The sequence below is a fragment of the Schistocerca cancellata genome, chromosome 6 (genome assembly GCF_023864275.1).
Source record: "Schistocerca cancellata isolate TAMUIC-IGC-003103 chromosome 6, iqSchCanc2.1, whole genome shotgun sequence".
Lineage (NCBI taxonomy): Eukaryota > Metazoa > Arthropoda > Insecta > Orthoptera > Acrididae > Schistocerca > Schistocerca cancellata.
Window position 1 is genome coordinate 570914060 of NC_064631.1, and position 72089 is coordinate 570986148.

Consider the following 72089-nt stretch of genomic DNA (forward strand, 5'->3'; position numbering starts at 1 on the left):
ACCTTGCGGCGATGATGACACACGCTTTGCCCAACGACTCACCGTGCTTTTGTCCACTGCCAGATCACCGTAGACATTCTGCAAGCGCCTATGAATATCTGAGATGCCCTGGTTTTCCGCCAAAAGAAACTCGATCACTGCCCGTTGTTTGCAACGCACATCCGTTACAGACGCCATTTTAACAGCTCCGTACAGCGCTGCCACCTGTCGGAAGTCAATGAAACTATACGAGACGAAGCGGGAATGTTTGAAAATATTCCACAAGAAATTTCCGGTTTTTTCAACCAAAATTGGCCGAGAAAAAAAATGTGTTGCATTATTTATTGAACTGCCCTCGTATTAACGGGAATGGTGAATAAAAAGAATCTGATCCTGATAAGCACCTCCGTCCTGTACACTTCCTGAAACTGTTCAGAGTTGCTTTCACTCGAGTACTATCGTAAAATGAAAAAAAAAATTGACTGTGGCCTTCCTCAGATGTCTTTAGAATCACGCACTTGGGCCAACCGTGTAGGTAATCAGTGCACAAATGTTCTGAGCATGCAGGGGCATTTTACCGGAGGTACTGGTCACACCAAAAATAGTGAAGTATTAAAAGAAAAACTGATTTCACTTGACAACTATAACAGAGATGCGAGACTTTTGCAGAAATTCATGTGTGGATGTTCGATTTAAATATGACGTTTTAATAGTAGGCCTAATTTAGCCCAATACGTACCAGGGAACATTTGTGACAGACTTGCTTCCACAGCATTTGACAACTGTGACGAATCATTAGGCGCCATGATTACCGTGGAAGCTGCTAAAGATGTAAACAAAAAGAAGCTAGTAAAATCTCTAGATAAATAATGACAGCAAGACTGTAGCATATGGAAGAATTTGGAAGTGAATTAACATCAAGTGTGTGGAAATGACAAAGGGCTTTTCCAGATCATACAGACTAAATTCGGTCAAATTGTAAATACTGAGTGGCGATAAGTGCTATGGAAGACATCATGCCAAAAATTTAAAATTGTATCGTGCAAAGAAGGATGAATGTAACGCCAAATAAATTACAAGGATGTGCTGTTCGTTTTAAGTTTCTTTTTACACCTTTTCCTTTTCTCTTCTTCTGTTCTAGTCTTCTTCTAAATACATTTTACAGTGTAACTTTAGGAAATCTTAAATTTGTAGTATGATCTTTATTTTTCTGTTTTTTTTTTTTCTTTTTTTCTGGTAATGAGTGATACTGCAGTATTTCCGCACGTAAGGCTTCTAGGGGAATTTTAATATTATTCACTAGAACAGTGATAATCGATATATTTGATTTTCATCGTATGCTACTTCTGGGAGATGAAGCTACGAATTAAAATGAGCTCTAAATAACAATGATGTATTGCGGGTCGACGATGTTAAGCTTTGTTACGGACGAATGTTGGATTCGGTGGAATCAGGTCAGTATGACGGAGTCCATGACAGTAAATCGCACTGGACAGTTAATCCCTGTGTCAGTGTGGAACGGAATAATTATGATTAGTGACACAGTGTTTAAGTGGTTACCGGAAATGGGTAAATGCGTTGTGCTCTGTTTTGCTGCTAACCTAATTACGAATAAATGCCAGAGAGCGTCACTCGTATCAACGATTTTGTATTAGAAACTCAGTTCACGTCTAATCATAAATAAACACAGAAAGAAACAATAATTAATTTCAACATGGGATTAAACATCCAACCGGCTGCACATATACTGTAGGTACATTGACATAGGTTTTGACTCCTACTAGGGGTGTCTTCATCAGAATGAAATGTTGTTAAATTGTAAAATTACATTGCTAAAAAGAAATAGTCGGAATTTGGAGCACCTATTGCGCTTTAGCAATGTAATTTTACGATCTAACAACATTTCATTCTGATGAAGTCACCCTTAGTACCGAGAGAGTTGGCGCAGTGGCTAGCACACTGAACTCGCATTCGGGAGGACGAAGGTACAATCATGCGTCCGGCCGCCCTGATTTAGGTTTTCCATGATTTCCCTAAATAGCTTCACGCAAATGCCGGGATGGTTTCTTTTAAAGAGCACGGCCGACTTCCTTCCCCATCTTTCCCTAATCCGATGACACCAATGACGTCGCTGTTTGGTCTCCTCCGCCAAATCAACCCAACGCAACACCCATAGCAGGTGTCAAAACCTAGGTCGAGGTACCTACCGTTTATGTGCAACCGGTTGGCTATTTAATCCAGTGCTGAAACTAGAATACGGTTGCTGAATAACAGTCATGTTCAAAATTGTAATAATTCCAGGTTGGGCCACGTTGTTAGTAGCCGGTGTAGGGAGAAGTAAAGTGATGGAAATTGCCCGGTACTGTCATACCAAGACGGGAGCACGTGGGTAACATATTAGAGGTGATGTATCTTGGCGGTAAAAAAAAAATTGTTCCGTGCACCTGAATGCTCGCCTTATATAGGGTGGTCAATTGATAGTGACCGGGCCAAATATCTCACGAAATAAGCATCAAACGAAAAAACTACAAGGAACGAAACTCGTTCTAGCTTTAAGGGGGAAACCAGATGGCGCTACGGTTGGCCCGCTAATGGCGCTGCCATAGGTCAAACGGATATCAACTGCGTTTTTTTAAACAGGAGCCTACATTTTTTATTACATATTCGTGTAGCACGTAAAGAAATATGAATGTTTTAGTTGGACCACTTTTTTCGCTTTGTGATAGATGGCGCTGTAATAGTCACAAACGTATAGGTACGTGGTATCACGTAACATTCCGCCACTGCGGACGGTATTTGCTTCGTGACACATTACCCATGTTAAAATGGACCGTTTACCAATTGCGGTAAAGGTCGATATCGTGTCGATGTATGGCTATTGTGATGAAAATGCCCAACGGGCGTGTGCTATGTATGCTGCTCGGTATCCTGGACGACATCATCCAAGTGTCCGGACCGTTCGCCGGATAGTTACGTTATTTAAGAAAACAGGATGTGTTCAGCCACATGTGAAAGATTAACAACGACCTACAACAAATGATGATGCCTAAGTAGGTGTTTTAGCTGCTGTCGCGGCTAATATACACATCAGTAGCAGACAAATTGCGCGAGAATCGGGAATCTCAAAAACGTCGGTGTTGAGAATGCTACACCAACATCGATTGCACCCGTACCGTATTTCTGTGCACCAGGAATTGCATGGCGACGACTTTGAACGTCGTGTACAGTTCTGCCACTGGGCACGAGAGAAATTACGGGACGATGACAGATTTTTTGCACGCGTTCTATTTAGCGACGAAGCGTCATTCATCAACAGCGGTAACGTAAGCCTGTATAATATGCACTATTGGGCAACGGAAAACCCACGATGACTGGGACAAGTGGAACAACAGCGACCTTGGCGAGTTAATGTAGGGTGCGGCATTATGGGAGGGAAGATAATTGGCCTCCCATTTTATCGATGGCAATCTAAATGGTGCAATGTATGCTGACTTCCTACGTAATGTTCTACCGATGTTACTACAAGATGTTTCACTGCGTGACAGAATGGCGATGTACTTCCAACATGATGGATGTCCGACACATAGCTCGTGTGCAGTTGAAGCGGTATTGAATAGCATATTTCATGACAGGTGGATTGGTCGTCGAAGCACCATACCATGGCCCGCACGTACACCGAATCTGACGTGCCCGGATTTCTTTCTGTGGGGAAAGTTGAAGAATATTTGCTATCGTGATCCACCGACAACGCCTGAATACATGCGTCATCGCATTGTCAGTGTATGTGCGAACATTACGGAAGGCGAAGTGCTCGCTGTTGATAGGAATGTCGTTACACATATTGCCAAATGCATTGAGGTTGACAGACATCATTTTGAGCATTTACTGCATTAATGTGGTATTTACAGGTAATCACGCTGTAACAGCATGCGTTCTCAGAAATTATAAGTTCACAAAGGTACATGTATCACATTGGAACCACCTAAATAAAATGTTCAAACGTACCTACGTTTTGTATTTTGTTAAAAAAACCTACTTGTTACCAACTGTTCGTCTAAAATTGTGAGCCATATGTTTGTGACTACTACAGCACCATCTATTACAAAGCGAAAAAAGTGGTCCAACTGTGGTGTCACCGCCAGACACCACACTTGCTAGGTGGTAGCTTTAAATCGGCCGCGGTCCATTAGTACATGTCGGACCCGCGTGTCGCCACTGTCAGTGATCGCAGACCGAGCGCCACCACACGGCAGGTCTAGAGAGACGTACTAGAACTCGTCCCCCAGTTGTACGACGACTTTGCTAGCGACTACACTGACGAAGCCTTTCTCTCATTTGCTGAGAGACAGTTAGAATAGCCTTCAGCTAAGTCCATGGCTACGACCTAGCAAGGCGCCATTAGCCATATCTAGAGAGAGTCTCACTTGTATCATCAAGAATGCTGCATACAAATGATGGATTGAAGTTAAGTATTCCAGCAGCTACGTACTTTTCTTTATAGCATTCATTACGTATCCTGTTTCAGACCTAGCGCCACCTGCGTGAGCTGACGCGTGCATTTCGGCCTCCTCTTGCCCCACAGTGTTGGCTCTTCTGCCAACACTACACCAACTAAAACATTCATATTTCTTTACGTACTACAGGAATATGTAATAAAAAATAGGGGTTCCAGTTATAAACAATGCAGTTGATATCCGTTTGACCTATGGCTGCGCCATCTAGCGGGCCAACCGTAGCGCCATCTGGTTTCCCCCTTCAAGCTAGGCAAGTTTCGTTCTTTGTAGTTTTTTCGTTTGACGCTTATTCGCGAGATGTTTGGCCCGGTCACGGTCAATGGACCACCCTGTATAGCCATTTATCTGCTCTGTGATCAGATCTAGTACGCTCCCATGACTTTTGTGCATTCTCTCTGGGTAAATGTCAGAGGACTTGTGGCCTGAAGCAGAGCACTCGCACCCCTCGGCAGTTTCCATTCTTTCTGTCTGGGAGCGAGCTCTCGTTCGGCGGCGCCATTACCCGCGCAGAATGGCACGGCGCGCATTTACCGGCCCGGCGCGTGGCGCTGCGGAGTGTATCGGCTGGCGCAGCGCGGCTGGCGGGCGCGGCGTGCCTCCTACGTCCATTCACCGCGCCGCGGCGAGCCGCGCGCCTCCGTTCGCTTCCTCTGGCTGCAAATTGCGCGCAGCGCAGCAGCCGCAGCCGCAGCCGCCCACGGCCGTCACACGGGTGAATAGCGGCGCAGCTCGCAAAAATCAGGTCGCCCGCTGTTGCAGCGGCGTGGAAATTTGGCAACCGGCGGCCCGTGCGCCTGTGCGACGTGAGTGCTATGTGGACCTGGCGTGCCCGCGGTAAAGCAGACGTCGTTCAAAGAGCCGCCTCATTGCTGCCTCCACATCACTGTACACACAGATCGCTGCCTATTCCCAAGTACAGGCGTGGCAAACTCCCGATACGTCATTTTCGGAAGAGACTTTAACGTAGAACCAGATGTTGCGGAATCGCACGTCCACCGCGACAGATAATATTCTTGGCAACACGCTTTCATCCGGCAGGCTTCACCCGTCCGCTATTCTCAACCGTGGAGACATCATGAATGGTGATCCAACATTACGAATTACCTCGAAGAGAACGGTCAGCACGGTTTAGAAAACATCATTCTTGTAAAACATAACTAGCTCTTTACTCATACGAAGTGCTGAGCACTAGTGACACTGTTGCAGAAACAACGAAACAAACATGCCAAATCTAAACAGACGCAAAATTCCCATGATTGGCGATCTTTTACAGAAGCTCGAAATTTAGCGCGGATTTCAATGGGAGATGCTTATAACAGTTTCCACAACGAAACTTTCTCTGGAAACGTGGCAGAAAAACCAAAGAGATTCTGGTCGTATGCGAAGTATGCTAGTGGCAAGAAACAATCAATGCCTTCCCTGCGCGATAGCAATGGAGATACTGTCGAAGACAGTGCTGCCAAATCAGAGTTACTAAACACAGCCTTCCGAAATGCCTTCACAAAAGAAGACGAAGTAAAGATTCCAGAATTCGAATCGAGAGCTTTCATGAATAACGTAGAAGTAAATATCCCCGGAGTAGTGAAGCAACTTAAATTACTTAACACAAGCAAGTCTTTCTGTTGTGTCGGCAGATTAGCCAACACAACGCACTAATTTAGAGAGGAGGCCGAAATCCACGCGTCAACTCACGCCGGTGGCGCTAGGTCTGAAACAGGATACGTAAGGAATGCTATAAAGAAAAGCACGTAGCTGCTGGAATACTTAACTTTAATCCATCATTTGTATACAGCATTCTTGATGATACAAGTGAGACTCTCTCTAGAAATGGTTAATGGCGCCTTGCTAGGTCGTAGCCATGGACTTAGCTGAAGGCTATTCTAACTATCTCTCGGCTAATGAGAGAAAGGCTTCGTCAGTGTAGTCTTAGCAAAGTCGTCGTACAACTGGGGCGAGTGCTAGTACGTCTCTCTAGACCTGCCGTGTGGTGGCGCTCGGTCTGCGATCACTGACAGTGGCGACATGCGGGTCCAACATGTACTAATGGACCGCGGCCGATTTAAAGCTACCACCTAGCAAGTGTGGAGTCTGGCGGTGACACCACACTTTCGATCCAGACTGTATACCAATTAGGTTCCTTTCGGAGTACGCTGACGCATTCGCTCCATACTTAATTATATACAACCGTTCGCTCGACGAAAGATCCGTACCCAAAGATTGGAAAGCTGCACAGATCACACCAATATTCAAGAAAGGTAGTAGGAGTAATCCACTAAACTACAGGCCCATATCGTTAACGTCGATATATAGCAGGATTTTGAAACATATATTGTGTTCAAACATTATGAATTATCTCGAAGAAAACTGTCTATTGACACACAGTCAACATGGGTTTAGAAAACATCGTTCCTGTGTAGCACAACTAGCTCTTTATTCACATGAAGTGTTGAGTGCTATTGACAAGGGATTCCAGATCGATTCCGTATTTCTGGATTTCCGGAAGGCTTTTGACACTGTACCACACAAGCGGCTCGTAGTCAAATTGCGTGCTTATGGAATATCGTCTCAGTTATGTGACTGGATTTGTGATTTCCTGTCAGAGAGGTCACAGTTCGTAGTTACTGACGGAAAGTCATAGAGTAAAAGAGAAGTGATTTCTGGCGTTCCCCAGGGTAGTGTTATAGGCCCTTTGCTGTTCCTTATCTGTATAAACGATGTGAGAGATAGTCTGAGCAGCCGTCTTAGGTTGTTTGCAGATGACGCTGTCGTTTATTGACTAATAAAGTCATCAGAAGATCAAAACAAACTGCAAAACGTTTAGAAAAGGTATCTGAATGGTGCGAAAATTGACAGTAGACCATAAATAACAAAAAGTGTGAGGTCATACACATGAGTGCTAGAAGCAATTCGTTAAACTTCGGTTACACGATAAATCAGTCTAATCTAAAAACCGTAAATTCAACTAAATACCTAGGTGATGACTAACTGACAACCTCAGCTGCCGACAGGTGTTCTTGATATACCTCGATGTGGACAGCTGAAAATGTGTGCCCCGACCGGGACTCGAACCCCGGATCTCCTGCTTACATGGCAAAGGCTCTACCCATCTGAGCCACCGAGGACACAGATGAATAGCGCGACTTGCACGCCTCCCGTGAGACTCACATTCCCAACTGTCCACGATTCTACATATGTATTGTGCCTTATAGACATTTGCCCACCCACTCATTACTCGCGCACGCTTTGGCGATTCCCGTAAGAGCTTGGGCAACCTGTGCGCATTCGCACAGAAGAAGGCCAATGGCTGGGTAGCCTTTAACTATATATACGAAGACAGTAACTTGTTCTCGAAACAACAGTTACTGTTGATGACCGTGCAGATTTTCCCTGGAATAAATTATGACTAACTGACAACCTCAGCTGCCGACAGGTGTTGTCGATATGCCTCGATGTGGACAGCTGAAAATGTGTGCCCCTACCGGGACTCGAACCCGGGATCTCCTGCTTACATGGCAGACGCTCTATCCATCTTTTTTTTTTTTAATTGAATTTGTATCTGCCTGCTTGTAGTTGTGCTACAGAAGAATTAAAAATCTGGCTTTCAGCGAGTCTGGAAAGGCGAACAAAGGCAGCATGCAACTGACAGGCAAGCACGTTACCTCTTTTTTTTTATACAGTGTGCAACACTTACCATTACGCAACTTTTTTTTACCTTTGCCTTTTGCGGGCAAGTGCTCTACCAACTTTTTTTGTTTTTTGTGTTTTTTGTGTGTTTTTTATTTTTTGTTTTTTTTATTTTTTAAATTGTAAATTATTTTCTCTGCCAACTTTTTTTTATATATATATGGAAAAAGGCGTGTTTCAGTTACGACAAACAAAATTAGAATGTACATCCGTAGCAACAACAGAACATGAGTTCCTTCTAAACTATGAAATAGAATTTGAAACTATAGTGTGATGATAGATAATAAAGAAAGAAAAATGTAACCAAATCCCGCCCGCCATTCCATGTGCATAGCCCATCTGCGTACAGATTCCATGTTCCAAATTGGTACAACATTTCGCAGCGTGTGGAGCCCCATGAAGGCGGTCATCCTCTGCCCGGTACTCCCCAACTGTGAGGGGGGTTATCGAAGACACTGTGCAAATAGTTCGCAAATAGTTGTCGGTATCGGGGTGTACACTCAAGTGTGTTACGACTGTCCTGGAGAAATTGCCAGTAATCAAGCACCATCTTCTCATCATTTCGAAAGTGGTAGTATACGGACATGCCTTTAAACCATGTGAGAGCGTGAGTCTTCGCAGGTGGGAAATAAGTATCCTCTGGACAAAGGAGGAGCCGTGGCTCAATTGTGCGAGGCGCGATACGTAGGTAGCAGACGAGGATCTTCTGCACTAGCAGCCATACCTCTAACGCCGATCCACATGTTAAACGGTGTTCGTCAGTATCCACGAGGTGGCAACGTGGGCAAAGGGGGGAATCCGCCATCCCAATAGCGCGCAGCCTTTGTCGTGTTACAACCTTCCCGTTCACCACCTGGTACCACGCGTCTCGTACCCGCGTGGGGAGGAACGGCTTCTGGATCGCTCTCCACACTGCAGGCCATAGGGTCGTAGGGCTCTTCCTCTCAATCACATTGCGAGGGATGGACCTTAGCAGCAGTCTGTAAACGTCTCTCGCCTTACGAGTGCGAGTGTTGGGAAGGTCTGGGTGCACGTAACTCTACTCAAGAATAAATGCCGAGAGGTGCGAGAGTGAGGGTGTAATGTGCGCAACCGGCAGAAGAGTGCCGGCAGCAATTCCTCTAACAGACGTCCCGTAAGGGAAGCATCTTTGTGGGTCCACAATTTCATCATTGTGCACAAGTATAACGCTGTAGCTCTCGTTCGTACATTTATAAGTCCCAGTCCGCCATCACGCGGAGGGAGGGTGAGTGTTTCGTAGCGGACTTTGAATAGTTGTCCGGCGGTAAGGAAATATCCAAACGCTGCTTGCAGTCTGTATGCCATCGCTGTCGATATCGGTAGGACCTGGGCCATGTGGATCATCTTAGTCGCCACGTGAAGGTTGAGGTATTCCACATGCCGTAGGAGGTCCATCCGTCGAAGTACGTTCCGGCGAACTTCTGTGCGTATTGCCTGTAGTAATCGTGCATAGTTCATGGCAGCCGTGCGGCGCACATCCTGTGTAAATGTTATGCCCAAGAACCGGATCTTGTTAACTAGTGGGAGTGGGGCTAAAGAGTCCTCCTGTAGACCTCTCTGAATGGGCATCGCTGCCGACTTGGCCACATTCATGAGGCTGCCCGCTGTCAATCCATAGCGATTGATCCATTGTATCACCGAGCGTACCTCGTCACCAGATCGGACAAGTAATAGAAGGTCATCAGCATATATCCTGCAGTGAAAGTTGTGATCCCTCAGTGACATGCCCAAGAGCCTTTTTCTCAACCCTCCGACAAGTGGCTCGAGTACGATCGCGTAAAGGATCATGGAGAGTGGGCATCCTTGGCGAACTGACCGTCGGATCGGAAAGGGACCCGCAATCCGTCCATTCACCAGTCCACGGGATGCAGCTCCACGGAAAAGGCGCTGAAAGATGTCGAGAAAGTCAGGCGGGAAGCCCATGCGGGCCATAACGGACAGAAGGAACTTGTGGTGAACTCTGTCGAAGGCGTGGTCGAAATCAATGGAGATCAGAGCAGCTCGAAGGCGACAGGATGTGGCGATGGCTATTAAATCCCTGCATTCGCTGGTTGCCGTTTGCATGTTGGTCACTCCTGTGTCGTTTGCTCCATTGAGAGGAGTAGGGGCAGAACCTACTTTGTGCGGCTGGCGAGTAGACGGGCGAAGATTTTATAGTCCGAGTCGAGCATTGTAATTGGCCTGTAGTCCTCGACCGTCCAACCTCTGGAAGGCTTGTGTATCGGTATAAGGAGACCTTCCACGAATGCAGGTGGCACGTGTGGACCGGGGGTCATCAGTTCTTGGTACATGATGAGCCATCGGGGCATCATTAGATCGCGGAAAGTCCGATAAAACTCGAGCGGCAGTCCGTCTGGCCGGGGAGATTTGTTGAGTGCTCCCTTGTTAAGCGCGTCCTCGATGTTGTCCCGTGTAATTCCAACTAACAGCGTCGCCGCTGCTGCATTGTCGAGGGTGTGCGACACGTGCTGCAGTATGTCGTGATCGTCCGCTTCCTCGTCCTCTGTATTCACCTCGTCGTAAAAACGGCGATAGTGATCTGCAAAGGCTTCTGTAACCGCCGTCTGAGTCATTACGACCCTACCACCTGGCAATACGAGGTCCGTGATTAGCTGCTGTCGGCGTCGGCGGCTGTCGAGCACGATGTGATGCATAGATGGGTTTTCTCCTTCCGCTCGGTCTTGACGTCGCGATCGCACTACGACCCCCTCCAAACGTTTCCTCGTAAGAGACAATATTTTACCTTTAATTCGGCGGCTTTCCATTTGTCGGATTGGAGTTGGTGGTTGGCTGTAGAGTTCGCGAAGCATCGTGTAATAAAAGTCCAATGTGTGACGATGCCAAGCTGCGATATCTTTTCCGAATTGTGTTAGCACACGCCGAAACGCTGGTTTTGCACAGTCCACCCACCATGCTAGAGTCGAAGGGTATAGGGGAAGACGACGTTTGCAATCCAGCCATGTGTTGGCGATAATCTGACGGCATTCCGGGGCTTGAAGATGTGCCACATTCAGCTTCCAGGGACCTCGGCTGCGCCATATCCGCTGCTGTTGTAGAGTGAGTGTGCATATGAAAGCGCTATGATCGGAGAAGGCAAGCGGCCAAAGTTCGGCGTCCAATACTCCCGGCGCTAGAGCTCATGAGACATAAATGCGGTCTAGGCGACTGGCTGAGTGACTAGTAAGGTATGTCGTCCCGGGACGGTCACCGTGCACTGTCTCCCACGTGTCGGTAAGAAGCAGATCTCGAACCAGGAGCCGAAGTTCTTGACAAGTCGTGAAATGTGGGACTTGGTCTTTGGGGTGGAGCACACAGTTAAAGTCGCAGCCGAAGATATATTGATCGAAGCGGCTTATAAAGAGGGGGCCGATATCCTCCGAGTAGAACAGCGATCGTTCGCGGCGTTGGTCAGTTCTTGATGGAGCGTAAATGTTAATGATGCGCGTGCCCAGTGCTGTGATCGCCAGCCCCCTTCCTGACGGAAGGTAAGTCACTTCTTCGATGGCAATTCCGTCGCGCACTAGTATTGCCGTACCGCTGCCATTCCGGTCCGCCGGTGACACATATGTCACATAACCGTAGAAAACAGGGAGGGCCGCTATATACACTTGTTGCAACAGGGCAATGTCAACATCCGAAGAACGAAGCATCTCACGCAGCAACTGCATCTTCACTGCCGTTCGTATCGTGTTGAGGTTAAGAGTGGCTATACGATAAGCTTGTTGCCGAACCGCAGGTGTTAAGTTATCCATTAAGACTGGAATTACCTATGACGCTTCTGACTGTATTGACACCTTCGCATCCCCCCAAACCTCACCGGCAGTCCTTTCTAGACAGCCGGCGCCAATGGCGTGGACCCTGTTGGCGTAACTTGCATGGTTCTGTCGTCGGCCGATTTTGTCACTGTAGATATATGTGGTTTGCCCCCAGTTCCGTTCGGTGGTGCCACACTGCAGCAAATGGCGGCTGTCTCTGTGGTAGCGTCGTCATTGAAGGTGGAGTCGTCGTCCTCTGGAGGCTGTGTCCCATCCCGTTCGGAAGTTGCTCTACGCCTCCGCTTCCGTCGCTTCGGAGAGCGTTGCTTCCTGGTGTGTCCTTCTGTGTCAGACGATGGCAAAGATTCACGACGTTCCGGCACAAAGGCAGCCGTAGGTACAATAAGCGAGTCTACGGCCATGCTATCGTCATGTACGTTGTTAAACGTCGACGGGGACGGCGGCATCGGAATTGAATCCGTAGGTTGTGGAACGGGTGTGTCATCATCGCCCTGTATTGGAGGATGGAGCCGCGACCCAACAGTGGATGTCGGCTGTCGTGGTGAAGTGGTAGCTGTCGTGAGGGCTGCTGCATAAGTCACGGGAAGCAGCGTCGGCTGCGATGGCGGGTCCGCGTCAGCCGGCGGAAGTTGAGTGATTCGACGTTGGATACATTCTTATCTGAGGTACCCCTCCTTCCCACCTTTACACAATCAGAGCAGGTCTTCGGTTGTCCATCGTAGATGACGATGGCACGGCAGCCACCGATATTCAGATATGAAGGTACATGAAACTTCCTGGCAGATTAAAACTGTGTGCCCGACCGAGACTCGAACTCGGGACCTTTGCCTTTCGCGGGCAAGTGCTCTACCATCTGAGCTACCGAAGCACGACTCACGCCCGGTCTCACAGCTTTACTTCTGCCAGTATCCCGTCTCCTACCTTCCAAACTTTACAGAAGCTCTCCCGCGAACCCTGCAGAACTAGCACTCCTGAAAGAAAGGATACTGCGGAGACATGGCTTAGTCACAGCCTGGGGGATGTTTCCGGAATGAGATTTTCACTCTGCAGCGGAGTGTGCGCTGATATGAAACGTCCTGGCACATAACGCAAGGTTGCTTGTGGAGTAAAAGTGTAGATGAATAACAGAAACATAACCTGTCTGCGTTCTTTGGAGCTAAAGAATGTCTTTTTTTATACGTGTTAAGCTGGTACATAATTTGGGGAGTAGTGCTTAAGCTACACAAATATGCGAAAGACAACTAAAAATTTGACAATTTGGTTTGGGGTGACCATTTTCGGCAGCAAGTATATGGATGTTCCAATAATGTCCATCATTCGCAGCTGAGCAGTTCACCCAAGCGGACGCCTGCTCTCTGCAACCGGCGTAGCCGCCAGGGGACACTTGTGTCGTAAATAAGCTGAAAACGGCGTAGCTGCCAGAGGACGGTCTTCAGAGCGCCTTGAACAACGCACGTCGCTGAACGCTTCCCAGCGCTAAGCGGCAAGACCTCTGGTTCAAAGTTTCCGCAACTTTGGTTGCAAAATTCCCCAGCTGAGCTCTCCCGTCCTTTGTTAGCGTATTTCAATGCCAGGGGCCCGGTCACGTCCGATAACCCCGCGCACTGTAGGCCGCTCTCTTCCTCCCGCGATCTCTAGCGCCGCACACTGTACAGGGCTATTACAAATGATTGAAGCGATTTCATAAATTCACCGTAGCTCCATTCATTGACATATGGTCACGGCACACTACAGATACGTAGAAAAACTCATAAAGTTTTGATCGGCTGAAGCCGCACTTCAGGTTTCTGCCGTCAGAGCGCTCGAGAGCGCAGTGAGACAAAATGGCGACAGGAGCCGAGAAAGCGTATGTCGTGCTTGAAATGCACTCACATCAGTCAGTCATAACAGTGCAACGACACTTCAGGGCGAAGTTCAACAAAGATCCACCATGTGCTAACTCAATTCGGCGATGGTATGCGCAGTTTAAAGCTTCTGGATGCCTCTGTAAGGGGAAATCAACGGGTCGGCCTCCAGTGAGCGAAGAAACGGTTGAACGCGTGCGGGCAAGTTTCACGCGTAGCCCGCGGAAAATTGGCTCATGCCACAACTGGAGACCGACAGCGCCGACTTCATCTTTCAACAGGATGGTGCTCCACCGCACTTCCATCATGACGTTCGGCATTTCTTAAACAGGAGATTGGAAAACCGATGGATCGGTCGTGGTGGAGATCATGATCAGCAATTCATGTCATGGCCTCCACGCTCTCCCGACTTAACCCCATGCGATTTCTTTCTGTGGGGTTATGTGAAAGATTCAGTGTTTAAACCTCCTCTACCAAAAAACGAGCCAGAACTGCGAGCTCGCATCAACGATGCTTTCGAACTCATTGATGGGGACATGCTGCGCCGAGTGTGGGAGGAACTTTATTATCGGCTTGATGTCTGCCGAATCACTAAAGGGACACATATCGAACATTTGTGAATGCCGAAAAAAACTTTTTGAGTTTTTGTATGTGTGTGCAAAGCATTGTGAAAATATCTCAAATAATAAACTTATTGTAGAGCTGTGAAATCGCTTCAATCATTTGTAATAACCCTGTACTTCACGCAAGAGAAGTCGTAGGGATCGCCCTCTTCTATAGGCACACAAAATATTTCGTATTCTGAAGAAAAAGCAAAACTGTCGTTTTCGGAAGAAAAGCAAAATTGTGTGCACTCACAACCTTGCCTTAATAAGAATATCCTTTTGCATGGGAGATGGCTGATATTCCTGTATATCTCTCCCAATGATCCGCAGCAAGGCTGCGGCACGAGAGGCGGAGGTGCCGACTGTTCCCATCGACGTTTCCGTCCCGCGCACCGCCCATCTGGAGGGGGATGACCCAACTCGAGCAAGACCTCACTGCCGCGCATCAGGCGGCATGGGCCTAGCGACAGAAGGAGTAATCGAACCACTGACAGGCGGAGGCGACAAATCACAAACAAGAACACCAACACCACACACGCAACCAGCTATCACACTAAACATGCCATCACTATCGCCGCTGCGGCCCCCAAGTCAAAATAGCCGAATCTGGGGACCTCACAGGAGCAGCAAGACGACAACGACGGACCTTGCAGTTGACAGTTCCCAGACGCAAACACAAAGAACACACATACAGATTTATGAGCCCACAAACTCACAAGGCAAAAGCTGAGTGTTTTTGCCAACACTAGCTACACGGTTACAAGTACCATCAACACAAGGAGCCCCACAAACAACACTGGAGCAGCTAACCAACACGGCTCCACCCCAGCAGTTATGCGGAAAAACAGAACACTGACCGGCTTCCCACCACTCATAATACGCAACTATACTTGCCTCAGCAAGCTAAACAAACCATTTGTAGGAAAACATTCCCCCACCATACACCGCCCTAAACTCTCAGGAGACCACGCATGACTGTATGTGGGAAACAAAACAGATTACTGAAACCTTCTCATTTTCCTCAATGCTGAAGGAGTAGAGCACCACATATACAGGACCCCAGATGAAAATGAGCGTTTGGCGTTATCGGCCGGGACGCCCCTTACGCGGCAGGTCCGGCCGCCTTGGTGCAGGTCTTATTGCATTCGACGCCACACTGGGCGACCTGCGCTCCAGATGTGGATGAAATGATGATGAAGACAACACAACACCCAGTCCCTGAGCGGAGAAAATCCCTGACCTAGCCGGAATCAAACCCGGGCCCCTTACGACGGCACTCCGTCACGCTGACCATTCAGCTATGGGGGCGGACTTGGACCCCAGATGAAAAGATACAAATGCATGTCGTGATAGGAGTCGATATTACAAATCTCAACGACATGCTACAGGAAGAAATACACTCCTGGAAATTGAAATAAGAACACCGTGAATTCATTGTCCCAGGAAGGGGAAACTTTATTGACACATTCCTGGGGTCAGATACATCACATGATCACACTGACAGAACCACAGGCACATAGACACAGGCAACAGAGCATGCACAATGTCGGCACTAGTACAGTGTATATCCACCTTTCGCAGCAATGCAGGCTCCTATTCTCCCATGGAGACGATCGTAGAGATGCTGGATGTAGTCCTGTGGAACGGCCTGCCATCCCATTTCCACCTGGCGCCTCAGTTGCAGCAGCGTTCGTGCTGGACGTGCAGACCGCGTGAGACGACGCTTCATCCAGTCCCAAACATGCTCAATGGGGGACAGATCCGGAGATCTTGCTGTCCAGGGTAGTTGACTTACACCTTCTAGAGCACGTTGGGTGGCACGGGATACATGCGGACGTGCATTGTCCTGTTGGAACAGCAAGTTCCCTTGCCGGTCTAGGAATGGTAGAACGATGGGTTCGATGACGGTTTGGATGTACCGTGCACTATTCAGTGTCCCCTCGACGATCACCAGTGGTGTACGGCCAGTGTAGGAGATCGCTCCCCACACCATGATGCCGGGTGTTGGCCCTATGTGCCTCGGTCGTATGCAGTCCTGATTGTGGCGCTCACCTGCAAGGCGCCAAACACGCATACGACCATCATTGGCACCAAGGTAGAAGCGACTCTCATCGCTGAAGACGACACGTCTCCATTCGTCCCTCCATTCACGCCTGTCGCGACACCACTGGAGGCGGGCTGCACGATGTTGGGGCGTGAGCGGAAGACGGCCTAACGGTGTGCGGGACCGTAGCCCAGCTATGGTTGCGAATGGTCCTCGCCGATACCCCAGGAGCAACAGTGTCCCTAATTTGCTGGGAAGTGGCGGTGCGGTCCCCTACGGCACTGCGCAGGATCCTACGGTCTTGGCGTGCATCCGTGCGTCGCTGCGGTCCGGTCCCAGGTCGACGGGTACGTGCACCTTCCGCCGACCACTGGCGACAACATCGATGTACTGTGGAGACCTCACGCCCCACGTGTTGAGCAATTCGGCGGTACGTCCACCCGGCCTCCCGCATGCCCACTATACGCCCTCGCTCAAAGTCCGTCAACTGCACATACGGTTCACGTCCACGCTGTCGCGGCATGCTACCAGTGTTAAAGACTGCGATGGAGCTCCGTATGCCACGGCAAACTGGCTGACACTGACGGCGGCGGTGCACAAATGCTGCGCAGCTAGCGCCATTCGACGGCCAACACCGCGGTTCCTGGTGTGTCCGCTGTGCCGTGCGTGTGATCATTGCTTGTACAGCCCTCTCGCAATGTCCGGAGCAAGTATGGTGGGTCTGACACACCGGTGTCAATGTGTTCTTTTTTCTTATTTCCAGGAGTGTATCTGCCCTCTGGGATTACGGGGGCGTGAGCCGAATTCATGTTTCTTCACACACGGCCACAACCAAATAGCCTTTTCGAACTAGCAGATATGGCTCACTCCCGCGGCCTTCTGAAGCTTCTGCTTCATATGGTCGTAGTGACAGAAATATACACACCACTGCGTGCCCCCCCCCCCCCCCCCCCGACAATGTCAATGTTGCCAGTGGTTTGGCCATGCGGCTACACGATGCGTTCAGGCACATCGAAGACGCAAAAGCACTAGTAACCACACAGCACAGCCACGCGGGGTAGCCGCGCGTTCTAAGTCGCCTTGCCACGGTTCGCGCGTCTTCCCTCGTCAGAAGTTCGAGTTCTCCCTCAGGCATGTACGTGTCTATTGTCCTTACCGCACGTTAGTTTAAGTTAGATTAAGTAGATTGAGGAACGTTTAAGGCTTACATACCTCAAACCATTCAGAGGACTGCTGCACTTCCTTACTGGACACGGACCCTACCCGACATACTTGTGTCGGTTTGGGAAGCGGGCTACACCAACGTGTGACTGTGGTGCTATGCAAGGCACACCAGACCATGTAGTGTATGGGTGCCCCCTCTTCGACGATGTTGCACATCAGCTTAGAAAACAACTTCCGAACAATGATACACACCACCTGCTCAGGCAAGAGGACACATTTTACATCCTGGACAAACTTTCAGAGGAAATATCCAGAAAAGTCCTTAAGGAATTTTTAAGGAACAATCAATAAATAATCAATACCTGACTTAAACTCCGTGCACCTTCCCTGTTCCACCGGGGCCTGAACTTGGCCAGACGCTTCAAAGCTTGGATCCGCCAAGTCTTGGATTGGGGGGGGGGTCTACACTACTAACCGAATGTGACACGCAGCAACTATGACATCAGGTATTACAAATAGGTTAGTTGTAGAATTAGGAAGGAAAAAATTAGTAGCATAGTACTGCAGCGAAGCAAAGTTTTCGGCCAGCCCAGTGCAAGGAGCACGCCCATTGGGGCTAGCTCGATGGGTAAGACAAACGATAACATACGTTTGTAGATTGCTGGCACTCCTATAACGTTGTAGGTAGTGTAGATCAATAGGATAAACAAAGTTGCACTCTAATAATAATAGTTGTAGAGGAAGTTAAGTTCAATTAGCACTTAGATACATGTATAAATTGAATAACAGTAGACTAGATATCCGTGTAGTGGTGAACGAGTAATAGTATTATACCTGTAGTGTTAGAAATTGAGCTGCAGAAATGTTAAATAATATGAAATTAGGACCCTCTAATGTGTTTAGGTAGTGGGTTGATATGTATAATTATACTAATTTCAATAAAGAATTTAAAAGAAAAATAAAAGAAAAAAGTTGTGTGTAATCCTAGGGACCGACGACCTCAGCAGTTTGGTCCCACAGGAACTTATCACCACCACCACACAGCACAACACTGCAAACCAGGGATAATTATAAAATGCGCCAACTATGGTAGTGCCCATGTGGCGAAATACAGAGCGGGAGACGCATAAAAAGAAGCTCTGTGGCGTAAAAACGTCAAAGCGACCGATAGAACAGCTCCAAGCCCCCCTCCTCCCCCTCCCCCCCCCCCGGCCCGGTGAGGAATGAAATCATCTTCGCCTGCTTTTAAGTGATAGGGGAAGGGCCGAGATCGGCAAGAGCTCCACAAACATACGAAACACTTCCCCAGCAACAGAACCACAACAAACGCACACAAGGACTTGACACCACTCCCGCACCTGTACCAACATCATTCGCCCAAAACAACACCGATTCGACTCTAACCGCGCCAGTCACAGAAGACACATCCACACAAAGGCCACCAAAAACCCAGGAAAGGAAGAAAATGAACAAAAAAAAAAGGGAAACACTTCCACAGCACAACAAAGAAACCGACAACGAAACAAGCAGACTCAGGCACACAGTCAAAGAGGAAGTCGAACCACGACTCACATTACCCCCCACGTCACCGTACCAACAACACAGGCGATCACAAATGAGACACAAAACACGATCTCTCAAGCCAAACCATCCAGAACGCCACCGGTACCACACCCAACACAGCGACCGACATAACAAACATCCTTATAACAATCGGTGGAAGAGTGGAGACACTATTCCCCACTCACAAGTGAGTTAAGATCGTCCAGAGAGCCTTAAACTTCGTCATCACACAAGGCATACAGCTCTTCGCAGCAGCTCCTGGCCAGCCCTTGGCTGCGATACAAACAGCTCTCACCACACTGCCTACACTCTTCCATATATAATACACAACAACCGTCCACACACGCAAACAACGATGCACTGCCACAGATCCTGTTCTGGAATGCAGACGGGATCAGTAACAAAAGGGCTGAAGTAGCTGCGTTCATCGAGGAGAAGGAAATCCGGATCGCTCTCGTGAAAAAACTTAACTCCAGCCACAAAAACAACTACGCTTCGTAGCCTTTGCCTGTACCGTGCCGACTGATCGGACAGCGTGGCCGCGGGTGGAACGGCAGTTACCATACAACACACAAACGTTAAGCTCCCAGCACTTAAAAGACCAGAGGCCACGTCCGTCAGGGTCAAGTTCATCGGAGCCAACACGTCTGTAAACAGTCCTCGCGGTAACATCACACCACGCGATATCAGCACAAAACTCAGCACAGCACCACAGTCGATCTTAACTCTAAACACCCCGACTGGAATTCACGCGTACGAAATGGCAACGACAAAAAACTGTAAGAACTTGCACTACAAATGAAATGATAATTAAATGGACACCCTAGCTGCAAACAGGCGTTGATGTACTTCATTGGGGACATGTTGAAAATGTGTGCCCCGACCGGGACTCGAACCCGGGATCTCCTGCTTACATGGCAGACGCTCTATCCATCTGAGCCACCGTGAGCACAGAGGATAGTGCGTCTGCAGGGACTTATCCCTTGCACGCTCTCCGTGAGATCCACATTCCCAACATGTCCACACCACTACAATCGTAGTGCGCCTAATAATGTAATGTAATGAGTATGATGGGCAAACATCTATTAGGCGCACTACGATTGTAATGGTGTGGACATGTTGGGAATGTGGATCTCACGGGGAGCGTGCAAGGGATAAGTCCCTGCAGACGCTCTATCCTCTTTGCTCACGGTGGCTCAGATGGATAGAGCGTCTGCCATGTAAGCAGGAGATCCCGGGTTCGAGTCCCGGTCGGGGCACACATTTTCAACATGTCCCCAATGAAGTACATCAACGCCTGTTTGCAGCTAGGGTGTCCATTTAATTATCATTTCATTTCTGACAAAGCTGCATGGTCATCCACGGTAACTGTTCTTTCGGGAACAGATACTACCGTCATATATAACTTGCACTAGGCCGAAACTACAGTACACTAGCGCCGGCCGAGCCGACGACATATCCTACCTCAAAGAACACAGACCAGACGTGACAGCCATGGCCCTCATCAGCAGAATCACAGCCACACTCAACATTGAAGTTGTAAACGCTCTGGCCTCAAACCACACCCCTGTAATACTCCACAGGAAGAGACACAGCAGTACAACGAACCACGCAGAATACTGAACTATAAGCCCGCAAATTGGGCACTGTTCAAGGAAACGCCTGACAGTCGTATCCTCAAGACAGTACTCTATGCCGGCCGAAGTGGCCGAGCGGTTCTAGGCGCTACAGTCTGGAACTGCGCGACCGCTACAGTCGCAGGTTCGAATCCTGCCTCGGGCATGGATGTGTGTGATGTCGTTAGGTTAGTTAGGTTTAAGTAGTTCTAAGTTCTAGGGGACTGATGACCTCAGAAGTTAAGTCCCATAGTGCTCAGAGCCATTTGAACCAGTACTCTATGTGAAGGTCCGTGGAGCTTGTGTATCGTGGAGCGTTGTTTGTGATAGTTGTTCTACATGATCTGCAGGCGGCGCAGACGTGTTGGAGCCGTGTATCCCCAGACTGGAGCTGCATACGTTATCAGTTATCTAATTAGTGTTGGGTGCCTGGACCTCGACACCCTCCTATTCAGTCTACTGTGCTTATTGAGAATAGGGTATAGCTGTTTGAGCCTCGTGTTAACTCGGTTGGTAGCATATTCAGTGTGGTCCCCCATATAAGTTTCTCGTCCAGCCAGATACCGAGGCATCTGAATTTCTTACAGAAACGTATTGGACTTGTGCTTAGTGTTATACGTCTGCAGTTTTGGTGATTGTGTAAATGTTTTGGTATGCGTGTGAACAGTACAGTCTCACACTTGTCGACGTTTATTTTAACACGCCATCGTTCCAGCCAAGGATCGCCAGTTATGAGTACTGTCTGTAATCGAGAGTTAACGTTTGACGATTTCCAGTCTTGTGTCATCTGTGTAGATGGCTACAATCGCGTTTTGTGTAGCTGCGAAGTCATTGATGTAGACTTTAAACAAGAGGGGCCATAGGGTACTGCGTTGGGGTATTCCCGCTTCTATACTGTGTTGTGTTGACTGTTTGCCCCGAACGTCAATGTAGAAGCATCTGTTGGTGAGATATGAGTGTGTGGGACGTATGACTCCGTCGGGGAAACCTGTATCACTGTGAAACTTCCTGGCAGATTAAAACTGTGTGCCGGACCGAGACTCGAACTCGGGACCTTTGCCTTTCGCGGGCGGGAAACATCCCCCAGGCTGTGGCTAAGCCATGTCTCCGCAATATCCTTTCTTTCAGGAGTGCTAGTTCTGCAGGGTTCGCAGGAGAGCTTCTGTAAAGTTTGGAAGGTAGGAGACGAGATGCTGGCAGAAGTAAAGCTGTGAGGAAGGGGTGTGAGTCGTGCTTGGGTAGCTCAGTGGGTAGAGCACTTGCCCGCGAAAGGCAAAGGTCCCGTGTTCGAGTCTCGGTCCGGCACGCAGTTTTAATCTGCCAGGAAGTTTCATAGCAGCACACACTCCGCTGCAGAGTGAAAATCTCATTCTGTATCACTGTGTTTGCGAATGAGACCGTTGTGCCATAGACGATTGAAGGCCTTTTCGATGTCCAGGAGCACCACCCCTGTAGCTTTGTTGATGTTGTACCTGTTTGTGTTATGTGCTCCAGAACAAAGAGGAGTTACTGTGTTGTGGAGTGGTGATTCCTGAATCCGAATTGCTCTGGTCTCAGGGTGTTATTGGTGATGCAGTGCCTAGTGAGACGTTTGGGAATTACTTCCTCAACAACCTTGCTGAGCGAGCACACCAGGCTGATAGGTCGGTAATTTTGTGGGGTTTCCCTAGCTTCATGAACATCAGGGCCTTGTCCGACCTCCAGTAGTCACTGAACTGTTGGTGCTGTAAGGCGGCATTCGTGATGTAAGTTAGGTACTGTATAGCTTTATCTGTGAACTCCTGGAGGACACGGCTTTGAGTGCCATCGGGACCGCTGTGTATGCTAGAGGACCTATGTGATTTCATGTGTGCTAGTGCGGCTTATTATGTCGCGCGTGAGCTGGGTAACAAGTCGTGTGCCCTCCAGGTCCGTTTCAAGTGTCAGTGTTGGATGGGAAGGAAGCAGATTCGGTGTGAATGACGCTGCTAGTGTTCTGGCCATCCGTTCAGCCTTCTCCTCCGCAGGGTATGCTGGTCCGTCACGTCCTTGTAGAGTTGCTGCGTAGTGTTTCTCCTTGATGAAATGACGGGCTAGTTTCCACACACCAGGCTGCGTGGCATCTAACCCTGCCAGTATGTTGTCCCACTGTGTGTTTTTAAATGTTTGTATTTTTCCCTATACGATACCATGGAGCCTGTTAATGTGCTGTTTGTACAGCGGGCGCCTTGTGCGCTGCCAAAATCTCCTGAGATGGTTTCTCATTGAGATCAGTCCCTAGGTTTGCGGGGTAAAGGGCCACTGAGCGTTGTTGTGTCGTGAGTACTGGAATGGCTTCCGATATTGCGCTCTGAACCGCGACGGTGAGGGCTTCGACAGCTTCAGCAGTTTGTGCGGTTTGCGTAATCACTTGAGTCTCTGGGATATGACTGTCAAGCGTTTCCTTGAACAGTGCCCAATTCGCACGCCTGTCCTTCAGTATCCTGCGTGGTTCATTGTACTGCTGTGTCTCTTCCGTGTAAGTATCACAGGAATGTGGTTTGAGGCCAGAGCGTTTACAACTTCAACGTTGAGTGTGACTGTGATCAAGTATTCAAAAAACTCGCCACACGACTGTACAGGAAAACGAAACATTCGAACAATCCTTCCATCCTTAACCTGGGAGACTACGATCACAACCATAGATGTAAACATAACTGTCCAAAAACACTGCTAGTTAGGAAGAATGAACAACCAATTGGCAGCACCATGAGCTCCTGCAGCACAGCAAAGCTAACTGCATTATCAACTGTAGACAAGCCGACCAACCGGCAACGCAGGGCTTTAATGAAATTAATGCCTCTGAGCACTATGGGACTTAACATCGGAGGTCATCAGTCCCCTAGAACTTAGAACTACTTAAACCTAACTAACCTAAGGACATCACAAACATCCATGCCCGAGGCAGGATTCGAACCTGCGACCGTAGCGGTCACGCGGTTCCCGACTGAAGCGCCTAGAACCGCTCGGCCACACCGGCCGGCATAACGCAGGGAAGCCATAATGCACACTAAACGCAAACAAACCCAACCGAAACCCTTACACAGTGCGATCGATTTATGACCAGTCAGGAACTCATCTAACGGCCTTGGTTTCTTACAGGTACAGACGCTGCATGTGGCCCAAGAGACTCACAGGCGTCCAGCCCAGCAGTACCCCTCCTCGATAGGACTGACACTCTTTATGACGACGTAAGATGTGACAACGGTGCCGAGCATTGCACGATACCCGAAATTAACAACTTCAACCATGCATGATCTGTCGCAGACAGCAAGAAAACCGCTACTGCTCTTACTGCCCGACCAGACTATCGTAGAAGCTTTTTTCCTTTGGCACTTGCATTGGCCTTTTCCCCCACTGCTCTTGAAAGCACTACCATTCGTTCGATTTTAGTTCACTATGTATCTCCTCGATGTGACCGTATTAGTGGGTAATCCTGCCCAGACGAACGGATAACACACAGTCCACATCCTATGAAGTCCTCGATTGGTAACTAATAAATACGTAGGTGATAGCAGAACTTTTGTGATCGTCACCACGTCGGTGTGGGCGTGGAGGGGCTCCGCCCTTTATTTAAAAAAAAAAGTCCATCTTAACTTACAACCACTAATGTTTGGAATTTACTCAACCGCTTCCTTAGAGACAAGTAGTTCTTTGGTAACAACTACTCTGTAAGAAGGAGTGTGGCCCCAATTAATGAAATTAAAGATAAGCCGTTCACTGTATCCTCCCGACTAGTCGCTCTGGACATTAAAAACTTGTACACAAATGTTGCGGTATATGAGACGATCGAAATTATTAAAAACAGCTTTCTCAAGAAAATCACGAGACAGGAAATGTCTGAGTTTTTAGAGCTGCTGTGGCTTATCACTGATTTCAGTTATTTTCGTTTAACAACAAATATTACAGCCATAAAACTGGGCTGGCTATGGGATCATGCATTTCGGACACAATAGGGGATGTTTCTGTTAGCAATATGGAAGAGAATATTTTAAATTCTGATGATCCTTCAATGAAAAACATACCATATTGTAAACGCTTTGTCGACAATACGTTCTTCCTTATAGGTGGAATTGAGGAGAACAATGATAGAAGAGTTGGTAAAATTAATAGGTCCCACGAGAAAATGGACTTCACTGTAGACGTCGAAATCATTGGTTGTATTTTTTTGAGTTTGCATATTGAGGTAACGTGGCAAGCCAAATCACAGCCTCCTTTATCTTCAAAACGTCAACGGCGATGGATGTGATTCGTAATCAGCTTTACCACCCGCAAATTTATAAAGAAGCGCCATTTAGAAGCTTTATGAAAGGAGACTTTAATGTATTCAACATTCTTAAACAGAAAGTACTAAATAACGGATATGATACGAGGATGGTGAATCGTCTTGTTCATAGGACAAGAAGAGACAGAAGAGGAAATGGATAAGGATGAAAAGATAGTTATTGTACCGTGTTATGGGAAAATTTCACAGAAACTGGACTACGTTTTTAGGCCTACAATATCCGGTTGGCATTCACAACAGAAAACGTAGTCAGATATAATTAAAGCATGTAGTTCGGAACACATAAGCAAATTTGAACATGTACGTGTTTATAAGATACAGTGAGACGCAAAATACACAAGAAACTTTCGACAAGATATAGAGAGCTTGCAGGAGCTTTTAGGCTGCCAAACATATATGAGACAAGTCACTCCCTGAAAAGCATATAAGAGGATTTAGAGATGATGCATGTAAAGCAGAAAGGAAGAAAGCTTGACCTACCTAAAGAAGCTGAAACAACAGTTCACCGTCTTATGTTTGATACAGAACTTATATACGACCGAGTGAGATTGGTAATGCTTTCTTCAGTGGTCTTTTGGTCTTTTTTAAGGTTAACGTCAGTACGGTATGTGTGAGATGTTTCGCATAGATAACCATTGGTTTGTTGTCTCGTCATGTCCCTTGTAACACTAGTGGAATGTTACGGTACTGCTGATGGCTCAGTGCAACTGTTGGAGCTGTATACAGGTTTACTGAACTAGTCAGAGCACGGAGAGGTAACTGATAGCATCTGATGTTATAGGAAAGGGACGCAACGGTGCGAAGGCGGTAGTGTGGATAAGCGCAGCTTTTAAAGTAAAACAATAACCACATGTTCAATTAACTTCCTTTGTTTTTACTTTTTTACTTGCCTCGTTTTTAAGTGCATGTTTATGCAGGGTTAACACATACAGCCAGACGAAGGGAGCTTGACTCCCGAAAGGCATTGCTGAAGATTATGTTCCTAACATCAACAGTTGTATTCTGAAGTAATTATAACAGTGTAAATATTCGTTTTGTAAATTCTGCTGCCTATTATTGCTACAATTTAATATTTATTTGTATTTAAGACGCGATCGTCTGTTTTACTCGTAGGCTATTAACGGCGTCTCCAGTGGGTTTTTACGGAATATATATATATATATATATATATATATATATATGCACCCGTGATCTTATTCCTGTTTGCAAGCAGGCGATTCCCAATGGTCTCCGATGACACAGCATACGCAACGTGTGCCTAACTTTCGTCCTTATATGATATTCGGTCAGCCATCGCTGCTCACAGCTCGTACAGCGTCTTTTCTACGCGGACGTCTCGTACTTGGTCTTCAGGAGTGTGGGAATGTCCCACAGACCACTGTTGACAGCAGCGACACACCACAGATACAATGTGCGGAACATGTGCAGCTACCCGTTGATACGTTCATGCAGTTTCTCTCAGGCGCACAGTACGGTACCTTTAAGTGACTGAAGTTCTTCAACAGGAGTACATACTTGTTGGTGAGACATGAGTGAGCCCTACAACGAGTGTTGCAAACACCGTTCACCTCTAAACTCAGCCTGCAGAGTGAAAACAGAGGGTGCACATATATGCCTACTGAGCGTCATTTGGTCGCCGTTACAACCCCTCGATATTCACGTATTATTCCCTGGTGTTAGTTCGTTACGTGTTCCGTAGATCATCTGAACGATTCTTTTATCGAAATGATGTGGAACGAGTCATTTTATAGGATATGTATACATGATTAGTGTTAACATTAATGAATATTAGTCCCAGTCATGCAGTTTCACTTAATTTTTTCCCTTTCCGGGTGCTAGTTTATAGATAGAAATTCATCAGTGGAATAGGCGGAGATGCCTAGAAGAAATGATTTTAAATTAGAGAATGAGATTTTCACTGTGCACCGGAGTGTACGCTGATATGAAACTTCCTGGCACATTAAAACTGTGTGCCGGACTGAGACTTGAACTCGGGACCTTGGCCTTTCGCGGGCAAGTGCTCTAGATTTAAAACCTGCTTCACTACGTGTCGGAAATTTTATATTATTGGGCAAATGATTGAAAATTTTTGCTGCGTACTGAACTCCTTTCTGAGCCACTGACAGATTTAACCATAGATAATTAAGGTTATTTTTCCCTATAGTGTTGTAGGTATATATATCACTGTTCTTCTCAAATTGCGATAGATTATTTAAGACGAATTTCATTAGCGAATATATGCATTGTGACGGTGCAGTCAAAATGCCTATCTGCTTGAAGAGGTACCTGCATGAAGTACGTAGGTGACAGCACATAGTATTCTTACTACTCGGTTTTGTACAATAAATATTTCCTTTCAAAGTCATCAGTTACCCCAGAATATCATTCCGTAAGACATTATTGAGTGTAAAAACGCTAAATATGTCAGAAAGCTGAAATGTTTTTTTTCCTCAGGGTTAGCAGTTATTCGAAGACCAAAAATAGTTGCAGTTCATTGTTCATAAATATATACATCCAAAAATTTAGAGTTATCTATCATATTTACTAGCTCCTGCTCACGTGCTACATCAATTTTGGTATGATTCTATTTGTTATTCAGAACTGAATGTAATGTGTTTCTTTCTCTAAATTTAATAAGGGTCCATTTTCAGAAAACCACTTAATAATTCGTTGGAAAACATCATTTACGACCTCTTCTGTTGCGTTTTTTTCTAATGGGATTTATTGTAACACTAGTATCGTCTGAAAAACGTACCAGTTTTGGTTGTTGAATGTTAACTTGGAGGACATTTATATACAGGGTGACTCACCTGTAACTTGTATCGTAGATATTGCGGAAATGGAAACTGGTTGGTAGTCGGTGGCTCGTATTGTTTAGTCAATAAACAGATTGCAATAACATTAAGAAAGCATTTTTTGTACAAACATGCACTTTTTAAAATGGAACAACGTGTATTGACGCCAAAAAACTAAAATTAGGGTAAAGTAAAATGTCAACGATGTTTGTCACAGTATTCTAGTGCGAGTTGTTTATAAGATACCGTAGTTTGGAAATTTTTGGTAAGATCCTATGGGACCAAACTGCTGAGGCCATCGGTTTCTAAGCTTACATACTACTCAATCTAACTTAAACTAACGTACGGTACGGACAACACACACGCACCCATGCCCGAGTGAGGACTCGAACCTCCGTTGCGGGGCAGCCGCGCGAAAAGTGACAAGGCACCTCAGACCGCATGGCATGTGTTTGTGCAGTTTCAACCTACATAATTGCTAGGTACGATGTTGTTATGTTTGCTTACAGTGTAGCTGTGTGTTCCTTTAGTGCACTGCGACTTGCTAGTCAGTCTGTGGCAGTCCAAGCAGTAGGTCGTCAGTGGACGATGGGATTTACCAATGCAGAAAAGGCCGACATGCTCGTAGTGCACGGAGAGTATAGGAAGAATGTGGTTCTTTCCTGTACGATGTATGCGGCAAGATATCCCAATAGACGTCAACCATCTCAGAGTTATTTATCAAACTCTTCAACTAGTTACTTGACAGTGGTGGTGTAACAACTACACAACGTAGTAGAAGGAAACGAGTGACGACAGAAGTGGGGGGAAATTAATGTTCTTACTGCTGTTGCAATTAAACCGCATGTTAGATCCCACACAATCGCACGAGGAAGTGGCAAGAGTCGGGCAAGTGTTCCACGCATTCGTCGTCGATATGGATTCCATCTCTATCACATCTCTTTCCATCCAGAGCTACACAGAAACGACTGTGAGACTCATGTTAAGTTCTGTGAATCTGCATTAAGACAGGACACTCCAGATCAATCATGTATCTTGTTTAATGATGAAGCCACATTTGCCAATCATGGCCGGGCAAACCGCCGAATCATGTACAATTGGTCTGCTGACAATCCTCATTGGCTTCGTCAGGTGGAACGTCAGCGTCCACGGAGTGTAAACGTGTACTGTGAAATAGTGAACCACTAGCTCATAGGCGTGTGCTTCATAGAGAGAATAATGAACAGACCATCTGCCACGGATGGTAGAAGACGTTTCTTTGCGGACTAGGGGGAACCTGTGGTACCAAGATGATGGCTGTCCAGACCATCATGCTCGAAGTACTATTGCATGTCTCCACGAATTGTTTCCCAACCGTTGGATTGGACGATAGCAGGCCGCTGTGGCCGAGCGGTTCTAGGCTCTACAGTCCGGAACCGCGCTGCTGCTACGGTCGCAGGTTAGAATCCTGCCTCAGGCATGGATGTGTGTGATGTCCTTAGGTTAGTTAGGTTTAAGTAGTTCTAAGTTCTAGGGGACTGATGACCTCAGCTGTTAAGTACCATAGTGTTCAGAGCCATTTGAACCAGTTGATTGGAACCAGGGGACCTGTACCTTGGCCGGCCCGTTCCACTGATCTGACGCCTGTCTGTGATGAAAGCTGAAAGACGCTGTCTACAAGGACATACCAACTACACCCGATGAAATGCAATGACGTATTACTGCAGCCTGCTCGGACATCTCCGCCAAAATGATAGCACGTGTGCAGCAATCATTCCATGCCAGACAGAAAGCGTGTGTTGACGCTACCGGTAGACATTTTGAAAAAAAACCTGTGATGGTCAATTGTCTCGTTACTGGTCACAGTCCACATAGCTATTGTTTGGACTTGTGTTGTCCATTAGTGTGTGCTACCGCAGCTATTGTACAAGTGTCGGTTTGAGAATTCTTCAAAGCATGATTTCTCGTAAACGACTCGCACTAGAAGCATGCATCAGTTACCTTGACTTTCTAATTTACTACATTTTTTGTTTGTTAATGTCAGTAGCCGTTGTTCCATTTAAAGAAGCGTATGTTTGGGCAAAAAATACACTTTCGAAGTATTATTATACTCTGTTTACTGGCTAACAATACGAGCCCCTGTCCAGCAATCCATTCTGTCAAAGCGCACATCAGCAGCACTTTCTACTTCCGCGATACTTACAGTACAAAATTTTAGGTAATTCCCCCTTTATATAAGAAATAAGGGTGGACCCAAAATTGAACCCGGTGGGATTCCCTTCGTAATTTTGTTTTACCGCAGTCAGTAAAGTTTTCTACCTTTCCGACATTGTCTGAATCATTCAGCACAGCCTTTTGCACTCTGTCAAGTACTATTGAAACCAGCTGTGCGTAAAGCCATGAATTCCATAAAACTGGAATTTTTCGAAGAGAGTAACGCGATCTACACAATCGAGGATTGGAAATATCACGAGAAGTACTATCTGGTGATACATTATTATTTAAGGCTTGTACTATGTGACGAGTGTATATATAAGTGGCATTCTCAGTCGAGCAACCATTCTGGAATACAAATTGCGATATGCATGTCACTGTACATAGTCGTTGGGGGTGTTGCACATTTGTTCTGCGGCAGCGTATTAGAGCAAGAAAACACGTTTGAATTTGTGAAATGTTTGTTTATAGGTGTGAACCTGCAGAAAAAGTATGGAGAAGCGAAGCTCGCGAATTTCCGCAGTAAATGACGGCTGGACAGCGGCATCGCCTCCCCGTAGCATCAGCTGCTCAGCGGCTGCGGCGCAGCATTACAGTACGGCACTACACGCCGCCTGCTTGCAGCTCCGGCCTGTGCTGGCGATTCTGGGACGCGGCGCAGCTCCCAGGTCACGTGCCGGCACAGTCTGTCAGCTTCGTGACTCTGCCTGGCTTCCGTCTCAATTTCTGGCTAACGCACTCATTTAAACATCGCCTGACGCCTAACCCGACGCTTAGTGACCGACCAGCAGGTGCGGAGACAGCTGCGCACGGTATTCGTTCTTCTGCACAGTATTTCAGGACTGAGTACCTGCTAACATTATACTACAAATGATACGGTGGTACTGAACGCGTTTTTAGCTCAGGAAGCTTGTAGCGAGGAGTGAAGGGAACAACGTAAATGAGCATTGATTAAAATTAACACTGCGGATGTATGGCGTTAAGCTTTTTGGACTCGTATACACCTTTAAGCTGTGCATAAAATATTTACCTTCCAATCGGTCTTTCGTTGAAAATACCCGTTCTGCAACCAAAATTTGAGAACTATCTCATCACCAAGAGGCTCACAATGGTATGAACCACATCCAAGTAATCTATATAGAAGCAGTCTTGTAACGCTTAACATCCCATCTAGTTCTGTCCATTAAGTTTTCTCTTTGGAAGTGTGTGTGTGTGTGTGTGTGTGTGTGTGTGTGTGTAAGTATTTCACCCGAAAACATATCCTTTTCTACCTCATCTGATATGCATTCAGGTAATTCCCCCAAGTAGTGTTTTATATGACAGTGACGTTAATAAAGGACAAGTGGGATAGTATCTCCGTAGGTTAGCCACGACATAAATTAGCAGCACCTAAATTTTTCGTACAGTCGTGCGTTGATCACGTTTGGCAGTATCTTAACTTCACTTTTAGTCTCTAAAGATAAGTAGGCCTACACAGAGGATGTCGTTGAATGTTAATAAGCTATAGCTATAAACAGTTACAGCGCTAATTCAGTACTTAGAAAATCGCTTTTTGTAGCTTATATGCGTGACAAACTTTTATCTCAAACTAGATCTTAGATCATCTTCCTACGCAACCTGTGGACTGTTTTAACGAAAGCTAGACGTTAAGGTAGACTTTGCATTTCAGTACTGTTGCTGTATTTGCCCTGTTCGGGAATGCATAAACTTTTCCTGATGCATTTCGCCATTAATCTGAAGAGGGCATTCTCAATACAAGAACACTAGACTTGCATTCGTCATCCGGAAGCCATTCCAAAGTAAATCAATGTCACTGCATTTGGAAAATTGTTTTACGTCGTTCAGGCAAACCATTTTATATTTATTTATTTCGTTTTCTGTTTATGAGATTTGTGGTTCACAGTCTCTTGTTTAATAACTCGTTTGGTTGTCCGGTCTGTCAGCGTCTGTAGCCGAGGAACATTTGCGGTTTATATTTACAACATTCGTTTCTTCTTTTTATTTTAAAATGCATAGGAAATGGCGACCTTGTGCCAGCACCGACTACTGTCAAATTGTCTGCTTTTCAGTTAAAGAAAATTTTTCCGAAACCTTACTACCTTGTACTTTTAACGTAGTACTACACGAAATTTTCCAGAAACTTGCATCCATAAATGCCTCTAAAATTTGCTTACACAAGATATTTAAAGTTCAACAAGTGTAAACTTAATCATTTTGAGTAAGAGAATAGCGTATTACCCGCGTGTAGTGCAAATAGAAGCGTGTGCTAAAAATATTCCATTGATGCTCCAGGATATAACATTCGAAACTATAATAGCATCAACATAAATTGCGAATTTTAGTTACGCTAAAGATTTCAATGTGAGCGAACGTGTTATTACGCACAGTTTTTTAAGGCTTATGTGCAGCCCTTCGTTTCTGGTGCCTCTCAGGCATCATTAACTTAGGATTTATCCAATGGAAAAGATATATTTTCGAGAACTAAGCTAGAAATGAGATGGATTTCGTTTGCAGTGTGACTCCTCTTTTTGGATGATGCATGCAGGTCGCCCCGCTTACCTTGCAGAGGTGAGGATTTTAACGCCGGCGACGCCGGAGGGTGTTGGAAGTGGACGTCTTGGAGGGCGGGGCTAGACCCAGGCTGACTGCCTGCCGCCGATCAGCCACTGCAGACGCTCGCTTCCGCGTCGCGTTGCGCCCTAGCAGCTCGGCGCTACCCGCGAGCCCTCACGCGCGGCACGTCTTACTCGCCTCGGACAGTACCGTGTCCGTAAAACTGAGCGCTGCCGATGAACCGATGTGCAAAGGTCAAAGTGCGCCGCCACTAGCTATGGTCTACAGTACCACGCGAATCGATGCGGGAGAGAGAGAGAGTGAGAGAGAGAGATAAAGAGGGAGGTCACGGAAGATTCGCCCTTTGTGGAAATAGGATGACTGAATAGGGATCCAGTGACACGGCAGTCGAAAAACGTGCGAGCGCAGATCAATAAGAACACGTGCGAGGAGGGCGACTGCGGCAGCAGAGCACGGCAGGCCTCTAGCAGACGACGGCGACGCTCTCCTCTGCTCCAGCCTCCTCCTGCCTTCGCCTCTCTCCCCTCTCAGTCCCGGCGTACACACACGCACAGCTCGCAGGCTCCACTGCGAAAACAACACGAGCCGCGCGCACGTGCCGCGCACAAGCAGTAGTACACACGCGGGAGGGGCACTTCCCCTCTGTCACTACGGCAGACGCTGCCACTGCCGCTGCGCGCCGCCCGCTTCTTCCGCCGGTGACTGACGCCAGACACGTCTGGCGGCGAAGTGACGGCCGCTCGCTGGGCCCGTCGTACTACGCGCACGCAGCGCCGCCCGTGGCCGCCGGCGGAAGCTGGCGCTGGCCCGCGCTCGGCCGGTCGATACCGCGGCGTCCCGGAGCGTCGGCGGCAGTCGTGCCGCGTTCGGCCGCCTCCGCCGGCCGGCTCGCTCGCCTAATGACGGCCGTTCGGCTGTTCCCGTCGTCGGCCATGAGCCTCTCTCTCTCCCTGTCGCACCTGTTCACCACTACGTTCCACTCACCATCACACTTGCACCATTCCTTTCTCTCTTCGTCTCTCTCTCTCTCTCTTCCGCGCGCCTCAGTCCTGCTGCCTGCACCACCTCCTCAAAAGGTCAAAGCCGTCCAATTTGCGAATATAGTTGGCCGCCAGGCAGGCAACTCCTTACTCAGCTATGGCGCCTCTTTCAGATTATCAGTCCCGTTTACCTTGTACGGCACATGTAACAGTGTTCGCAACGTCCTCCTCTTCCACAAACAAGTGGTCAGAAGACGTACTAAATATGAGAGCTGAAAGTCAAGGAAGACAGGATTCGGTTACGATTATGGATCGGACCGTAATCAGTTACTGTTGGTTCCCCTTTGCAATTACACATATTTATTTAAAACGGTAATTCCAGATTCAGCAATAAATCTACATCTACATCCATACTCCGCAAGCCACCGGACGGTGTGTGGCGGAGGGTACCTTGAGTACCTCTATCGGTTCTCCCTGCTATTCCAGTCTCGTATTGTTCTTGGAAAGAAGGATTGTCGGTATGCCTCTGGGTGGGCTCTAATCTCTCTGATTTTATCCTCGTGGTCTCTTCGCGAGATATACGTTGATGGAGCAATATACTGCTTGACTCCTCGGTGAAGGTATGTTCTCGAAACTTCAACAAAAGCCCGTACCGAACAACTGAGCGTCTCTCCTGCAGATCTTCCACTGGAGTTTATCTATCATCTCTGTAACGCTTTCGCGATTACTAAATGATCCTGTAACGAAGCGCGCTGCTCTCCGCTGCATCTTCTCTCTCTCACTTTTCTATCAACCCTATCTGGTACGGATCCCACACTGGTGAGCAGTATTCAAGCAGTGGGCGAACAAGCGTACTGTAACCTACTTCCTTTGTTTTCGGATTGCATTTCCTTAGGATTCTTCCAATGAATCTCGGTCTGGCATCTGCTTTACCGACGATCAACTTTATATGATCATTCCATTTTAAATCACTCCTAATGCCTACTCCCAGATAATTTATGGAATTAACTGCTTCCAGTTGCTCACCTGCTTTATGGTAGCTAAATGATAAGGGATCTTTCTTTCTATGTATTCGCAGCACATTACACTTGTCTACATTGAGATTCAATTGCCATTCCCTGCACCATGCGTCAATTCGCTGCAGATCCTCCTGCATTTCAGTACAATTGTCCATTGTTACAACCTCTCGATATACCACAGCATCATCCGCAAAAAGCCTCAGTGAAATTCCGATGTTATCCACAAGGTCATTTATGTATATTGTGAATAGCAACGGTCCTACGACATTCCCCTGTGGCACACCTGAAATAATTCTTACTTCGGAAGACTTCTCTCCATTGAGAGTGACATGCTGCGTTCTGTTATCTAGGAACTCTTCAATCCAATCACACAATTGGTCTGATAGTCCATATGTTCTTACTTTGTTCATTAAACGATTGTGGGGAACTGTATCGAACGCCTTGCGGAAGTCAAGAAACACGGCATCTACCTGGGAACCCGTATCTATGGCCCTCTGAGTCTCATGGACGAATAGCGCGAACTGGGTTTCACACAATCGTCTTTTTCGAAGCCTATGCTGATTCCTACAGAGTAGATTTCTATAAGTAGGTCCAGCAAAAACACTTTCGCGAGCAAAGATATCACACGTTATTAATGAAAGAAAAAACAACAGTGTAATTAATAGTGCTTTCAGTACGTTACAATTTACCAAATGAGCATAAAATACAGACACAGCAAATAATGTTTTAAAAACAAGCCAATGTGATCCCAATTAGAATTTTAAGACAAGTAACCACAGTCACAGCTGAAGGCCTTTAACGCCAAGAACGGCAATTATAAAAAAAATTTAACAAACATACTGTAAAACATCAATGCAACTGCAAGTTTAATATAAAAAGACAGGCAACTGATCACCAAACGGGTGAGACAAAATGATGGTAAACTTGGTAGCACAATCATTTAAACCTGCTGTAACGTCAAGAATGGCAACTATATAAAAAAATTTAAACAATATACAGTAAACCAACAAATACAGCAGCAAAGGTTAACTTAAAAGGACAGGCAACTAATCCCCAAAAAGGTGAGACAAAATGATGGCAATCTTGGTAGCACAATCATTTAAACATGCTGTAACGCCAAGAATGGCAGTTATATCAAAAAATTTAGAAACATACAATAAAACAGCAAATACAATAATAGAACACAAGGGCCAGTCACATAGTCACATACGGTGCACCAGGAATCGCCGGCCGGGGTGGCCGAGCGGTTCTAGGCGCTAGTCTGGAACCGCGTGACTACTACGGTCGCAGGTTCGAATCCTCCCTCGGGCATGGGTGCGTGTGATGTCTTTAGGTTAGTTAGGTTTAAGTAGTTCTAAGCTCTAGGGGACTTTTTTTTTGCACCAGGAATCGACCTCTAAGTAGGTTCAGCAAAAACACCTTCGCAAGCAATGAGATAAGCAGCGAAGAGCTGAATTCACTTCACAAGATGGTAACTTAGACTAGTGGCAGTCTAACAGATGACTAATGATAATCTTGCTGAGGCTACCTGACGTCTAATAAATCAAATGCAAAGATGTAAAAATACGCCAAATCCAGAACCGGCGGTCTGGACTCCGCCTGCAGAATACTGTGCTGGACCAAGAAAGGAATCACTACCGCCAGAGTAGAAGAATCGCCAACCAACCTACAATCAAGAAAGCTGTCAAAACTACATGCCTCACCGGACAGCAGCGGCAAGGCGAGGAAACGTACACTGCCGTTACGAACACTAACCTCCAGGGCAGGTAACAGGGGCGTTAGCGGCCATGAGGCAGGAAAAGTACCGCTAGTTGAACTTAACAAATAGTAACAAACAGAACGCAATAGATAGTAACTAGAAGTCCAGGAAAGCTAATCACATCCGCCTTCCCCAAGCACTCCACACGCTGCTCTTCGCCTCGGCAACACTACGAGCAGCAACACGAACCAAGTCACTGGAGAATCGCAAGATCTCACAACGGTGGAGATTTCTCTACTTGAATCCAAAAACACTCAATTTAAAACTTGCAGGATCTGGTTTACGACGAGGTCGTGCACCCTCGTGATCATAGGACTTCAATCCAGCAGTCCATGCGCGCTGCCAGCGGTCCCGGCGTGTTGTCGCACCGCGCACACCTGGCTCCTCCTGAGTCCCCAATCGAACTGCCCACTGACATCACCCGGAACAGCCACGACGTCGCCCCAAACATAGGTCCACAGTTACTACACTCCAGGAAATTGAAATAAGAACACCGTGAATTCATTGTCCCAGGAAGGGGAAACTTTATTGACACATTCCTGGGGTCAGATACATCACATGATCACACTGACAGAACCACAGGCACATAGACACAGGCAACAGAGCATGCACAATGTCGGCACTAGTACAGTGTATATCCACCTTTCGCAGCAATGCAGGATGCTATTCTCCCATGGAGACGATCGTAGAGATGCTGGATGTAGTCCTGTGGAACGGCTTGCCATGCCATTTCCACCTGGCGCCTCAGTTGGACCAGCGTTCGTGCTGGACGTGCAGACCGCGTGAGACGACGCTTCATCCAGTCCCAAACATGCTCAATGGGGGACAGATCCGGAGATCTTGCTGGCCAGGGTAGTTGACTTACACCTTCTAGAGTACGTTGGGTGGCACGGGATACATGCGGACGTGCATTGTCCTGTTGGAACAGCAAGTTCCCTTGCCGGTCTAGGAATGGTAGAACGATGGGTTCGATGACGGTTTGGATGTACCGTGCACTATTCAGTGTCCCCTCGACGATCACCAGTGGTGTACGGCCAGTGTAGGAGATCGCTCCCCACACCATGATGCCGGGTGTTGGCCCTGTGTGCCTCGGTCGTATGCAGTCCTGATTGTGGCGCTCACCTGCACGGCGCCAAACACGCATACGACCATCATTGGCACCAAGGCAGAAGCGACTCTCATCGCTGAAGACGACACGTCTCCATTCGTCCCTCCATTCACGCCTGTCGCGACACCACTGGAGGCGGGCTGCACGATGTTGGGGCGTGAGCGGAAGACGGCCTAACGATGTGCGGGACCGTAGCCCAGCTTCATGGAGACGGTTGCGAATGGTCCTCGCCGATACCCCAGGAGCAACAGTGTCCCTAATTTGCTGGGAAGTGGCGGTGCGGTCCCCTACGGCACTGCGTAGGATCCTACGGTCTTGGCGTGCATCCGTGCGTCGCTGCGGTCCGGTGCCAGGTCGACGGGCACGTGCACCTTCCGCCGACCACTGGCGACAACATCGATGTACTGTGGAGACCTCACGCCCCACGTGTTGAGCAATTCGGCGGTACGTCCACCCGGCCTCCCGCATGCCCACTATACGCCCTCGCTCAAAGTCCGTCAACTGCACATACGGTTCACGTCCACGCTGTCGCGGCATGCTACCAGTGTTAAAGACTGCGATGGAGCTCCGTATGCCACGGCAAACTGGCTGACACTGACGGCGGCGGTGCACAAATGCTGCGCAGCTAGCGCCATTCGACGGCCAACACCGCGGTTCCTGGTGTGTCCGCTGTGCCGTGCGTGTTATCATTGCTTGTACAGCCCTCTCGCAGTGTCCGGAGCAAGTATGGTGGGTCTGACACACCGGTGTCAATGTGTTCTTTTTTCCATTTCCAGGAGTGTATATATCGATAACCGCCGCTGCTGCCACTACCAGACAGGCAATGCTTGCGAAACCAAGTGGCGCCAGTCAACATGAGAAGAAGACAAATGACTGCAACCATGTCAACTGAAATGAAATGTCGTGTGGCTAGGGCCTCCCGTCGGGTAGACCGTTCGCCTGCTGCAGGTCTTTCGAGTTACGCCACTTCGGCGACCTGCGCGTCGATGGGGATGAAATGATGATGATTAGGACAACACAACACCCAGTCCCTGAGCGAAGAAAATCTCCGACCCAGCCGGGAATCGAACCCGGGACCTTAGGATTCCGTCACGCTGACCATTCAGCTACCGGGGCCGGACACCATGTCAACTAAACGATACGGTCTGGCCTCCAACAGAAGACAGAAACCTACAAACAGCACCAACATGAGCCGCAGCACGACTCAAATAATATCTCAATATTTAGTTGCAATACTTAATTACAACTAATGGTCGCTGCAATATTTACCTGTAGGGTGGTTTATGTGATAGGAAGGCTTTTGTGCTGACAGTTATTTTGAAAACAGGTGTAACTCTATAATGAGTTTACTACCGATAAATAAAGATTTGTAGGTAGTACCTGCAGAGTGCGCACTGAAATATTACTGCATCGCTTGTGTCTTCTTCAACCATAAGTAGCTTGGACGAAATACATTCGTATTGTTGTTTGTCAGCAAATGATGAAATATCACCTTAATGTTTTCTGCCATCTGCAGTAGCACTTAAGTATAGAATATATAAGCAGAAGGCTCTACGGAAGCAAGACTTGCGCGATGAGCAAAAGACAGGAAAGCCGTATTTTAGCACAAAAAAAAAGAAACTCCTGAGATGAGTTAATTGTTGCACCATGTGAGACAGGCTAAGGAATCAAGATATTAGAGAAGAACAAAAATTTTTTGTCCTAACTGACAAAATTCTAGATTATAGGAGAAAATGGAATGAGCACCTAGAAACAATGCAGAGTGACAGACTCCTCTTAAAGGCTAGAAATTATAAGTGCCAAAGCAGAAGAGATAGAGGAAGACCCCGGCAACGATGGGTACCGAAGCTGGAAATTTCGCCTAATGCCTTAGGAAAAGAAGAAGTAAAATAATCGAATGTGACGAAATCTGAAATGCATACCACTTTAAATATGTTAGTGTGAGAGCAGATGTTATTGTACTCGGTGAGCAGATGAGTCTCACGCGCAGTGGTACGCATAATACTGTTGCACGACCAATAGTTAGAGATAAGTTTATTTTCAATTTTTTATTAATGTATTAGAAAACAGTTACAACAAAGTTCAAAGATGCAGTTCCTAACGCGATTGACCATTGTCATTGACTGTTTGCACGCTAAAGAAGTTAACAGAATTTGCAAAAAGGTTTTTTTTTTCTTTATTGTGATTTCATTCCCCTGCCCCATATGGGCAGGGGAGGGCTGTCAGCAGCACAATCCGCCGCTCTTCAGCCGAGTTACATGACAACTAAAACAAGAATAAAATAATACATACATAAGGAGATAAAAAGGGGAACATAAAACAGTGTAAGGGGAGAAAATGGAGGTAAAAATACACTGACACGTAGACGTTCATTGGGGACAGTTAAAAAAAGTCACCAGAAAATTAAAAAAACACAGTTGGCGATTCTTTAAACACATAGAAGACACTGGATGCGCATGCACAGGTTAAAGTTGGCCACAGTATTAAAAACACTCCGAAACAACACACTTAAAACCCACTTGGAGCACAAACGACGAAGAATAAAACTACCAGGTGGGACCTGCCGAGGGAAAGGTCAGAGAGGATGGAAAAGGAGGGCAGAGCATGGGGCAGCTGGGGAAGCGGCGGGATGAAGAGAGGAGGGGCAACCGTGGGTTCACGAAGAGGCAGGAGACACATGGGGCGGGAGAGGAAAAGGGAAGACAGGGCAGGAGGGAGCGCAGAGACACTGAAAGAAGGCACAAGAGATGGAGGGGGAGTAGGAGGGGAAATCCGCTCAGAAGGAGGGAATTTGCAAAAAGGGCTAGGTATCTTACTTAAATACGAGTAACCGAGAAAAATCACTACTATATGTGAAAAAAGCTCACCTATTCGCTACTTCTTAGCTCAGTCTTCACAATCAGCAAGTATTATCTGCACATCATCTGTACATCACATGAATCATGCAAATACAATTCAATTACACAATGTGATCAAAAGTATCCGGACACCCCCAAAAACATACGTTTTTCATATTAGGTGCATTTTGCTGCCACCTACTGCCAGGTACTCCATACGGCGACCTCAGTAGTCATTAGACATCGTGAGAGAGAAGAATGGGGCAGTCTGCGGAACTCACGGACTTCGAACTTCGTCAGGTGACAGAGTGTCACTTATGTCATACGTCTGTACGCGAGATTTCCACACTCCTAAACATCCCTAGGTCCACTGTTTCCGACGTGATAGTGAAGTGGAAACGTGAAGGGACACGTACAGCACAAAAGCGTACAGGCCGACGTCGTCTGTTGACTGACAGACCACCGACGTTGAAGAGGGTCGGAATGTGTAATAAGCAGACATCTACCTTGACCATCACACAGGGATTCCAAACTACATCAGGATCCACTGCAAGTACTATGACAGTTAGGTGGGAGGTAATAAAACTTGGATTTCATGGTCGAGCAGCTGCTCATAAGCCATACATCACGCCGGTAAATGCCAAACGACGCCTCGCTTAGTGTACGGAGCGTTAACATTGGACCATTGAACAGTGGATAAACGTTGTGTGGAGTGACGAATCACGGTACACAATGTGGCGATCCGATGGCAGGGTGTGGGTATGGCGAATGCCCAATGAACGTCATCTGCCAGCGTGTTTAGTGCCAACAGTAAAATTCGGAGACGGTGGTGTTATGGTGTGGTCGTCTTTTTCATGGAGGGAGCTTGCACCCCTTTTTGTTTTGCATGGCACTATCATAGCACAGGCCTACATTGATGTTTTAAGCACCTTCCTGCTTCCCACTGCTGAAGAGCAATGCGGGGATGGCAATTGCATCTTTCAACATGATCGAGCACCTGTTCATAATGCACGGCTTGTGGCAGAGTGGTTACACGGCAATAACATCCCTGTAATGGACTGGCCTGCACAGAGTTCTGACCTGAATCCTATAGAACACCTTTGGGATGTTTTGGAAGGCCGACTTCGTGTCAGGCCTCACCGACCGTCATCGATACCTCTCCTCAGTGCAGCACTCCGTAAAGAATGGGCTGCCGTTCCCCAAGAAACCTTCCAGCACCTGATTCAACGTATGCCTGCAACAGTAGAAGCTGTCATCAAGGCTAATGGTGGGCCAACACCATATTGAATTCCAGCATTACCGATGGAGGGCGTCACGAACTTGTAAGTCATTATCAGCCACGTGTCCGGATAATTTTGATCATATGGTGTAGCTTCGACAAAATGGCTGGTTCCCGTACGAAAAATTACGTCTACTTCTTCTCAGGCTAGAATCAGGGTGTTATAACATCATATTCCTTTTCGTTAAGAAGTTGTAGAACAACTGAATTGTGGCAGAAGCAGAGCTAACAACACACACAGAGTACTCCTTCTTACTACAACCACTAATGCAACAGATTTTGTGATTTACACAATACGTGAAATTCTTATAATGACACTTTACAGAGCCCTCCCACCCCGCGGGGCGCTTTGGTAGAGCGGTTCTAAACGTTACAGTCAGGAACCAAGCGGCTGCTACTTCGCAGATTCCTGCCTCGGGCATGGATGTGTGTGATGTCCTTAGGTTAGTTAGGTTGAAGTAGTTGTAAGTTATAGGGGACTGATGACCTGAGATGTTAAGTCCCATAGTGCTCAGAGCCATTTGAACCATTTGGACCTCCCTCCCCCTCCCCTCCCTCTCCACCCTCCTCACCAATGGAAGCACAAACTTTTAAGTATTAAATATTACTGCTACCATTCAGTGACCACAATTCTGTGGGATGAAGGTCGTTAATTTGTTTTTTTCTTTCGTCAGTAATCAGCATGGATGAATTTTTATTCTGATGTAGGATAGTATTTACACGTTTAAGTTAATTTTCCTTTTCACTAAGGTACACAGGTTGATCAGAAACAGTCTGAAAAGGTAGTAAGCGTTTTAGAGGCTAGATTTTGCTAAAAAATAATTGTTGAGAAAAAATTTACGAGGATATGTCAAATGAAAACCTTAAATTTGTAATAACAAATCGAAATTTCACGCCGTTATCCTGTAAGTTGGGAAGCGTGCTACAAGCAGCGTGCAGAATGGCCTGTAGGTGGCAGCATAGAGCAGATGCGCACATTCCGTCGCAGTATAAAGATGGCCGCCCAACTTCCCAATTGCGACTTGCACCAGGGAAGAACAGCGTTCTGTTATTCGGTTTTTGCGTAATGAAGGTGTAAAAACTATTGAAATTCATCGACGAATGAAGGTTCAGTTCGTTGATGCATGTCTGTCACAGCAGCAAGTCTACGAATGGAGTAGGAAGTTCGCAAATGGTGTGAGTTCAGTGGAGGCTGCTCCTTGTCCAGGTCAGGCACAACGAGTTGTGACTCCACAGAACATTGCAGAAATTGAAGCCATAGGGAAGGAAAACAGCCGAATGACACTGAATGACATTGCAGCATGTTTACAGATTAGTCAAGGGTCAGCACACCACATTGTGCATGATGTGCTCCAGTTTCACAAAGTGTCTGCAAGATGGGTGCCACGGCAGCTGACTCCTGAAATGAGAGAATGACGTGTTGATGCATGTGAAGAACTTCTTCGGCGTTTCGAACGAGAAGGTGATGGCTTCCTTGCAATAATCGTTGCTGGGGACGAAGCCTGGGTTCATTTCCACCAACCGGAAACGAAGAGAGCAAGGAATGGCGACATTCCTCATCACAAAGTGATTTCCATATGTTTGGACCACTCAAAGACGCAATGGGAGGAAAGGAGTTCCGTTCTGATGAAGAGGTACGCCACGCGGTGCACGAGTGGTTGCGCGGACTACCAAAAGAATTTTTTTCTAAACAAATTTATACACTTTGCAAGCGCCGGAGGACTTGCATTGAGCGTGGGGGAGATTATGTTGAAAGATGATACAGCTTTGTACCACATCTGCACAATAAATAATAGGGCCTACTTAAAAAAATATTTAAGGTTTTCATTTCACTCAGCCCATGAACCATGAACCTTGCTGTTGGTGGGGAGGCTTGCGTGCCTCAGCGATACAGATGGCCGTACCGTAGGTGCAACCACAACGGAGGGGTATCTGTTGAGAGGCCAGACAAACGTGTGGTTCCTGAAGAGGGGCAGCAGCCTTTTCAGTAGTTGCAGGGGCAACAGTCTGGATGATTGACTGATTTGCCCTTGTAACACTAACCAAAAAGGCCTTGCTGTGCTGGTACTGCGAACGGCTGAAAGCAAGGGGAAACTACAACCGAAATTTATCCCGAGGGCATGCAGCTTTACTGTATGGTTAAATGATGAGGACGTCCTCTTGGGTAAAATATTCCGGAGGTAAAATGGTCCCCCATTCGGATCTCCGGGCGGGGACTATTCAAGAGGACGTCATTGTCAGGAAAAAGACAACTAGCGTTCTACGGATCGGAGCTTGGAATGTCAGATCCCTTAATCGGGCAGGTAGGTTAGAAAATTTAAGAAGGGAAATGGATAGGTTAAAGTTAGATATAGTGGGAATTAGTGAAGTTCGGTGGCAGGAGGAACAAGACTTTTGGTCAGGTGAATACAGTGTTATAAATACAAAATCAAATAGGGGTAATGCAATAGAAGGTTTAATAATAAATAAAAAAATAGGAGTGCGGGTAAGCTACTACAAACAGCATACTGAACGCATTATTGTGGCCGAGATAGACACGAAGCCCACGCCTACTACAGTAGTACAAGTTTGTATGCCAACTAGCTCTGCAGATGACGAAGAAATTGAAAAAATGTATGATGAAATAAAAGAGGGAGACGAAAATTTAATAGACATGGGTGACTGGAAATCGAGAGTAGGAAAAGGGAGACAAGGAAACATAGTACGTGAATATGGATTGGGGCTAAGAAATGAAAGAGGAAGCCGCCTGGTAGAGTTTTGCACAGATCATAACTTAATCATAGCTAACACTTCGTTCAAGAATCATGAAAGAAGGTTGTATTCATGGAAGGATCCTGGGGATACTGGAAGGTATCAGATAGATTATATAATGGTAAGACAGAGATTTAGGAACCAGGTTTTAAATTGTAAGACATTTCCAGGGGCAGATGTGGACTCTGACCAAAATGTATTGGTTATGAACTGTAGATTAAAACTGAAGAAACTGCAAAAAGGAGGTAAATTAAGGAGATGGGATCTGGATAAACTGAAAGAACCAGGGGTTTTGCAAGGTTTCAGGGAGAGCATGAGGGAACAATTGACAGGAATGGGGGAAAGAAATACAGCAGAAGACGAATGGGTAGCTTTGAGGGATGAAATAGTGAAGGCAGCAGAGGATCAAGTAGGTAAAAAAACGAGGGCTAGTAGAAATCCTTGCGTAACAGAAGAAATATTGAATTTAACTGATGAAAGGAGAAAATATAAAAATGCAGTAAATGAAGCAGGCAAAAAGGACTACAAACGTCTCAGAAATGAGATCGACAGAAAGTACAAAATGGCTAAGCAGTGATGGCTATAGGAAAAATGTAAGTCTCGGCTCTGAGCACTATGGGACTTAACATCTGTGGTCATCAGTCCCCTAGAACTTAGAACTAGTTAAACCTAACTAACCTAAGTACATCACACACAGACTGAAGCGCCTAGAACCGCACGGCCACACCGGCCGGTGACAAATGTAAGTATGTAGAGGCTTATCTCACTAGGGGTAAGATAGATACTGCCTACAGGAAAATTAAAGAGACCTTTGGAGAAAAGAGAACCACTTGTGTGAATATCAAGAGCTCAGATGGAAACCCAGTTCTAAGCAAAGAAGGGAAAGCAGAAATGTGGAAGGAGTATATAGGGGGTCTATACAAGGGCGATGTACTTGAGGACAATATTATGGAAATGGAAGAGGATCTAGATAAAGATGAAATGGGAGATACGATACTGCGTGATGAATTTGACAGAGCACTGAAAGACCTGCGTCGAAACAAGGCCCCGGGAGTACATAACATTCCATTAGAACTACTGACGGCCTTGGGAGAGCCAGTCCTGACAAAACTCTACCATCTGGTGAGCAAGATGTATGAGACAGGCGAAATACTCTCAGACTTTAAGAAGAATATAATAATTCCAATCCCAAAGAAAGCAGGTGTGGACAGATGTGAATACTACCGAACTATCAGTTTAATAAGTCACAGCTGCAAAATACTAACACGAATTCTTTACAGACGAATGGAAAAACTGGCAGAAGCCGACCTCGGGGAAGATCAGTTGGGATTCCATAGAAATATTGGAAAACGTGAGGCAATACTGACCTTACGACTTATCTTAGAAGAAAGATTAAGGAAAGGCAAACCTACGTTTCTAGCATTTGTAGACTTAGAGAAAGCTTTTGACAGTGTTGACTGGATTACTCTCTTTCAAATACTAAAGGTGGTAGGGGTAAAATACAGGGAGCGAAAGGCTATTTAAAATTTGTACAGAAACCAGATGGCAGTTATAAGTGTCGAGGGGCATGAAAGGGAAGCAGTGGTTGGGAAGGGAGTGAGACAAGGTTGTAGCCTCTCCCCGATGTTATTCAATTTGTATATTGAGCAAGCAGTAAAGGAAACAAAGGAAAATTCGGAGTAGGTATTAAAGTCCAGTAAAGGAGTATTGCTATTTCGGGAGCAAAAAGCGAAAGCTTCGATTCTCTTCTGGTTCAAACTACACTCCTGGAAATGGAAAATAGAACACATTGACACCGTTGTGTCAGACCCACCATACTTGCTCCGGACACTGCGAGAGGGCTGTACAAGCAATGATCACACGAACGGCACAGCGGACACACCAGGAACCGCGGTGTTGGCCGTCGAATGGCGCTAGCTGCGCAGCATTTGTGCACCGCCGCCGTCAGTGTAAGCCAGTTTGCCGTGGCATACGGAGCTCCATCGCAGTCTTTAACACTGGTAGCATGCCGCGACAGCGTGGACGTGAACCGTATGTGCAGTTGACGGACTTTGAGCGAGGGCGTATAGTGGGCATGCGGGAGGCCGGGTGGACGTACCGCCGAATTGCTCAACACGTGGGGCGTGAGGTCTCCACAGTACATCGATGTTGTCGCCAGTGGTCGGCGGAAGGTGCACGTGCCCGTCGACCTGGGACCGGACCGCAGCGACGCACGGATGCACGCCAAGACCGTAGGATCCTACGCAGTGCCGTAGGGGACCGCACCGCCACTTCCCAGCAAATTAGGGACACTGTTGCTCCTGGGGTATCGGCGAGGACCATTCGCAACCGTGTCCATGAAGCTGGGCTACGGTCCCGCACACCGTTAGGCCGTCTTCCACTCACGCCCCAACATCGTGCAGCCCGCCTCCAGTGGTGTCGCGACAGGCGTGAATGGAGGGACGAATGGAGACGTGTCGTCTTCAGCGATGAGAGTCGCTTCTGCCTTGGTGCCAATGATGGTCGTATGCGTGTTTGGCGCCGTGCAGGTGAGCGCCACAATCAGGACTGCATACGACCGAGGCACACAGGGCCAACACCCGGCATCATGGTGTGGGGAGCGATCTCCTACACTGGCCGTACACCACTGGTGATCGTCGAGGGGACACTGAATAGTGCACGGTACATCCAAACCGTCATCGAACCCATCGTTCTACCATTCCTAGACCGGCAAGGGAACTTGCTGTTCCAACAGGACAATGCACGTCCGCATGTATCCCGTGCCACCCAACGTGCTCTAGAAGGTGTAAGTCAACTACCCTGGCCAGCAAGATCTCCGGATCTGTCCCCCATTGAGCATGTTTGGGACTGGATGAAGCGTCGTCTCACGCGGTCTGCACGTCCAGCACGAACGCTGGTCCAACTGAGGCGCCAGGTGGAAATGGCATGGCAAGCCGTTCCACAGGACTACATCCAGCATCTCTACGATCGTCTCCATGGGAGAATAGCAGCCTGCATTGCTGCGAAAGGTGGATATACACTGTACTAGTGCCGACATTGTGCATGCTCTGTTGCCTGTGTCTATGTGCCTGTGGTTCTGTCAGTGTGATCATGTGATGTATCTGACCCCAGGAATGTGTCAATAAAGTTTCCCCTTCCTGGGACAATGAATTCACGGTGTTCTTATTTCAATTTCCAGGAGTGTATATTATGACTATTAAGGTAAATACATTGTTTGTTCTCTATTAATATCTTTCATTTGCTAACTATCCCTATCAGTAGTTAGTGCCTTCTGTAGTTTGAATCTTTTATTTAGCTGGCAATAATGGCGCTTGCTGTATTGCAGTAGTTCGAGTAATGAAGATTTTTGTGAGGTAAGTGATTTCTGAAAGGTATAGTTTAATGTTACTCAGAGCCATTCTTTTGCAGGGATCTTTGATAGTCAGATTGCGTTGCGCTAAAAATATTGTGTGTCAGGTTAAGCACAGTCTGTCAGGTTAAGCACAGTCTGTCAGGTTAAGCACAGTCTTGTATAATTGTTCAAAGGGGACGTTTCATATGACGACCCTTAGCCGAGGATACTTCACTGGAATCTTCTGATATTTTCTTCTAGTTTGTGTAATTAGTGTAGCTTTTGTTTATTGCTAGCACGTAATTGTAGAGAGAATTTCGTTTGTAGTTGCAGTTTTTCATTCTTGTAAAGTAAAACAGTTGTGACATGCATGTAGATTTGCACCAAGTATTTCGCAGCTGCGCTTGCAATTAACTACATATTATTTTCTGTGCTATGTTAATGTGTTCTCTTATTTTTGCTCTTCAAATTGTGCTTTTCTGTGTTATCGTGTGAAATATTGTGACAATAATGGCGTGTGAAAAACGTAACACTAGGCTCCAAAGTAAACTGAGAAATAATAGTGACGACGAGCGTAGCTTATCAGCACCACTGTGTAGTGAATTAACAGACATTCGAAGTAGTAATTTGGTAATTGTGCATAGGAAAATGGAGCGGGCGGCAAATAATGGTGTAAGCAGTGAAACAGGTAGTGAACAAGGAAGCATTATCGATCGATCGCTCGGCAACAGCTCGCCTCAGGAATCCGAAATGATAGGACACAATTTTGCAATTACTGTAGATTCAGGTTTTGCTTCCTCACCGTTTTCTCAAATAAGTCAAGACACACTTTCTGCTTGTCAAAATGTGAATGTTGCTGGTGCAAATGCCCTGCCGAAAAGCGTAGAGGAACAGATTCCAGACACTAATGCATTGTTATTACAATTAGTGCAACAAATGGGACAAAATCTTCAAAAGTTAGACACAATGGAATAGAATCTTCAAAAGTTAGACACAATGGAACAGAATCTTCAAAAGTTAGACACAATGGAACAAAATCAGAGACAAACACAGCAACAGTTAGACACAATGGAACAACACCAGAGACAAACACAGCAACAGTTACACACAATGCAACAAAATCAGAGACTAACACAGCAAAAGCTTCAAAAGCTAGACTCATTTGAACAAACTCTCGAACAAACACGTGAAGATTTAACTGCTGAGTTACATAACATTGAATCGAAATGTCAGAAAGTCTGTAATGACGTAAAAACACAAATTTGTGAGCATTTCCAACCTATCTTTTCGCGTCATGAAAATGCATTACAGAATCATGAAGCAGCCATAAAAGAACTGCAAACTATTGTTCATGAAAATCATGAGACCTTGTGTGCTAAAATTGACTCAGTTGCATCTACCGATTCGGTTACGCAACTTGCAAAAACTCAGGAAAACTTAAAGGACACAGTAAATTCGATTTCAACACAAATGGACACTCTGAAACTTGGTTCAGAAAAACACACTGAGGAAATGTGTTCACTATCGGAGAAAGTAGCCGAACTTTCGGATCAGTTCACTAACTTATCTGCAAAGGTAGATGATGATCTGAATGACACAAGACCTGTAGCCATCACTGACACAGAAGAGTGCGAACAAATTAGGAAATTCAAACAAAATCAGAATCAAATTAATACGCAACACCAAAGAGAAATCCGGGAAGTACAAGATCAGCTGACACAGGTAATACAAGAATTACGTATTTCAGAGGCCACTCGCGCTCCAATACGGGAAGAGGGACATAGAAATACGGAACAGCCACAAAATAATAACTCAGGGCACTTCGGAAATTATGAAAGAAATTGGCAAGGTACACCGAATTTTGAGATGGAACCGCCGACATGACGTAACAATGACCGATATGCTACTCGCCGACATGATGATTTTGACTATAAGCTGTTCATTACTACCCGTAAATTCAAAACATTTAAGAATTCTGACAACGACATTCATCCACAAGCATGGCTTCATCAATTTTCTCATTGTTTTCCTCCCAACTGGTCATTGGAGCACAGGTTAGAATTTATGTGTGGCTACTTGGAGAATGAACCAGCTGTAAGAATGCGATCGGTCATTCACGATTGTCACAGTGAAGGAGATTTTTATCATGCCTTCCTCTCTGCATATTGGTCTCAAACTACACAAGACCGAGTAAAACATAGCATCATAATGATGAAACATTTCGAACAATCTGAATTTTCCAGTCTTATGAAATATTTTGAAGACATGTTGCACAAGAATCAGTACCTGTCAAACCCATACAGCCCCTCAGAACTCATCTGCATTTGCTTAATTAAACTGCCTGAACATTTACGACATATTATTTTAGCATGACGATGCAAAGACGACATTGAAGCTTTTCAGGGACTGTTACAAGAACTGGAAATTGACACTGACAATCGCGGAACGCGAAAACAGGAGTACAACAATTACAGGTCACATCTGTCACAATTCCGCGATGACAGAAATAATAAATGGACACGACAAGGCTATTCTTACAACGCAAATCGTGACCAAAACAGACACCACCCATATGACAACCACTGGCAGAGTAATAGTTACAGAGAAAAATCGCATTTCCGTAGTAATGAATATGACAGAGACAATCATAGAAACAGGCAATATGGCAACCAGAACTATTATTATCACGGGAGACAGAATAACTTCAGACGCAACGGTCCACCGTGCAGTGATAATTCAAGGAGAAATTCTCCACCACTTAACCGAAAAGAAAGAAGCTACAGGAACTACCGACATGACGACATACGATATAATCGTAACGACAGACTTGAAATGCATCAGAACTGGCGAGATTCAAACAGAGCAGGGTAGTCTCGTCACGGTGAATTTGTAGAAATTAGGTCTCCAAATCCCAATAACGACGCGCGCCAACAAAGGAACAGACAATGACTCGCACCGCAGGCTGCCGCGTGCGCCGGCTGGCTCAGAGAAAAATAACATAGATGCTAACCTTGAGAAAAATTCCAGTATTCGTTACCGACGTATACCACATGATAATTGCGTTAAAGTTGAAACTCTGCGTACTAGGAAGAGCAAAGGGTTACACCACATTTCACGTGTAAAACCATTTATTGAAAGATAATCTGCTTTTTAACTTAGTCTTTGCAATTTTCACTTCACGCTACTTGTACAATTTGTCACACTGAGAAACTGTTAACATGCAACAATGTTTTGAAGTTCAATATCCAGTCAAGAACCAAGAGAACTTATTTAAACAGAAATTATGAATGCATTGTTATTGCGAACAGACGACACAGTGTAATTGTGTGTGTACATTCTTGCTTGTTAGTTGCACGATTACCTAACGACTATCAGGCTTACATACTTAGAACATATACTGCCAATGAGATTTTAAAGCAACATTTTGGTTTACTTGAAAATACATTCTGGATTTAAAGTACTTTCTGTGAGATACCAGATGAGACAGTGGTTAGTTTATGTGACAGCTACACGATTTTATTACAACGCTACTAATGAGTGACAATTTACAATGTTGCTTTTGCGGTGTATCTGTTTTATATCTGCACAGTTTTTCTGAATTCTTCTGGAAAGTAAAACATGTTTAATAGTAACTTTTGTGGTATAGCTACAATGAGACAGCCTTTTCTGTAGCACAACAATACGTTACAGCACAGTAATTTCTTCATCACAACAATAAGCATAATAACTAAGATATCTATACGCAAAGCATTTCACTTTTGTGTATCATGAGGTAAGTACATTGACCTCTGCAGAACTTAGCTTTCGGAGGACGATAACTACGACACTTCCACAGAGATTATCTTACAACAAAACGCACAGTTTAGCGCTACAGTACACGTATTTGAGTGATTAATTTTGTACTTAAAACATTTATTTTTAAAGATATTTGCAGTCAATGATACAAAGGTTTTCCGTGATACATTTCATTCCATTGCTGTAATCTGTAACTCCTGAGGGTATAATTACAATAATCCTCAGGGGGTACACTCCTACTTTGTGTACCATGTGTTTGGCAAGCACAAGGAGCCCTAGCTAATATGGTATTTGCTTATACAACTTTACACATCAGTACCATATTTCTCTAACACATAAATTACACAGCTATCTGATCATTTAACTGAGAGATAAACATTTTTTATTTACTACGTCAGTGACAGTTGTTTACGCAATTACACAGTTGGGTAACTTTACACTTACGAAATTGTATTTTGTCTGTACTTTGTGAACTGTTCATATTTTTTCGGAACCATTGTGATACTATGAGAGCTTCGAATGATGTATTTGGTAAAGGAGCATGATTTTAAAGTACGTTTGAGGTAGATGACACTATTTAAATGAGCAGAGAATTCTTTTTAGGTTTTGAAATTATTGGAGGAAGCTACAACGATTTTCGGATTTGACTGAGGTGATATGATGTTATTATTGCGACGATGATGTGTATTATGCTGTTGAGGTATGTTTATGATCAATGAGATGATGCTATATAAGGAATTTGATTATGCTGTGTATTTATTATGATGAAATATTGAAGAGTGTCTACGAATATGTATATGTGTAATAAGGTAAGTAATAATGAATAGTGGTTAGGGACTCTGACTTGTGGAACAGGGTGTTGGAAACCAAGAATCGTACTTTAAGAGTTATAAAATGTGTGTAAATGCGTGAATGTATCACAATGCCGGGAAAAAATTTTTTGGACACTGCTATATTCATAAGATTTTGTTTCTACAGATTTGTAACGCAAATTCTTGACCTGTGAAATATTTTTATATGAGACTGTCACTGTAGAGGAAACTGGTGTCGTAAATATTTCGGAAAGAAAGTTAAGTGACCACCTTCACGTAATGCGTCATTGGCACCCAGCTGGGCGACAGTCGCCTGGAAAAAAGCCATTAGCGTGTGCCCCTTTCAGAGGTACAGGTGGAGGAAAAAAAAAGGGAGGCCATTATCCTCGCTATTGACGTTCCTTTGTAGAAAGCATCGCAAAAACTACATGGTCGAACTTGAAAACATATGATTACACTGTGGAGCTCTTAATTTATGATATTTACTGAAATGAAATGATGAGAAACATTTCGTGTCTATTGTCTTGCTACTTGAAAGATTGTTTACTGCATTATGAAATGCCATATGGCTAGTGAATGACGTTTCACGCCTTGCTTTGCCAATTTTCTTTAATATCTAGTTTCTAGCTGCACTGCAGCATTGTTTAAAATAAAATTGAATATATGTACTAATATAGTTATTTTATGCCTACAGATCCAGTCAATAAGAAATTTATGTTCTATTTCCAAGAAAACGAGGTCACATAAATAGACATATCTCTTCACAGGAACTGCATAAATAATTTCTTTACGATTTGGTAACTTATCTGCTAGTGTAAGTTATCGTGATGCATCACTCTAGTGTTAAGATGTGACATAGGTATTAGACATGGCCATTTTACTGTAATATTTTTTCTGCTTGAGCTATGTCATGTTTAGGTATAAGTTACTGCTGTTTGCCAGGCATAGTGTTACTGAATTTGACGTTGTATTACGCTGTTAAGCCAGTTTTACTACTCATTGATTTTTCTTGTTGCTGCACATTAGCTCATATTAGTTGTAATGTTGCATTTTCTCTGTTAATTTAGATTTACTGCTGCTGCCAATTTGAATTTTTTGTCATTGCTGTTTGCGTTAATTGTTTTGTGCTGCTGCATTGCCTCGTCCCTTAGTTTAGCATCTGAGCTCAGTAGATTTAAGTTAGATTAAGAGGGGGTAGACTATAAGAGAATGAATTGCGATTGATTGGAAGAAATGCATTGAGCAGTTATACAAAAAAAGTACAGAAAGCAGGTATAGGTAGGATTTTCTTGGAAATAAATGATGAGGTAAGATAATGGAAAATAAATAATGAGGTAAGAAATATGTGAACATATAAATACAGAAAGCATGCTTGGATAGGATTTTTTTGGTGGAAACAAATGCTGAAATAAGACGAAAAATCTATGGAATGAAGTTTTGGGTTGGACTGCAGTACCAAATGTTACACTGAAAACGAACCCTGTCTTTCCTATTGGTGTTATCCCACTATGTGTTTGTGTACCCTTGTGTATTTGTTTTCTTCCTGTGTCTGTGTAGTTTCATAGAATTTTTTCTTCTTCTAATACTAATCTACATTCACTATGATGAGGAATACTGTTATCCTCAAATATAATTTGCATTAATAATATGTTATTTACCTTGTAAATATGCTTAGACATTATTTAATCTGTTTTGTTTTAATGCTCATGTGTAAAGTTGATGTTTCAAAAGTTATTCTGATCTTTTATGTATGTACTCATGTCATAATTCCTGTAACACTGATGTATATGTTATTTCGATTCTTTTGTAAAGCTTGTACTACGAATGTTATCTGTATTGTTATGTTTTTAATGATGTATTTTGTACCTTTGTAATTGCATTCTCATGCCATAATATTGTAATTGACACCACTTCATCATATTATTAACTTGTAAGTTCCATTTCACTGCACATGTTTCTGTTGGTCATAATCTATGGACAATATGTGAGAAGTAGGGACTGTTAGTGTTTGCACATGTGTTAATAATTCAGCAAGGGACTGGATAACAGCATTGCTGGTTCTAAGGACAATTCCAAAAACTTTGTGAGTGCACAAGTGGTGGTTATGGACTTGCTATATTCTCTGCAACACTCATCGATGGTGATTGTGCACCTGCACAGTCGCAACAGATGGCTGCTGGCCGTCTCTACAAGGACTGCCGTGGGTCTGCACCTTTGATGACCCACTAATACCATTATTTCTACAAGGACTGCAGTGGGTCTGCACCTCTGGTGGCCCACCAATACCACAATCTCTACCAGGACTACAGTTGGTCTGCACCTCTGGTGGCCCACCAATACCGTAATCTCTACTGGGACTACAGTGGGTCTGCTCTGTGATGACCTACCTACCAATCTTCTTCAAAACGTCGAATGACTATGCTGTGGGTTTGCTCTGTTGTGGCCCATTACCTGTCACCATGTCAAGAGTCAGCACTGTCTTTCCATTGGAAGGACAACACTACAAGACTGCATGGAAATCCACTACTTCCATGTGCATTGTCTTTTACTGCTCAGACTTTGAGAAAAGAAACGGCAGTTTCACTGTGATGAATGATCAGGACTGTCTTTATGGACTGTGAGAAAATTTTAGCTTTTGACCAACATTGTATCAATAAGTGTGTGAATTTGATATCTTTGTTATTGTAATTATGAAAAATTTTTATCAAATCATTATTGACCACTGCCCAAAACAATTTGTAAAATTTTTTGTGGGGAGCATGGGGGCTATGTAAGTAGGCTGTTTAGATTTTTATATTGGTAATGCCACGTAGCGCTCTGTATGAAAATCACTGCCAGCTAAATAAAAGATTCAAACTACAGAAGGCACTAATTACTGATAGGAATAGTTAGCAAATGAAAGATTTTAATAGAGAACAAACAATGTATTTACCTTAACAGTCATAATGTATACAGCAGTTCATGCACAAATTTCAAATCTCCGCCATTTCTCTCCCCACATCCACCACTGCTGGCGGCTCACCTCCAACTGCGCAACGCTACGCGCTGTTTACATCCAGCTGTGCTGCCCAACACTACAATGGCAGACAACAATGCAAACTAGCCACAGACTGCACACAGCACAGCCAGTGATTTTCATACAGAGCGCTACGTGGCGGCGGCGTTACCAATATAAGAACCTAAACAGCCTACTTACATAGCCCCCATGCTCCCCACAAAAAATTTTACAAATTATTTTGGGCAGTGGCCAATAATGATTTGATAAAATTTTTCATAATTGGGGACGTTTCAATTTAATTGTCAGGAAGTCGTTTCTCAAAGTATTTGTATGGAGTGTAGCCATGTATGGAAGTGAAACGTGGTCGATAAATAGTTTAAACAAGAAGAGAATAGAAGCTTTCGAAATGTGGTGCTACAGAAGAATGCTGAAGATTAGATGGGTAGATCACATAACTAATGAGAAGGTATTGAATAGAATTGGGGAGAAGAGGAGCTTGTGGCACAACTTGACTAGAAGAAGGGATCGGTTGATAGGACATGATCTGAGACATCGAGGGATCACCAATTTAGTATTGGAGGGCAGCGCGGAGGGTAAAAATCGGAGACCAAGAGATGAATACACTAAGCAGATTCAGAAGGATGTAGGCTGCAGTAGGTACTGGGGGATGAAGAAGCTTGCACAGGATAGAGTAGCATGAAAAGCTGCATCAAACCAGTCTCAGGACTGAAGACCACAACAACAACAACAGCCACTAGTGAATCATATTGGTGGCACTCTCATATCTCGAAAAGAATCATCTTTTTCCAATCTATTTGTTACAGTAAAATTCAAACCTGGTTTTAGATAGTTCCTAAGCATCTTGTAACTGCTCCTCAGACTCTGCCCCGCCATCCCTGCAGCTTTACGCATGTAATCGTTCAAATTTAAGTCGGAACTGAGCAGAAGTTTGGAAGTTTGAGAGAGCTATATCTACCACATTCTGCAACCCGTGTAGAAACAGAGTGAGTTGAATTAATGCGACAGGACCATGTATTGACCACTCAGTGGAAATAGGGACATGTTGTCATAACTCCACCAACCATGTACAATGTGTAAGGTCAGTGTCAAACGAAGCCTGCTCCTGCAACACAAATGTAGCATAAAAGACAGTATGAACAGTTACGGCAGTGTTTCTTATTGGGAAAATTAGGAAGACTCTACAGCATACATGTACTGCAGTCCATAGCAGATCCGCATCCCTCAGCGCCCATTGATGTGTCACTCAAACATTCTATCATCGTTGTTCTGTACCATCCAACAGAGAAAAACTACGAACCATAAAAGCTCTGCTAACTTCATCCGACAGAGAACTCGATAAGATTTTTGCTGCATCTCTCTCTTCCGATATATTGAAAACAAACACCGTCTACGTGCTGTCATCGAGCATATGCAGCGATCCTATTAAATATACAGATATTCATCCATTGGAGTAGGTGGCCAGTGATCGAAGTCGCTTGCACAGACCAGTGTAAAGTTTCATCGCCTGTACTTTATGTGGACCGTATCCCACAGACTATCAGAAGCAAGAGAGGGTCCCGGTTTTGTTGTTTGATACACTGCTTTTTCTGCCAAACTTTTAGTTTTATCCAGCACAAAGTTCAGGTCTGGGATCAGGTTCTAAACTGCCATCAACACGTTCTGATCCATTTCCTCTCACAGAAAACTAAACATCGCACAGTGTAAATCATGTTTCTGTTGCTACTGTAGTACTCACACACAGGACAATTTTGAATAAAAGATGGTCGTAACATATGGTAACTGGAAGAGTTGTGGCATTGTGAAGGTCTCCAAATTGCTGTCTGAAGGTGACTGACTGCCTCAACATTTAAATTCCTCTTTCACAGTTAAGGAATAGCTGATTCCTCAGTGTTCGATTTCGATTGATTCCTTGTATTGTAGTCATGCACGTGATCACTGTTTTATGCTAGCCATCCCCGGAACGTGTTACCCCTAACACCTACACCAAGACTCTTTCTCCATCTCAAACAAGCGATCTCAATCAATCATTGTGTGTTAATCAACAGTGTATCAGTGAATAGATGGGGTGAAAAAGACACCACCGATGTACTGTAGTAAAAGCATCACAGTTGATAGCGTGAACAATTTTAGCAATTATTCCATAATTTCAGCACCGACCTGTGATGTGGCAGCATGCTTCTCTTCCTCTGCTTTGCAAGTATCATTGCAAATGTAGATAGATAGTTGTGCGTTAAGTCCACTCATTATTAATACTAGAATTTATAGACCGAAGTATGCCAGACAGCGATCTACATATTTCTAGCACTTCGAGCATAGTGCATACTTTACGATCTTTACGTGGATGGGAGTCACAGAGCATTCTTGCATTCTCAGGATAAAGTTAGAGACTGAAAGATCTCCTCACCTTGTCTTTGACCAACCTGCCCTGCAGCACTGTCACCAATTTACTTTGCAGCTGACCAGAATTGCACCGCTGCATTCCGCGTCTTGTGAAGCAATAGTGAGCGCCAAGTTTGTAACTGCTGTTCTACACCCATCCAAGAGCACAAGATTTCTCTAGATACGTGCGTGCGTGTCGAGATTTATAGTAGTAGATATGAAAGTTTTGTGATGTAATAGCACACAGTTAAGAAGAAGAAGAAATGGGTGGTTCTTATGCACTGTACTGCGGACCATCTGGACCATTCTCTAGAATTTCTTTGTTCTTCCAGAGGGGTTTGGTCTTTCTGAGAAATATGTTTAACAGATTGCTAAAAATAGTTGTGTTGACATTAAACCTGCCTACTCTGAGTCAGGTCGCCGCCACACAAGCGTCCCCGACCGTTAGGGGTGGCGTGTGGGGGTGGGGCCTGTTTCGCTATACTTTAGACGAACAAGCTGCACTTGGGATGGCCATCCCTTTATCACCTATTTTTAGTTAACTGTACCTGTCTTTGTGTTGGCAAAGGACCGTCACCTCATGGCAGCCAGCAACCGAGGCACTCGGCCATAGCAGATGATCATTTGAAAAATGCCTGTGTCCTCCCTGTAGGTGGATGAATGGTGAATGGAGGGAAGGAAGGAGGGGGGGATGAGGGGAGATAAGAAAGTCTCGATTTTCCGCAGTTTGTGAGTGCCTATTGAGGAGAACATAGATTCAACTATTGCCTCTTTTGTAGTCTTTTGGGATGACGATTTTCTCCAGTACATGCATTATGACCCATTCATTACAAGTGATGGTTACCTCTTGACAATTTCGGAGTGTAATTAGAACAGCGATGAGTTTTTTCCATCAGTTGTGGTAGTGCATATTGGCTTCAGTTACCTCAGGTGCAGGCTGATTTTTGACCAGCTTTCTGTAGCGAACTCTGACATCAAACTATGATTAGACACTGGCTTCCGCTGTATGCTTACAGATAGTACAATTTTTAAACTCCCCTCTGCCCAACACGAGCATCTCATCAGTTGAATATATTTTCCTGCCAAAAAGGATAAAGATAGTATCTTACACCCCAGCCTTTTTTCCCAGCTTGTTGGTGAAGGGCAGAGTTTGAGTGTGTCTGTCACTAGTTTCAAGTGGTATTGTGAAATTTTTTCCCAGCAGGAGAACACCAGTTGTGTGGTGTAGTCAATTTTTGAGTTGTATTGCGATTTTAGGCAGTCCTTGTGTAGCGCTACACATACAATTGTGTAATTAGGCCCAACTGTAATTATTAACTATGTAGTTAGGACCAATCTTTATGTCAGTTTCACAATCAAAATAAATAAAATTCATTATCTAACCTTGCTCTCCTACATCTGGACATATTCCATGTATTGGGTGGACCACTTGGTCTTTTCATCTAGAAGGACCAGGGATAGAGTCCCAGAATGAGCACCGCCATTTTTAATTCCCCATCAATTCCAAGTGCAGTATAATTGTGTTATGGGAGTGCACTTGGGCTTTCCATTCACGAAGTTCAGCGTTTGAGTCTGGAAAGGCACTGTCAGTTTTAATTTCCTGTCAGTTCCTGGGTGGAGTGAGACATCAGCACAGCCCTGGGAAAAAGAAATTCCCATCTGCACTAGACCCATAGTTATAAAGGCTACATGTCAGTGCACCAACCATGGTGACCAGGTAAACACTTTACCACCCTCTCCAGGCATGCACGTCCAGGCACATCTCCCTGTGGGATGGGCTGGACCAGCATGCTTGCCCAACACAGCCGGTCATCATTCGACCTTGGACATCTGTAGGAAACAGATCACTGCTATGTCATGGTCGGATTTCTTAGCGATAGTTCGAAAGCGTTTTTACGTGCAATGAGCGTTTGTTCACAGTCTTATTTCGGATGTTTAAGCGTTATGCGCGTGTTTGCAGAATCTTACACATGCATTATTTTGACAATGTACGAGTTGTTTGCGTGTTTGAACATAAGTGTACTGCATTATTTCAGTAATGTACAAGTAGTTTGCAGGTCTGTAGGCTATGTATTGTGACCCCAAGCAAGTCAGCGCAAGTGCTTTGTAGCAGCGTGATAAATAAACTATATGAAATCCAGCCCTAAATAAATTATTCCAGCTACCCACTGAAAGTAAATAAAGTACACTCCTTCTTATCCTGCATCTGGGTCTGTAGGCCATTTACTGTGATCCCTGCTCGTCAGGGTGAGTGTTTTGTATCAGTATAATAAATCAACTATGTGAAATCCATCCCTAAATAAATTGTTCCCGCTTACCATTGAAAATAAGTAAAGTACACTCCTTCCTCTCCAGCAGCTGGGCGGAGATTGACCTTTTGCCGCCATTTCCAAGGGAGAGGTGGTGTTTGGATGACTTAGGTTAGTGGAGGTAGCCCAAGTGAATTGTCTTCCTGCCGTTTTTTCCCGCCAGAATTTCCTGCCATTTTCTTAGGTTAGTGGAAGTAGCCAAAGTAACCATTTTTCCCGCCATTTATCCCACCAAATTTTCCCTCCTTTTTCATAGGTTGGTGGAGGTAGCCCAACTGACCTATTTTCCAACCAAAATTTGAACTTCCTGTCTTGATATTGTGATATTGCCACATCTATCAGTCCATCTTGGATCAGCCACCTTGAAAAAATTTGGCAACAGTGCAACATGGAACAACACCGCCCTTGCCCTGCTACTGATGATCTCTGACAGCACATTCAGTCATATGCCAGACGTGTTCGATTAGGTTGAGATCTGGCAAGTTGGGGGGCCAGCACACCAAATGGAGCTCGCCAGCGTGTTGCTCAAGCCACTCCATCACACTCCTGGCCTTGTGACATGGCGCATTATCATGTTGAAAAACCAAATCAAGTTGGTAGTTGATGGTTGGAGACACAACATTGTTGTTACAGGCAGTCCTCAAAAATCAGTTCATAGATGTCGGTAACTGATGAAGGTATACCTCTGGAGTTAGCCCCCTCAGCGTCATTTAAGGCCTGGAGGTTGCGCACTGAAGCACTGATATTGATAGTCATACAACAAAACACATCGTAAAGACGGCTGTAGGTAGTCCAGTTTGTTATGCAAGTGAACGGCTGAAGTCCTTCAGACTTCCTATCAGAAGGATGGACGTACAAAAATCCGTAACAATGTGTGCATCCTTGGTGGCAGTCCAAAATACAAGTCCAGCAGCCAACTTACGTCGACGTCGTGTTGTGCTGCAAGTGTCCCTCAGATGGCAACCAATGGGGTCCTCTTATGAAAGGAAATGACACCCCAGACCTTCAGTCTTGTTTGTCAGGCCGTATGGCAGACGACATTCAGGTTTCTATCCCACCACCGTCCAGATCGTCTTCAGATACAGCTATGCTGGTCGTTAGTGATCAATTCGAAGCGTGCCTCATCACTGAAGATAATTCTGCTCCAGTCAGTGGGATTCCAGGCCGTTCTCCAAATGTACTTTCTCAGTAGCAAACTGATCCCTTTGCAGTGCAAACTGCCCGTTAATCTCTTTGTCTTGTTCAAGAGTCAGATTAGTGACTTGGTCACATAACTCCCTAACGGTATCCAATAGCGACTCTTGGACTTGATTTAAACCTACTTCATTTGTCAGTTTAACAATCGCTTCAAGTAAGCCAACCTGAGGTTTTTTTCAGTTCTGAAATTTCTTTAGCTAAATTAGCATATGACTTTGCAATTTCCTTTGACAAATCTTGTTCAGTCAGCATATTCGCTAAGTCATGTTTTGTAGGCACATGGCTTTGAGACAATGTACCTACTTGGTTTAACACTGCCGACAATGTTCCGCCCAACATTTCGACATGTCGAATATTCCCACTGATGGATCTCTATTCCGTTAACTTTGAGCAACAGGTTCAATATTCCCAACAGTGGGCTGAATATTTGTTTCATTCGTTTGGTCCCCCCTTGGCTGATTTCTCACCTTTACCACAACATTAAGAAATTGTAAGAAAAATTCGAAAAGGCATAATTGACTGTTGAAGAAATAAATAATTAATCAGAACACATGTATGTTAACTAATAATTCCAGCAACTAAGATCGGCTACTACGTATTCTTTTGTTACAACAAAAATTAAGAGTGCTTCGTGTTATTGATACGCACTGTACAATGTTTTTGATCAAAACAATTCAAATTTCAGTAATACTGCTCCAAAAACAAAATAGTCAGTAACTACTTCTGAATTCTGTCCTTCTTCTTCATAAACCTGATCCAAGCAAAACTTCAGAAGTAAGTAGAATATGTTTTTGACTTTCTTTTAGCTACGTCAAAGAAGTTCTCTTACATGGGACTGCTTATCTGCGCTTATCTCGAAGAACTCCTCAGCTCGTGGTAAAGTATATGTAACAAATAAGGAATACAATCTTCGTAATACAACACGGTACAAAAGTCCTGCAACTTTGGGAAACACTTAAAGTGGTATTTAGAAAATATATAAACAATATATAAGTAACATCTTCGTACATAAGGCAATCTGAAATAAGCACCACTTTAAATATTGTAATGTGACAGCAGATCTTACTGTGCTCTGTGGGTGGATGAGTACCACACTCAGTGCTATGCGTGATGCTGTTGCGCGGCTAATAGTCAGCGACAAGTTTATTTATTTATTATGTTATTAATGATATTGGAAAACTACTACAGCGGTGTCTGAAGGTTCAAGCCCTAACGGGACTGACCATGACCCGGCAGTGGTTCCACCCCACACATCTTATAATTTGCAAAAATGGATTGGTATCTTACTCAAATAAGTGAGAAAAATCAGTACTTAATATGGAACAAGCTTCACAGTTTGCAATTGTTAGCATTTTTCATGAATCGTGCCCATACAATTGGATTAGATTGACAAAATGGCTGATTCTAAACGCAAAATTACGTCGGCTACTGTCACAAGGTAGAATCAGAATGTTATAACATCGTGTTTGTTAAGAAGTTGTGGAACAACTTAATCGTAGCAGAAGCAGAGATAGGAAGATGTGCAATGAGCTCTTTGCTACAGTCACTAATGCAATAGCTACTCTGACTTATACAATACGTGAAATTCTTATTATGAGGCATTAGATGGCGTCCCCATCAGCAGAATCAGCTATTTCACGAGATTGCAAGATATCGCTTTCCAAAATCTATCCCACGCATTCCATTCTCATCCACGTTTTTTCTGCGCGTTCCCTAATGCTATCACTCCACTTTCCATTAGGTCATCAAATCGATCTTTTCCTATACCTTCGAATCCAGCAAAGAAATTTCTCAGACAATCTACAATCCGTGCTCCTGGTTACAGTTCTCCAGTTACGTTGTCAATATTGAGGTTACGTTTTCTACTTCAGTCTGTTCCTTGGTCAATTTGTCTTCCAGTCTCTGCCTGCAATCCCTATCACGCACTTCACTTTTGCTCGCTGGGTAACCTTCATTTTCGAACGGATTTCGTTCTGAAAGTTCGTATCTCACTATCATAAGTCAGATATGGTAACGCTCACTGATTATCAACTTAACCATTTTAGACTCATCAGACACTTAATTCTTAAAACGGGTTAGTTTACTAAAAGCAGTCCGCATCATTTTTGCTTTTCTGTTTACTTCTTTTGGAGTCTATCCAGATGCTGTCTTCAACTGTCATAAATGCAAAAACTCTTAAACTGGTTCTATGGTCTTATTGTGACTTTGTCACACACTCTGTTAGAAGGGTCGCTTAAAAGATATTTTAGTCTTATTATACTTCACTATCAGTTCAACTTTCAGAATTGCTCTGTTAAGATCTGATATATTTTTTTAAGTTAACTTACACACAGCACTTTCTCATCAGAAAAACTAAAGTGGTCGTATATGTTCCATTAACACATATTCCTTCTTATTTTTCCTAGTTTAGGTATCTCTTGGGAGTAGCTTTGCTGATACGAAATTTCATTACCTCAATCCTGAATTCCAGGTGTGGGCGTGTGTGTGTGTGTGTGTGTGTGTGTGTGTGTGTGTGTGTGTGTGTGTGTGTGTGTTTGGTTTTTGTAGGTGTTCAACGGCGAGGTCATCAGCGCCCTTCACAAATATTAACAGGAACTAACGTGATTAAAATGTCTTCCGCAAGTACGCTCCCGCTCTCCCAACTTCACTCAGAACCATCCGCACATTCACACTAACTCTCATCCATTTAAACAACATAAAAGTAGGTAGATGGTCTAAATTTGACAATTAAAACAGACTTAAAATAGGAGGAGAGCTAAAATAATTGCACACGGAAATATGACCGGCTGATGATCGCTTACAAAAGCAGGTGTGACCTAGGCACCGCAATAAAACTGGAATAACATCTACCTAAAAGTTTAGGGAACAATTTGAACATTTCACAAAACAATTGAAGTCGCACCACATTCGTTTCATTGTCAGTTAAAATAGAGGGCAAATCTCTCGACAAGTAAACAGCTGTCCTCTTGTCTGCATTCACCAAGACAAGAAAAGACTCACCACGAATGAATTATCCGAATGCAACATAAATGGTAGATGTAATGTACATGAACAGACAAGCACACAACTATAATTTCAGAAAGAGTAGGCGATTTATTCAAGAGAAAGAGATTAACAAATTGAGCAAATCAATAACGCACTGGTCCATCTCTGGCTCTCATGCAGACAGTTATTCGGCTTGGCATTGATTGATAAGAGTTGTTGGGTGTCCTCCTAGGGATATCGTCGCAAATTCTGTCTAAGTGGCGCAGTGGATAGTCAAATCCTCGAAATGATTGGAGGATTGTACCCACAATGCTCCAAACGTTGTCAAGTGGGGAGGGATCCAGCTACCTTACTGGCCAAGGTAGGGTTTGGCAGGCACGAAGACAAGTAGTGGAAACTCTTCCCGTGAGCGAGCTGGCATTATACTGCTGGAATGTAAGCGCAGAATAGCTTAACGTGAACGGTAACAGAAACGGCCGTAGATTATCCACAACGTACTACTGTGCTGTAAGGGTACCGCTAATGACAACTGACGGGGTCCTGTTATGAGAAGAAATGGCTCTCCAGATCACCAGTCCTGACTGTCGGGCTGCATGGCTGGCGACAGCAGACAGCCCACCGCTGTTCGGAGAGTCTTCGGATACATCTGCACTGGTCATCGGTGTTCAGTCCGAAGCGGGACTCAGATAATTCTGCTCCAGTCAATGAGATTCCAGGCTGTGCCTCAAATGTACTATCTCCGACATTTCTTCCCCAAATTAAGGTCTATGTTTGATACCAGTGGGCTTCTTGGCCACGAATACCATTTTACGTGTGCTAGTTTGCTTTTTATGTTCTACTCGCTTTGTCGAGGTAGCAGAATTCCTTCACTTCATCTACTTCGTGATCACCAATTTCTGAAGTTACATATTGTAGACATTCTGTTCAGGGGGTGATGCGCAGATTGTAATATTTGAAGAAATACTTGAGAGCGAAGCACGCATTTAAATATTTATTTGGAATTGATGACCGGTTTCAACAGTACTTTTGTCATCGTCGGATATGATGATGAAGTCCCATACTCCTTGACAGAGTGTAGGGGAACGATGCGGGAGACCCGCACCGCCGTACTAGACAAGGTCCTAGCGGAGGTAGTGTGCCATTGCCTTCCTCCGACCGTAATGAGGGTGATGAAGACGACACAACAACACCCAGTCATCTCGAGGCAGGTGAAAATCCCTGAACCCGCCGATAATCGAACCCGGGACCCCGAGCTCGGGAAGCGAGAACGCTACCGCGAGACAACGAGCTGCGGACTCTTCGAATATGCAATACGATATAAACCACATTGCATTTGTAAACATACTTTCTATGCCAGTAGTCATGAAATAGAAACCCGTAATTATAATATTTTACATATAGGTAATACACCTCACCTTTTTCAAAATTATGCCATATATTTTGACAAAGCTGAAAATTTTATTAATTTGGAAATGTAAGCTCTACCAGCAGAGGATCGCATCCAAACAGCATATCATTAATCAAAATATTATGTACAATCACGTCGCCACGTGGCTTTCGCCGATTCCGTGCGACGACACACATGGTCATCTGGAGTTGTACTGAGTCGGGCACTGTAAAAGGCAAGCTACTTCTTATGTCTAATAGGTGGCAGCGTGATGACAGACGTTACTGTTTGCATTTACATCAGATAAATTATATGATTTGCTTATTAGAAATTTGTACAGTAATTAAAGTAGTCGAAATATGAAGTCAAAGAAAATTACAAACACTTTACAAAGATTATACAGTAGTAATAGCCGCCAAAAAGAAGCTTTCATGAAGGAGCAATTTCCTCATTTAAGTAATACACTGACAAAAATATTCTATCCTGCAATGTAGATGTCATATTTGTAGAATTTAAAAGCAATTCAACAAAAGTTTTTTAACTTTTTTAATTTTTTTGGATTCCGTAGAAATAGTGGAACACGTGAGGCAATACTGACCTTACGACTTATCTTAGAAGAAAGATTAAGGAAAGGCAAACCTACGTTTCTAGCATTTGTAGACTTAGAGAAAGCTTTTGACAATGTTGACTGGAATACTCTCTTTCAAATTCTAAAGGTGGCAGGGGTAAAATACAGGGAGCGAAAGGCTATTTACAATTTGTACAGAAACCAGATGGCAGTTATAAGAGTCGAAGGACATGAAAGGGAAGCAGTGGTTGGGAAGGGAGTAAGACAGGGTTGTAGCCTATCCCCGATGTTATTCAATCTGTATATTGAGCAAGCAGTAAAGGAAACAGAAGAAAAATTTGGATTAGGTATTAAAATCCATGGAGAGGAAATAAAAACTTTGAGGTTCGCCGATGACATTGTAATTCTGTCAGAGACAGCAAAGGACTTGGAAGCGCAGTTGAACGGAATGGATGGTGTCTTGAAGGGAGGATATAAGATGAACATAAACAAAAGCAAAACGAGGATAATGGAATGTAGTCGAACTAAGTCGGGTGATGTTGAGGGTATTAGATTAGGAAATGAGACACTTAAAGTAATAAAGGAGTTTTGCTATTTGGGGAGCAAAATAACTGATGATGGTCGAAGTAGAGAGGATATAAAATGTAGACTGGCAATGGCAAGGAAAGCATTTCTGAAGAAGAGAAATTTGTTAACATCGAGTATAGATTTAAGTGTCAGGAAGTCATTTCTGAAAGTATTTGTATGGAGTGTAGCCACGTATGGAAGTGAAACATGGACGGTAAATAGTTTGGACAAGAAGAGAATAGAAGCTTTTGAAATGTGGTGCTACAGAAGAATGCTGAAGATTAGATGGGTAGATCACATAACTAATGAGGAAGTATTGAATAGGATTGGGGAGAAGAGAAGTTTGTGGCACAACTTGACCAGAAGAAGGGATCGGTTAGTAGGACATATTCTGAGGCATCAAGGGATCACCAATTTAGTATTGGAGGGCAGCGTGGAGGATAAAAATCGTAGGGGGAGACCAAGAGATGAATACACTAAGCAGATTCAGAAGGATGTAGGTTGCAGTAGGTACTGGGAGATGAAGAAGCTTGCACAGGATAGAGTAGCATGGAGAGCTGCATCAAAGCAGTCTCAGGACTGAAGACCACAACAACAACAACAATTTTTAAATTTCGTTGTCACTGCCCATCGCAAGTTCTGTACGATTTTTTTTTAAATAAATGACCACTGTACTATAAGGCGGGCAACATTAAAATGGTATCTTGTCTCTGAAATATTTCTTCATATATTACAATTCAGCTGTTATGTTTCCCGTAGTTCTCATTTCTGCTACTTCTCATTACTTTAGCCTTTTTTCAGTTTATGATGATCATTTATTATTCTAATTCTACACATTTTTTTCTGCAGCCATTTGGTCTTGGCTTCTCCGCACTTATTATTTATTTCGTTCCAGAGTCACTTACGTTGTTGTATTCTTGTCTTTCCCTGAACATTTTTGTATTTCCTTCATCTGAAGTATTTCTTCTGTCATCCAAAGTTTCCTCACAATTACCTTCCCAATACCTATGTTTGCCTATCCAGCAACTGTGATTGCTCACTTTAGGGATGTCCACTCCTCTTTAGCTTAACTGTCAAACTTTGTTATTCCTTATCTCAGTATCCACATCATTAGCGAACTTTAAACTCGTCTCATCCTTCCTCGGAACTTCAGTGTCTCACTTTCTTTCATACTGATTCTTCCAAACGATTCTCTAAACCTTAAATCTACTCTTTATTATTACTGAATTGTGATCCATGTCTGTATCTGCTCCTGAGTATACCTTAGACTCCAATATCTGATTTCGTAATTTCTGTCTGTCCATAATGATCTCTAACTGGAATCTTCCCGGGTCTCTGGGCCTTTTCCAGATAAACATCCTCCTTTTGTGATTCTTGAACAGACTATTCGTTATTACTAGCTTAAATTTATTGCGGAAATCAGTTCGTATTTCTCCTCTCTCGTTCCTACTACCAATCCAATATTCTTTCGTTACCCTTTTTTCTTCCCATTCCCCTACAACAACATTCCAGTTCCCCATGATCATTAGTTTTTCATCTTCATCTACATGTTCAGTTACCACTTTAATATCTGTCTTTTCAACTGCTGCTTGCGACTTCGGCATGTATAGCAGAACTATTGTTGTTGGCGTTGTTATACCGTCGATTTTGTTGAGAACAACCCTATCACTGAACCACTCACAGTAAATCAATCTCTGCTCTGCTTTCCTACTCATAACGAAGGCTACTCACGTTACACCATTTTCCGCTGCTGTTGATATTACCCTATACCCATCTGACCAAAAGTCCTTGCCATCTTTCCATTTCACTTCACTAACCCCACCGTACGAGACCTTTCCATTATCAGATTTTATAGTTTCCCTACCACGTTAAAACTTCCGATATTCCACGCACCGACGCGTAAAACGTCACCCTTTCATTAGTTATTCAGTCATTTTCTCATGGTTACATTCCCTTTGGCAGTCCCCTCCCATATATCTGAATAGGGGTTCGGAAGGAAACTTTTGCCAATTGTGACACCCCCTTTTTCAATTACAGGCCTCATCTACTGTGGATACATGTTGTGTCTTTAACGCAGTAGTTAAATTGCCATTCTGCATCGTCATGCTGTTGATCATAGCTGATTCATTCGCCTTTTAGGGGAAGTTCCTGACCCAAGGGCAGGAGATTTCCCTGAACCCCTGTCCGCTCCTCTGTTCCCTTCGGTAAGCCCATTGGCAGAACGAGTATGACTTCTTGCGCCAGAAGTCTTCGGCCGCCATTGCTGATGATTTTTCTTCAAAATTTAAGCAATGGGTAGGTCGGAACCCGGGATCATGACGTTTTGATTAGATTATATTGGCGCTACCCCACCTTTTCTTTTCTCATATATAGAAAGAGGAACAGTGCTGCCTGCCAGGGGCTTTAGAGGGCAGGGTGAGCAAGGGTCACAAACCCGAGATACGACCACGGTTGCCCGTGGTGTAAAGTTCCGCTACTAGCCCGGCTCCTTCCAACAGGGATTGGGGGAGGGGGGGAGGGGGAGGAGAGAAGGGGTGGTCGGAAAGAACCTCCCTCAGGCAGTGGGCGAAGTAGTGTCGGTATCACAGTGTGCGTTGGAGGGCATCATGGGTATCCTGGACGTATTGACTGTAACCTATGTTCGTTTTCTCCTCATCCTGGAAGATACGGACAACGGGCACGCTCTTGAACCATGTGATTCAGTTTTGTTTGCCAGGTAGTGAATGAGAGTCTGGCGGACAGAGAATCGTTCATGGTTCAAAAACTGTGGTTAGGGTGCAAAGGTAACATGCAAGGATGCGTGTCACCAGTTGCCATACTTCTTGATATACTACTCATGCCAGTCGGTATTTATCGTTGTCCAGACAAAGACAACTCGGGCACAATGGTGAATCGGTTAGTCCAGTGTTGTGGACGTGGAGCTTCATCGCAAATTTGTGACTGACAATACGATCCCACAATGCCCTGACTACAGTGAGGAAAAAGGACATATGGATCGACTATCAAACAGTTGGCCATCTATCTTCTGGGTGTTTCGCTTCTATGACACTGCAGGTAACGTGGTTCAGTAGCGTTGGGAAAAACCCTTCATCCTCGGTGGTTATGAGGTCGGGAGTCTAGCTTGTACATAGCTGTATTCTACGATGAAGTCGGAGATATGAGAGAGAGGATGCAACATTTGCGACTGTCACTGTGATGAAGTAGAGGCTGGCATAAGGATTTCGACGACACTCCTTGTGATTGACGTGTGGCGTCTAGCCCATTGTTTGATCATTTTGATCATATATAAGACCATCGCCCTCGCCCACACATTTACGAGGCCCAGTCCACCATCAAGGAGAGGGCGGGTGAGCCTGAAGTAGTGGACTTTGAATGTAGACCTCGTGGAGACATAATATCCAAAGGCCGCCTGGAATTGGCGCCCCAGCACCACCAGCACAGGAAGGTCTCATGCTAGGTGAATTCATATTGACACCACGTTGGAGGGGATTCAGGCTACGTAGGAGGTGCTGACTAATGTCCGTGCAGGCTGACTTTAGTAATCCGTGGTATATCTACTAGAGGTGTACAAATTCCCCTTGCAGCCTGCTTGCCCCTAGCTCCTCTGCAACGATTCATGCAGGCCAGCCTGCCGCGACGTAAACACAAGAGTGCGCGTGTACTGAGGCATAGTGGGAAATGCGGCCGACTTGGGCTACCGCAAGCCCGGGCTACCTGGGTCCCCGCAGGCCTGCCAAGCTTCACGGGACCCGCTCAGCTTGCTGCGCCTGACAACAGGTTGCGCTGTCAAGCTACCGCAGGTGGTTAGTCCGCAGTTCATTTATCGCAACGTTGGGGACAGCACAATGAATAGGTCGAACTTTAGTGAGATTAAAAAAAATTTGACAACTGGTGAATACATGCTGATAAGGAAACAGAGTACAAGTGCCGCATGGGAAACGTTGTCGTGTGTTTATGAGGCCGCTTCAAATAAATCGGTAGGTGTGTCTCAATGCAAACTATGTAAAAAGGTATTAAGTACTTATTCGGGAACCTCGAGTATGTTACGACATGGGTGCAAATTTTATTTCATAAAAACCTTGTCCTGAGAATTACGAACACAGAAAAAAAAATTTGCCGAATTGGTCCAGCCGTTCTCGAGTTTTACGCTTATCAACACATTTGCCAATTCATTTTTATTTATATAGATAATAAGCCCGAAATATACGCGTAAAGGAAGAATGTACAAATAGAACCCAATATTTTTTGACTTGAAATTAATATATATATGTTGGGGTTTGCCTTTTGGTGCTCAGGTAAAACAAAAACTTTTAATTAAGGTTCATAATACGACAATGACGCGCAGTCTAAACGGCTGCGTAGCGCAGCTCAGCAGTAATATGGGCAGGCAAGCAAGTTTCCCGCAGCCTGCCCGGGTTGGGTTCTGCTTGGCTTGGCTGGGAGTGAAGCAGCCTGCCCGTTCTGTTGACAACGCGCGGCGGCCTGCCCGCCTGGCCACCGGGCAAGCATGGGCGGGTTAAAAGCGGAACATGTACACCACTGATATCTACACCTACATCTACACAGATACTCCGCAAGCCACCGTACGGCGCGTGGCGGAGGTTATCCTGTAGCACTACTAGACATTTCCTTTCCTGTTCCACTTGCAAATAGAGTGAGGGAGAAACAACTGTCTGTATGCCTCCGCGCGAGTCCTAATTTCTCGTATCTTATCTTCGAGGTCCTTACGCGCAATGTGTGTTGGCGCAGTAGAATGTTTGGCAGTTAGCTACAAATGCCGGTCCTCTAAATTTTCTCAGTAGTGTTCCTCGAAAAAAATCGTCGCCTTCCCTCCAGGGATTCCCATTTGAGTTCCGGAAGCATCTCCATTACACTTACGTGTTGTTCGATAACAAATCTAGCAGCCAGCGTCTGAAATGCTTCGATGTCTTGCTGTAATCCGACCTGGTACGGATCCCAAACACTAGAGCAGTACTCAAGAATAGGTCGCACTAGCGTCCTAGATACGGTCTCCCTTACAGGTGAACCACTCTTTCCTAAAATTGCCCCAATAAATCGAAGTCGACATTCGCCTTCCCAATCACAGTGCTCACATGCTCGTTCCATTTCATGCTGCTTTGCAACATTACGCTCAGATATTTTTACGTCCTGACTGTGTCAAGCAGGACACTAATAATACTGGAATGAGATTTTCACTCTGCAGCGGAGTGTGCGCTGATATGAAACTTCCTGGCAGATTAAAACTGTGTGCCCGATCGAGACTCGAACTCGGGACCTTTGCCTTTCGCGGGCAAGTGCTCTACCAACTGAGCTACCGAAGCACGACTCACGC

The 72089-nt window shown here is 45.0% G+C and overlaps 2 non-coding genes across 2 annotated transcripts; one reads left to right on the plus strand and one right to left on the minus strand.

Moving 5' to 3' along the window:
• Positions 1-20069: 20069 nt before the first annotated feature.
• On the minus strand, positions 20070-20144 carry Trnat-ugu (transfer RNA threonine (anticodon UGU)). Its single transcript has one exon. It is a non-coding gene; the product is annotated as a tRNA-Thr (tRNA).
• Positions 20145-20378: 234 nt separating this feature from the next.
• Trnat-ugu (transfer RNA threonine (anticodon UGU)) lies at positions 20379-20453 on the plus strand. The gene has a single exon. It is a non-coding gene; the product is annotated as a tRNA-Thr (tRNA).
• The last annotated feature ends 51636 nt before the right edge of the window (positions 20454-72089 follow it).